Raw genomic sequence first — 72,089 nt, 5'->3', positions numbered from 1 at the left:
TAGCTCAAGTAGGACCTACATCTGTTGATGATAACAAGATCAATTCCTCCATAGTCCATGTGTTTCACCCTCATGTAAAAACATTTTGAAACACTAGATCATCACTTTGTTGATTTAATGTTTGTGATATTAAAGACAAAATCTAGAGTTGATTTAATGTTTGTGATATTAAAGACAAAATCTAGAGTAGAGATAGGTTCCAGTTCTTTATATCTAAGCTCAGATTAGTTATTTGGAGTAAGCATTAAGGGGGAGATATGTCCTCTGCTAAGATGTGCATATGGATTAGTTTTGATTAATAGATATCCTATAATACCAAAGCATGAGACCTAACCCTATTAGGATTGTATATAGAATCATTGTATAATGATAAGGTAGTTTAGGTTACACAGCACAATTCTTGTTTCTTTCTTACTATCTTCATGCTTTACTCATTAAATGATGCTCTCTAGTTGGCTACTCTTTCCACTTTCCCATCCTTTAACAACAATTCTAGCTTAAAGGCATGTTTTGCATGTGCAATTGAATTATTCTCTCTAAATCATTTCTAAAGGAACCTATATGAATATCTTATCATTCAAACACACTCTCCAAGCACATCATACAAACACAACTCAAGCTTTATCTTCATTGCTAGCACCTTGAAATGGCAACTGGCTACCAAAAACTTTGTGTTGTTGGGTATGTCCAAGACTTTTCGAGAATTAAATTTCTATGCAATATCATACATTGAATGCATTTCTTTAGATTTTAAATCTCAAGAACTAGTTATTTGAAAAATCAAAATTCTAGTAGATGAATGGTGATAAACAAAGACAAAAGCTCAAAAGAAGTAAATGTAGGGGAAAAGTAAATTTTTGGTCCTTCCATCACTAATACCTCTTTTTTCTTGGTTCTTTAATTACTCTAAACTTGCTTGCCTAGGGAGAAGGATTTGGCTTCATTGACATAAGGTGTATTGTTCTAGAAACACACAGTGATAACTCCTTTCAAATAGATCTTACCATTATCAAAGAATATCAAAAGAAAAGCTCACAAAGTGGGGCACATGATATCTTTCCCTTATGGTATCATTATCTTAATGATAGAGCTATGCTCTCTCAATCAAATCCTTCTCTCAACCATCTATATGTTGCATTTATCCATTCTAACCTCCTTTGTATCAAACAAGGTTAGAAATTGTTGTGGACCTATTTCTTATGTGCACATAACAAATCTAACAATATTAAAACAAACTTGACATGGAATACCTAATTCTTTTGATTCTAGAGGACTACCAAAAAATGAGCAGCGAAAGCAAACGAGAGTCATCCAACAAATGCTTAATGTCAAAAGTCCATTTAGTTTTATGAAACCACGACACTAATGGTGAATACATATTGAATACACACTTGTCTAAATTGACGCCAATCACCCTTCAATAGTCTAATTCAAAAAAGATACGAAATAGATGCTCTTCATGGTGGAGAGTTGGAGACCCATCAAACAAAGGTGTAATGTTAACAAAGATATTCAGTTTTACCAAACCTAAGCACCATGTGGTTGAAATAGTCAATAAATATCCAATCCATACTTGGAAAAAATGAATTCATTCACCCTCTAAAAAATAATCCCAAAAAAATCCTAAACAGATGCTCCTCATTGTGGAGACATGAACCTTCAAATTCCCATGTAGGGACAACAATGTCCACCGCTTGCATATTTTTTGTCAAACCAAAATTTTGTTGTTCTTTGAAATCAACTAGAACATAATCATCTACTATGGAATATGTGTCCTTTTCATCTACTTGGTGTGGTTTCTTCCACCACTCAAGGCTTGAAACAACAATTCCAATTTTGTGAGAGCATCTTGACGCCTGAATTGATGGACCATTGCACTTAATCAAGCAGAGAATTGAATATGAAGTATATGTGCTTGAAAGGCATGTATGCACTCTTCTTTGCATCACATTGTGCAAATTCAAGACATGTGTAGCATGGAAACTATGCCAGTGTGACGAAGGAGGTAAGGCATTTAGAAATTGAACCTATAGTTTGTATATCAAACACATGCACCTTATTAGGAATTATAGTAACCTCTTTCATAACCTCCCCATTTTTTGTCATTTCCTTCTCTATCTTGTGTTTGAATTCCTTACTCACTTTTTATCTCCATCTCACAATCTTTCCATCATGATGAGGAGGTCATGAATGGCTTACTATACTACCTTGTTGCACTCTAGTACCTTGGAAAAATCATCAAGGGTAAACCCTGTTTTAATCAATTGATCTCTCTCTTCTGAGTTAGAGAGGTTCCCCAAGAAATCTTCCACACAACTGTAGAATTTCTAGGTACATCTTGAATTCAATGATCCACACCTTGAATTTCTAGGTACATCTTGAATTCAATGATCCACACCTTGAATTTCTAGGTACATCTTGAATTGAAGGATCCATGTGTGGGTAATAGTGGTATTGCAAAGCCAGTTGAACTGCTTCATGATCCCTTTTGGATGTTGTTGTCTACCCTTAAAGCATGGTGTAGGCACTCCTTTTTCATTCCCTCTACCAAATGTATCAATGAATTCCCCACAGCACCCACATGCATCTGCCAAGTACCCAAATCATGTGATAGCACTACGTGCTTCAGTTCTTTGTATTTCCCAGATGGCATCATGCACATCCTCCTCTTTACAATTGTTTGCTATTAGTTGACTTTAATTTGTCTACCAATGTCAGACTTTATTTTTGACCAAGCACTCTATTCATCGTGACTAATATGTACTCTGGATGATGACAAGCTCACTCTCCTCAACAAGTAATCCCAAAGTTCTCTTTCTTCATACTATTAGGGGTACAGACATTGGTCACCTCATCTTAGGAGAGTATAAGGAAGCCTCCACAAGCATGGCCTCTATCAAATCAACAAGTTTATTTCTTTGTGCTTTACTAGATCCACCCTCTGGTATGCGTTGTCTCATTACATCCAAATCCAGTCAAGTTCTCATATGTTTTCCTGACATGAATGCATGATACTAGGCACTCATTACAAGATCCATAATCCAAGCCCATGAAATACTCTAACTTGAATGCTTGTTTTTATATAGATTCGCTATTGGAATGAAGCCAACATTAACTTGTTGCGATAATAACATGCTGCCCCATTGACTGACATGAAGGTCCCAAAATCCATCAATTGTTGGAGATCAGATAGTTCTCCATCCTTTACATGCGCCATAGACCATAACTTTATTATTTGTTTTTCTATTCAACTGCACAAGCCTCTGTGGTTGTATTTCTTCAACTTTTGCATAAAGATTCATGTTCTTCTTGGAATGGTGATTCGATGTGTCTTCTTGTATGCTCGACCATACTCATTTCATAATGAAAAATCTATGGGCATGTACTTTATTGCTGGGAAGAAGAATGATGCTTGCACATAGGCACATGAGTTCTTCTTGAAGGTAGCTAACAAAGATAGGGTCCACAAGAGGATGGGAAGGAATGTCAAGTGAGTGCCCAACTTCATGCTACTTGACTTTCTGATGGCACCAACTATAGCAATCATCCCAATGAGCTTTGAATGGGCACCTCCAGATGGTATTCCACACCATCTTTGTTCAAACTTGGGATAGAACCCATTTCGACTTTGTGTCCGCCATCATTGTTCCTTTGAAGCTTGGTTCTAAAATCATCTTGGAACTTCTGGTATGAACTCCTGATTGATCTGGTTCTTGCATGACCGCAAGATGTGGTGCCTGCCTGCTCTCGAGGTAGATGTCGACTTACTGATGAATTTTTTTTATAGCTATACCAACAAAAATATCAATACTTCTTGTCATAGCAAGAAAACTCTTCCACAAAATTGCATTAATACATTGTAGTGGTTGCTCAATGGTTACTGAAAAGTGCTTTGTCTTAACTGTGCTCCCTTGATAGTTTTTTCACCTTTTTTTTTCTATGTCCCCAATCAAGCACGTGTCGTTGCACCGTGGACATGCCACTAAAGTAATGCTGGTTTTTTCTTGACTTTGGTCTACATCACTCTGCCTGATCGAGTTACCACATTCACCTCCAGTGCAATGGCTAGGTCATCCCCATGATTTGTACCATAGAAGTGCTAGGCATCTTTCCCGCTATCTTCTGATGTTCCTACTTTTGGCGATCCCATTCTTGAGCCTCAAGGAACTCATTCTGCTAGTGACCTTTACCTAGGAAGAAGAAGCACCTCTTCAATCGTGGACCACCACCTACTCTGCCACCTCGTCCATGATCACGACCACCTCCACCACCACCTCTGGCTGGAGGTTGTTCCTGAACTTTCGTGGTATCAGCTTGCGGACATAAGCCACTGCGGCCTCCATAGTTGGTGGTGTTGGCCATTGAGGTTGGTCCTGTGCACACGTGCCGCATCTGTTGTAGTTGCACTACTCCATTGTGTGTGTTTTAGTCAAGAAAATCGCACATCACTTTTGATTCATAGCGCTCTCCATTGCAGAATGACCTGGATTCCTGCAGTACATACACTAAAGATCTCCATTGCAGAATGACCTGGATTCCTGCAGTACATACACTAAAGATCTGCATTCGGAGGTCTCGCTGAGTGACTTGCGGATGTTGCAGAGTTCCCCTTACCTTCTTTTGAGGTGTTTTTAGGCTTCTTTTCCTCCTCTTCCTCTGATTCATCATTGTTTTCTTCCGATGATCTTTTTGCCGAACTGTCCATGTTCGACTCTTCATCACTATCCCTTCATGTTTTTCTTAAAGACGGCTTTTTGGATTTTCCCTATTGTTGGATGATCATCTGTGCTTTGCTATTCCCCCTTATAGTCTTTTAACCACCTAAATTGCTTGGTTGATCAGGTTGTTCAAGGGTAAGGTGACTTTGTCCACCGTCGCCACTGCAGTTCGCATATCCTTGGCTAGGCCATTGTTAAAATATTCATTCAACACCTCCATTGTCGGTTGTTGAACCATTGGAACCCTATGCAAAAGTTGGTGGTATTGAGTCATATAGTCATGTGTGTGTGGATGCATATATATATTTATATATATGAGCTACATTACCCGTCTACGATGGGTTAAAGACCCACTCCGTCGGGTCTCAAGGTGGGATATATAATACTCTCTCTCTCTCTCTCTCTCTCTCTCTCTCTCTCTCTCTCTCTCTCTCTCTCTCTCTCTCCTCTCTCTCTCTCTCTCTCTCTCTCTCCCCCCCTATCTATCAATCTATATATTTATATTTATTATTTAGATATAGATATGTATATATAAATTGTGTGTGTGTTTGTGTGTAGATAGGCAAATGAGAGAGGTGAGGGCTACCGCGGTAGCCACCAAGGATAGAGAGAGAAGTAATAGAGGGTATACATCTCCTAATGGGGTCCTAATCACCTTGTCTCAAGATCCTCAGCCCCTCCCATGTCTACGGAATCGTTTTCTCCCTATGAAATCGCCTTAGGAAAGCGACCTTGATTTCATCGTAATTTTGGAAGTGGTATGAGGCAACCAACATCACACTTTAACCTCCAGTGTGGATCCAATGTGGACTCAAAGAATACCTCCTTCTACATTGGATCCACCACACAAGGCTCATTGAGAGTGTACATTTTATCAAATTGGTGAACGTGGGCATTTGGATCATCATGAGTCTTCCCCTAGACCTTTGTATACTTCACATTAGCTGGTGCCATTTCAACTTGATTGGCCGAAACAACTAGGACAATCGGTACCTGTGGAATTGGCCCCCCAGTTGTCTACTGTTGTCGCTTGTAGAGTGAAGAATAGACCGTGAACCACCGACGAGATGCCACACGCTGTTGGTGAAGATGGCTCACTTAACACACACCAACCCCATGGAAAGGGATGCACCACATTGTTCGCACTTAGATTACGGTTGGCGACCAACAAGGCTCTTGCATGTTCACCTGTGGGGTGCTCTGGCTTGAACTGGGCAACACCATGTCTTGGTATGCCACTACGAGCATCTTGCAAAGTCCACTGAACATCCCGCTCCACATGCCATTCTCTGTATGTAGAGAGAGACCGTCTAGGCCGATGGGGCAGCCTCATTCTTGGTACTAGCAAATCCAAAGATCCTTGCAACCTCGTTCGCATTCATGTCATGGGTTAGTACCACAATTTGATGAGCAATACGATCAATGCCCATATGAAGCACCCAAACTTGAGGAACCAACTCGCTTGTGAAACTACGATCACCAAATTAAGCATGATGGGGCTGTGTATCCACCCCAAAGAGGTCCTCGAGCACAGTGCTAAGTTTTTTCATTTTTGGACAATGAGCGCTTGCAAGTCAACCACTGGACCCTCCGATTGTGGTCACATCACATGCCATCCCTCCCAACAATGTTGACACGAATGGTGCGCCACATGTGTGAAACTTTTGAGTTAATTATGGTCACCAATCTATAACGCCCTAAGTTGTAGGCCCCATTAAAAGAAGATAAACTCACACACACGCGACACAGAGTATGCAGAAAAGAATGAAGACACAATATATACAAATACTTGAATATGCATGATGATCAAGAGACACTTGGTCTCATGGATATATGACTTATGTGGTTGCAACCGCTGACTGAAGGGTTACAGCCACTTGCACCCCTTGGAATGTGTGCTAACCCCATAGGCTGTTAATGCCTCATTAGCAAGTGAAGCAAAGCAGCAAGCAAGACCCTTTAACCTATTCCAATGCAAGCATACAACAAGCAATCCAATATAAGCATCCAAGAGGAAAAATCCATTATGGAGGCATTATCCGACCCCCCAAATGGATTTTTTTGGCATCTTTTAAAATGCACCATTCAAAGACATGTCTAGGAGTTGTCCTCGAAGAAGGCATGCCTTAATTTTGCATATTTCATTTTTAAAGTACTTGATTTCATACAGACATCTTACATGCTATAGCCATGTTCATCGTCCATCTAGTATGCCCTGATGTAAAGTGACTCTTGTGACTTAAGGCTCCCTCACATCTCTTTCTCCATCCCTGATAAGGCACTTATCTCCCTAAAAGATGATAGAAAAGCCTCTTTTTCAAAAGAGAATATTGATACTTAATTCCTTGCATTGAAAGGGCATTTCGAAAGCACATTAGGGGAGAATTGGGGTCTCAAAAGGGCCTCATAAGGAATGGATTCAGAAATGGATTAGTCCTAATGAAAGGGCCAAGGTAGGTCCCAAAAAGTCCTAACCCTCCCTCACCTAGGTGGGTAAAGCCCACAAGTGACCCCACCTCTTACACCTCTTACACAATGCTTACTCCTAGGTGGGAACCAAAATTTTCAAAATTCAAAAATTCCAAATTTGAATTTCCTCCCTCCTTCTCTCTCCTCCCTCCCTCCCTCCCCTTCCTCCCTCCCCCTCCCTCACTCCCCCTCCTCACTCCCTCCTCCCCCTCCCTCCTCCTCCCCCTCCCTCCCTCCCTCCTCCCCCTCCCCTCTCCTCCCCTCCCTCTCCTCACTCCCTCCTCCCCCTTCCTCCTCCTCCCCCTCCCTCCCTCCCTTCTCCATGCCTGCTCCTTCTGCCCTCCCCCTCCCTCCCTCCCCCACGCCTGCTCCTCCTGCCCTCCCCCTCCCTCCTCCTCCACTGCTGTTCCTCCTCCCCCCTCCCTCCTGCTCCTTCCTCCTCCCTCCTCCCTCCTTCCTCCTCCATTCCTACTCCTCCTCACCCTCCACACCTACTGGTCTGTCCCCCTTTCCTCCTCTCTAACTACTGGTCCTCCCTCTCCCATCCCTCCTCCTCCTCGCCCTCCCTCTTTTTGCATGTTGCTCCTTCAAGCCTGCATCTCCACACCTTCTCCTTCTCTATACTCCTTTAGTCATGGCACCATTCAAGGACATCTCCAACAAGTACCAAGCTCACTTAGAGTTGGAGGTCTTCCATTGTCTGGTCTTTAGTACCTAAAACCCCGAGATCTTTGACACTTGTGTCAACATCGAATCCTGATAGAACTCCGAGTGCCTCATCCTCTCATAGTCCAAAAAGAATCTCTATGTCATGGAGGAATATGTACTCTTCTCCATCGATGATGAGGGGAGACAAAGACCATAATTCTAAGTCTGGGTCAACACTCTCTGATGGAGATTCTTGCTCTACTGGGGGCTCTTGAAGTAGGATCAATGCTTGAGCTGCTTCCATCTCCTCTGTTGGATCATCAAGACTCTCTTCCATGTAGATGTCTGAGTCTAGTCTAGGGACGACCAGATCAGTAGTTCTAATAGAGGGGGTGCGAGACGATGAGGCTTCTTCCTCTAATTTCCTTCTTGGAGAAGGAAGATGAATGTCATCTCCCATGAAAGGAATTTGGTGCCTGTATTTCTTGTGATCCCTACGTCTAGGATGTCTTGAACTTCGACTATCCTAAACCCTTCATCTGTAAGGTTGTCACAAAAGTGGGCCAAGCGCTTTACAAAGTTGGGTTCCTCTATGAACATATACTTTATGTAATCTATGGGAACCCATCTCTTTGAAGTGTGGTCAAGTGTATAGGCAAAATTTGAGAAATTATCTTGCATGTAAAGGATGAGATCTAAGAAGTCATCCTGTGCCTAGAACATCTTAAGTCCTATCAAACACTCAAAATAGCTCTTCTGCACGATCTGCAAATGCACTTCGTGAGATGAAGTCATGGAATGCAGTTCTAGTTGAATCCATGGCAAATAGCACTTGATGCAGGGAGTAACTTCTGAGGATGGGAGTTTCTATGGCTCTCTAAATGTGAAAGTGAGAATGTGATATAAAAAGGGCTCTTAACCTTAATATATATCAAAACCCTAAAAATTAAAATTAATCATAAAATCCCCAAATTTTTTGAAAAACATTTACCACCATGAACTGAAAGGAGAAAACATTAAAAGAAATAACATTTTAATTTAATTGTCCACCATCTTTTGAAGTAATAACTAGGATTTGACAGACAAAAAATTAAATGTTGCACTAGTCAAACACATTGTTAGCAATCTTCAAAGTTGCAGGAGGAATGAAATTGGCACTATGCATGCACTTCTCCACACGGCGGTTGATCTTACCACCATTTAAGGTAAAGTAGAAGTACTCTGACATGCCATCCTCCATGACCAATAGGTGTTCTCACACATCCCTTAGAGTCCATTGCAATGAGACATTCACATTCTTGACATCTCCCTCTTCAACATTAATAGACAAACTTACTCCCATATTGTCTTCATCATTAGAGTCTAGGGGAAGCCACCGGCCATTTGTTTTCTTCCAGTGCCTGTACTGAAAAGCTAAATACAACATTTGGCATGACAAATGGTATCTAATAACCACATTGTCTTTACATGCGTGACATTGAAACACATCACCCTTTTGGTCACCTGACCTGGTTCCCCAATAGATCCCAAGTAAATCTTCAAGAGCATTTTCATCTACATGCCTACAGGACCACATAGTTTTTGTTTTATGCATATGTATATTCTGAAATAAAGAAGCAAAAATGTGCAGAGACATAAACCAAGATAACCTTGCCCATTTGGATCCAAATGTAAACTTCATGGCCATGCCCACATCCTTTGCATTATTGTCCGTGTACGATTGCAATGTCCTCGAGTCCACATTGCTGCAATCCATGTCTTGAAGTTGTGATGGTGCAATGGTTTGCAGATGGCCATAGCTTGATGATGTCATTGGAGTGATGTATGTTGCATTATACCAATACACATTCTTCATTCACAAGGAGGCCAACTTCTCCTGGACATGCATTTGCTTACCTAAATTCTCATGAATCGCAATGAGCTTGCCTATGAATGATTCAACTGGTTCCCACTCCTCGAGGTCCGAAGGGAAGACATTTGCCACCATGAATAAGAGCTCTTAGAAACCAAACACAAAATTTCCAAATGGACTCATTACACTTACAGGGGAGAAAGGTACATAGATAGAAAGGCTCACAGTGTGATGGTATCCTAGATTGATTGCATGATGGAGGAAGCTACATATCTTTTCCCATGTAAACATGTTGCACTTTTGCGAGTGATCCTTTCTTCCCAAACTTGAACTTCAAGATGCGCCCCTTCCACTCATGCAAGATGTTACCTCTCTTGCTCTTGGGAAGCTTATGTGGACCTTTGGCTGATCCTTTCATCACTGTCCAATCATTTAAGCTGTAGGTGCAAGGGATCCACTCATCCAATGCATTTCTGGTGTTGTGGAAGACACAAGAGGTCATAGCATTGTGTGGTGTTGTAGCCTTTCTCCTCACCATGCTTGCAAAGGTTGCAACAGCAAGAATGGGACTCCTACATAAGGCAATGCAGCTCCAACAGAGGCACAAAAGAGGGAGAAGGAGAGGGGCAAAGCAGCAGCAATAGAGGCACATGAGAGGGAGAAGGAGAGGGACAGAGCAGCAGCAACAGAGGCACAGGAGAGGGAGAAGGAGAGGGACAGAGCAACAGCAATAGAGGCACAAGAGAGGGAGAAGAAGAGGGACAAAGCAGCTCCAACAAAGGAACAGGAGAGGGAGAGGGGGGAGAGAGAGAGAGAGGAGCTACAGCAAGCAGGCCAGAGCAGGAGGGAGCAGAGAAAGAGGGGGGAGAGGGAAAATGCATGGGATTTGGTTCAAATCTGAGTGATTTGTAGGCTTGACCAGAACAGTGGGGGGCAGAGGTCCTAGAAAGAGGGAGGGAGAAGAAAAATTTTCCACAAGGGCCCTATCATCCCATTGAAGGCAGTTTTGGGCTCATGTGGGGGAGGTGCACCTGCTAGGAGGGTCAAACATGGGTTAAGAGGGGGGGATGGTTTGGGTGGTCCCTAGTGTAAGGGGAGCAACCAATAGGGGCTCTCTACAGGCCTGCCCACCCTCCACCTCAACATACCATTGCCCCACACCTTCTAGCACTCTCATTGGTACACCTCAAATCACTCTCTAATCCCTTGAAATTAGGAAACACTAATTGGAGGCCCTTTTGAGACCCCAATTCTCCCCTAATGTAAATGTCCTAATAGTTGATGATACCAATTCAAGAAAGCTACAAATCTCAACAAACAAATTCATCATTTCTTGATAACCAAGCTCATGTAAATGAACCTCTTAGCACAAGGGATCAAAGACAAAGTCAAACTTGTAGCATTACAATGGGACATAAGCCAAGCTCTTTCTTAACTCGATGAACACTTATCATCCACATAGATAGAACCGACCCATTTCCTCTCCTTCAATCTTCTATCAAATCTATCTATCTCCATAATTTCCCTCGCCATTGCTTCAGGATAGCATGGAAGTTCACTACAAAGACAACACAAACCACAAAATAGATGCATTGTCCACAAGTCATGGTTTTAGCATGTAATTCAAAACATGATGCAACATGTCTATACTATCAAGTAAGGATGTCACAAGCACCATAAACTTCACTTTTTCATACACACTTTTCAAATATTCATGTGTGCCATATTCAATGAAACCTAAAACACCAACCACAAGCCCTTAAAGATCCACTTGCATATCGTGCTATGAATCACATGAACAGTCATAAGAAATAAGTCAAGCTAGCATCTCACTATGAGTCATATGGATTGCCGATGGGAACAACTGCATACTCATCTCCCTCATGTCCCTCAAGCTCTCTTTGCAACAACACTTTGCACAAGAGGCTCTATAATAGTCTTGATAATGGAAGTGTCACTATCAAAAGAGAATCATGCAAACCCTCTGGCCAAGTATGCCCTCATGATTGGTGCCACACCACGTCCAATCTCCATAGCTAAGCCACCTGAGGGCACAAGACGCCGAAAATAGCCTTAGAAAAACAAGATGATCTCTTCATTGCATCCCATAGTGCTCGTGTTAAACTATAATCTTGGATACTGGCATGTAGTGATTCCAATGGTCACACATGGGCTGAATCTTCAACCTTTGAAAGAGATGTTTACTCTCTACATAGAATAATGGCGGTCTATGGCCCACCTGCAAAACACAAGCCACCCGTTAGCAAAACACAAGCATACATGATCACATCTACAAGAACATGACAAACATACCAGAATCATTTAATCACTCATGTGAATTGAATGAATGGAAAGATATCCTAATGTGATGCACCATGATATTAGCCCCATCTTCTTTCTAATAACCATAAGGAAGCTTATTAAGTAAGAATATATGATATACCACCTCCAAACCTTGGATGTGAACATACTGCTCCATCCAAGAAATACATGGTACTTCATTTATTCACATGAAGGACCCAGAGGAAAAAGTAAAGTTGCATCTGAATTCATGAAACAAGGACAAAATTAAAAAAGAAATCGTGTTGCATACCTACCAATGGACAAACAAGAGCTAGCCACCTATCATCACCTAATGTGGCTATAGTCATAGCTAAATGTATCTCACATGCTCCCCTATGAGCTCGTTCCATGCAAGGAACCCAACTTCCCCCTCTAACTCAGTACCGAAGGTGGATGCCTTTCCTGTCGCATTAATGTGAGTTGCAACAGTACCTCTCACTAACATGCGGATACCAGTTATCTCTGCGAGCATAAATGGATGAAGTTTTTCACAAGTACTGGTCAATGGGGATCTGGGGTTAACATCATCACCTTACAGACGTGCAAAGAATTGGTATGGACTCAATGGGAGCCGGCGCGATTTTTGGTCCGAATGGTCGATCAACAAAGAGTATGTCCTCTGGGCATGCTGCAAGACATGTGCATGAAGGTTTCTAAAATCAATTTTATAGTTTCATTCATCATGCTCAGTATGAAGGCGCATTGGCCGGAGTACAGTTTCCTTTTGGGATGACCCTAGTTGTGACAAGAAGAAGTAGGGACGTTAGAAGATGGCGGGAAAGATGCCGAGCAATTCTATGGTACAAATCGTGGGGGATGACTCAACCATTGCATTGGAGGTGAATGTGGTAACTCGATCAGGAAGAGTGATGCAAACCAAAGTCGGGAAGAAACAATCATTACTTTAATGGCATGTCCACGGTGTGATGATAGGTGCTCGATTGGGTCCAGGAAGCGGCCCCAACTGAAGATAAGCCGACATCTACCTCGAGATCCGCAAAGTCTAGTTTGAGGAGGCACCACATCCCGTGGTCATGCAAGACCTAGGCCAACCAGGAGGTGATACCAAAAGTTCCAAGATGATTCTAGAACCAAGCTTTGGAGGAACAACGATGGCGGACACATAGCCGAAACGGGTTCTATGTCCTAGATGTGAATGAAGACGGTGTGGAAGACCTTTTGGAGGCATCCATTTAGAGCTCGTTGGGATGATTGCGCAGTTGGTTCTGCAATTCCATAAGAAACTCCTGCAGACATTCACCGGAGTGCCTTCAATACCGGAGGTGAATGCCTTTCCTGCCGCATCAATGCCAATTGCAGCAGTACCTCTCACTGACATGCGGGTACTAGTTATCTCTGCAAGCATAAATGGACGATGTTTTTCACAAGTACTAGTCAATGGTGGATCTGGGGTTAACATCATCACCCTACGTACGTGCAAAGAATTGGGATGGTCTCAATGGGAGCTTGCGCCATTTTTGGTCCAAATCGTCAATCAGCAGAGAGTACATCCTTTGGGCATGCTGCGAGATGTGTCCATGGATGTTGCCGAAATCAATTTTATAGTTTCATTCATCGTTTCAATATGGAGGTGCGTCGGCCAGAGTGTACAACTTCCTTTTGGGATGACCCTAGTTGCGGTAGGTAAAGGTCAAGCAAAATTGGGCTCTCCATACTCTGTCGGTGCGAAAGGGTAGAAACAAGGTCCGCATGCCAGTGGGGGTGGTCAATGTGCTCAAGAGCACGATGCGACCAATCATGGTGGAAACAGTGAACATGGAAGATGGCCTAGAGGACGATGAAGAAGAGGAGTTTCTACGCAGCAACCCGGATTTGGTGCCATTGTTTATGGTCGATGTCATGGAAATTTTGGCACAATACCACTTGCTAGAACTAGGAACAGGTCTAGTGTTACCGTAACCACAGCTACAACCTATTTAGGACTTATGTCTGCAGATATGGATATGAGAGATGTCCTCAAATAGGAGAGGGAATTTGAGGAGCGAATGATGTGGGCAATAGGCGTGCAGGAAGACGCTTTGGAGATGATGTTCTTAGGCACCGATGGGAGCTTCAAGCTCGTGAAGATCATCACACTCCTAAAAGAGGAATTTAGGAAGGAGTTGGTGTCACTGCTGATTGAGTTTGCGGACGTGTTCGCGTGGGACTATTCCGATATGCAAGGGCTAGACCCGAAGTTTTACCAACATCGAGTTAACTTGAAGGATGGCGTGCCCACCAAAATGCACCGTTACCGCATGAATCCGCATGTGGCTAAGTAGGTCATGACTGAACTAGAGCGGCTACTACAGATGGGATTCATTCCACCAATCGAGGATCCGGAGTGGATTTCTCCAATTATGATTGTGCTTAAGAAAAACAAGAAGCCGCAGATTTATGTTGATTACCGCAAACTGAATGCAGCTACAGTGCCAGACCCAGTTTCACTCTCGTATATGGATTTTATGCTAGATGAAGTGGCAAGGCACGAGGTCTACTCAGTGGTTATAATCAGATTCGGATGGCGCCAGAGGACCATCCAAACACTTCTTTCATTACGGCTTGGGGGCTATATGTGTGCACAGTAATGTGGTTCAGATTGCAGAATGCACCATCGACCTTCCAATGCACTATGGAGGAGAACTTTGATAGATTTCATGAGAATCTTCCTAGATGACATTGGCTGAGCAACCATGAATGCATGCATCTCAGGAAAGGATACAAATGGGTACTGGAGTGAGTCTTCCTTTAGGCCAAGGCGTATACAATTTTGATTCGTACCCGTGGGATATTGTTGATGCCAGAGGCACTGCCAGTAGCATGGGCGGTGGTTTTCAAGGAGCGGATCCAAGCAGAGGCAACAAGGGTGCCGAGAGCAACGTCAAGGAGAAAAGTGATTACGACAAAGTTGGGCCAAGTGCCTTCCTGATCACTAGCGACACCGAAGTTCCCTTGTACCTCGGTGCTGTCCTCAGGGCGCTAGTGCCGGATGGCCCAAGAATCTCTCACACTAAGCAGTAGAGGAAGAGGAAGCGCCATCAAGAGGGTGGTAGTTCATCGCAACCTCTCACACAAGCGACGCCGGCCTCAGCAGCACCAGTACCCCCCTTGCCTTCACCGATCTCCTCCTAATTGGTGTCTGAAGAAGTGCCGTCGATACCTGTGTCCCCATCGATATCTTCTCAGCCGACTTTCGTGAAGTCACAACATGGCAATAGACATCCGCACAGTAGTTACAACACCACCTCCAGTGAGCGATGCAGATACCCAGCCCCAGTTTGACAATGACAATCGGCCTGGCGGGGACAATAGCATTGAACGAAGTTACCAGTCCCCTTCTGGTAACAAGTCTGGTAAGTACTGTTGCAGGGAGTTCCAGCATCAGATCATTGACAGACAATGCAGTCGGTTTGGCTCGTCCCTCCGTCAATGGCGGGAGCGAATCCTGAGCATTTCAGTGCCACAGACCAGTGTGGTCCATGTTCCAACGGAAGGAACGACCACAAGGTCGACGCAGTTGATGTGCTCACTTCCGTTACAACGAGCATTGTTCGTCAATGCGGGTGGCCAATCATTGATGATGGCTCCACGGACCTCGCAACCAGTGTCATCGCCTACCCAGTTGGAGGCATGTGGACATTACCTAATTCAACTGTCGCGGCAATGGACAGCTCATCAGGTCAACAAAGCACAACTAGAAGAGTTGCGGATAGAAAACGAGAACTTGCAGACGCGGATACCAACGCTCTAGCAACATCTACCGTAGTTCCAACAGAACAAAGCCCGACTCCGCACACTTGAAGAGTAGGTTCAGAATGCGAAGCAGTCTGCAAACCAAGTCCGCACGCTACATGAAGAGAGCCTCCACAACACCTTTGTGGAGTTGCACAGTAGATGAACTTATTGCGCACTGGCACATTTCCTTGCAACAATTCCTGGGATAGTGGTCGTCAACATGGAGCAACTGCACAACTTGCTGGTCATGCGGCACCACACTAATTTGACTTCTATCAAGCTCAATTGTCATTGGATCGCACAATCCACCGTGAGTGCCATGTGTTAAGGCATTAACAACCTGCAGGGTTAGTGCAGATTCCAAGGGACGCAAGTGGTCGCAAGCCTTCAGTCAACGGTTGCAACCACATATGTTGTATATCCACAGGACCAAGTGTCTCTTGATCATTATGCATACACATATTCGAATATATATTGTCTTCATTCTTTTCTGCATGCTCGTGTGTCACGTGTGTGTGTGTGTGAGTATGCATGTTTATCTTCTTTCCGTGTAAGCACCTGTAGCTTAGGGCATTGCACTCGCTTTTCACTGTTAGCTATCGATTGCCTCTTGATTCGATAGGTTGGACTCCCTGTCCTAGATTCTAACCTACAAAGCGATGCCTTCAAAACGAAGCTTGTGGAGAGGACTCCAAAGAAGTAAATTATGGAAACAATGCTTATTCATGGAATGACATTTTTTATGCCCTCTTGCCCATGAAACTATTGGTTTGATGGGCTCTCGTTCTCCTCACTACAAAACAAAATTAGCTTCACGGTTCCGATTTGGAAGGAGAAACCATATGGCATGAGATATTCTATACCCACTTGCCAATGAGGAATTCGTCTGATGGGCTCTTAGAAAAGATTATGCATATTTTGTGAGTACCCATGCATGCAAAAGTAAAAGGGATGCACATGGAATATGCACCAAAACTATGACTTGAGAAATGAGAATTTGTCTGGTCTCCATCCAAGAGGATACAAAAGAAAAGAAAACAAAGACCAAGTTAAAAAAGAAGAGGGGGGGGGGGGGGCGCGCAGACCCAAGTTTCGGCTCCTTGAGGATTCTCCTTACATAATTTCCTTTAGAGTCCTACTTCCAATCAAAGGTATGCTTGAAAACAAAGATCTAGTTCAAAAAGAAGAGAGGGGGGGGGGGGGGGGGGGCAGACCCAGGTTTCAGCTCCTTGAGGATTCTCCTTACATAATTTCCTTTTGAGTCCTACTTTCAATCAAAGGTATGCTTGAAAAGACAAAAGCAAGAACATGAGACTTCTAAAGGCCATGACAATATTTGAAATTATCAATAGAAATTATCCACAAATATTTGAATGGACAAATCAAGCTCCCCTTTCCTGTGTAGTATATGGAAGATTCCATATCTTTGGAGTGATAAAAACTGTATATTCCTTGGGCCTGACACAAACAAAGGCTTCATAGAAGATCAAAACATCCCAGCCACCAATCCTTGAATTTGGAGAGAGGTTGAGGAAAAGGAAGACTGCTCTCATGACTAATGAAATCGTCATTAAGAGCATGCTTAAACCTAATCTCATTGCATCCAGCCACCTCCAAGTGTTTGTTTGATAAGTGCATATATTTTGCAGCAATAATATGACACATCTGGAGTTGGAAGCTTACAAAACTGTTAAAAGAAGAAAAGAGACGTGGACCCCTTGGGATCTTAATTTGTCATGCTAGGGAGTATCCTTCCTGAATGCACTGTTCCTTTATTTCCAGCATCACATTTTGCAGCAAACCAGGGTAGCTTGTCACGATGCAGTCTACTCCTTCAAACAACATTTTTTCCATTGCTTCTCTATCATTTACAGTCCAAACATGCAATTTCCTTCCTGACCTGCAGAGAAGACGTACTGAAGTTAAGAAGAAAGAGGTTCATAAAGGTCACACAGAAGGTCATGAGAAGATGGCATATAAACTATAGTCTGTACAAATACCACTATACATCAATAAAACAAGAAAGCGAGTCTAAGCCCAATAACGATGTGAAATGGCTAATTAAAAGAGATCGGCTAAATAGGTGTTGCACCCTCTTCAAAAGCCCACCTGTGGACATCAGCAGCAAGCCTTGCATTGACTAGACCATGATAAACTCCAACAACCTCTACTCCATCCATTCTAGTAAGATTATCCGTTCTCCCTGTCACAGGATCTTTCATCACGATATATCCTGCCTGTGTCAAAGTTAAAAGTATTTTCATGTCTTGGATGGTTGGCATGGGCTATCTTGAACATGGATTGCCTTGACAGCTTACCAGTACTTCGGGTGACAGCGTTTTGAGCTCCTCCACTAATGAGTCGACTTTGGACCAAATGAGGCAATTGTTGCACAGTGTCTTATTGACCTGCCAAATATGAAAGCCTTCATGTCCTGCCACTGACTGTCTTAGATTATACAGGGAAGCATTTAAAGCCATAAATGCCAACAGCATATACCTAGATGAATCCAGGAACATTCCCAAACTCATCCTCTAAAAACACAACATAGTGCAGTTTCAATCTCATGATAGACACTCATAAGGTTCAAATGCCAACAGCATATTTAAATGTAAAAAATATAGCAGCACAAAAGATTACAATCACTCACAACTGCAAGGATGTCAGCTGCAAGCGATATCCCAAACATTGGAGTCCCAACCTTGGCATCAATGATGACTTGCTTCAAAGATCCTGATACATGCTGTCAACAAGTATCTTGTAGTCATTTGAAATTTCCAATAAAATCACACTACAATTTGGCTCAGTAGTAGTTTCACAATAAAATCGGCATAAGCGAACAAGAGAAGGTATAGTAGCAGAGGCAAAATACTACTTACAAAGAGAACGGACACCATCTAGGTGCCCGTTCCTTATAATGCTACCTCCTGCTCTAGGACTCTCAAAATAAAAGAAGGTAAAGTTTACATGCCCAATAGCATGGATATTACTGGGAATCATGCAATTAGTTAACACCCCCTAAGGCATGTTATAAGGCTATTAGTAAATAGCCTCTTGGTTGTTCATCGTCATGCCCTTGGTTTTATAAGTGTACTGGTGACATTCACCGAAGCGTTTCCAGAAACCACATTGTGAATGATCTCAAGAGTACTTGAAACTGTCCTACAAGATCCAAAAAGCATTCAACTTCCATGGATCTGCTATACTTGTTTTAAGCTATGGACAAATTCCACCTCCACTTACTAGCAAATTGATCATTGACCACTTGGAACTCATGCAAGGCTCGGTGAACTACTCAACTTTTAAGACTGAGGGTCGGTTTGGCCAATTTGAAGGTGGTTTAGGCTTGGTTTGATGACTTTTGAGTATGACCTCCTTGTGCTCTGACATCTGTGCAGGTGCTTTAGATTTTATTATTGTGTCATATTAGGACTGCCTCATTACAATATGTTCTCTTTCAAATGTGTGCCCTGAATGCTATTTCAGACCCCTTCATACTTATGCATGCTAAACTGGTGGTACAGCCACCTTCTTCTCGCTCCATTGGACTGTTGTACAAATCATCTCAAACAAATGAGGAGACACGCTGAAGACAAGCATGTTCGCACAACCCATTCAGACTATAAGAGTCAGGCATCCCGAAGGCTATCTGAGGTGATGAGTACTCCATGTGACACCAGTGGCAATCAAAAGGGACCAAGAAAAACTGGAAAACATGACAACCTCCTTGAAGGCCCAGGAAAGAAACCAGAAGCAAGAGGAAAATACACTGCCACCTTCAGGCACGTTCAAAGTAAGTAGTTCCACCTAGCTCTCATCTCTACTAACACATATGAGACAGTGCACTTGAAAGCGAATGTAAGAATTTTTTTCAGAACAGCAGGTAGCAATGAACATGAGGCAAAAGCAAGAGGCTCTACCAAAAATATTACCCTATTACAAGATCCTTAAGTATTTCTGGGAGGATAATCTAAACTGCAGCCTAGTGGACCTGAAAGATAATTAGGAAGGTTGTCAGAGAAGCAGGTAGCAACTGAAAGTAAGGAAAAGAGAGATGCTCTCCCAAAAACAGGTACCCCTTTAAAAGATCCATAAGTAATTATAACAGCAACTGACACGTTGAGGTCAAAGGCGCAGTCTTAGGCTGAGATACATAAAGATCTCATTTCTCATATTCTCATTCTCTCTCTTTTCTCAAAACATCTTCATTGATCTCCAAAGCTTCTATTTCGTGTTTGCCCAATGTTTGCCAAGCATACAAAGTCTTTGCGTATCTATTTATGATACTCTAGATCAAAAGTGACTCCAAAGGATACCTCAATAGCATTTTGTAGTGTGAGCACCTTCACGTTTCGAAACTCCTTGGGAAATTTATGCCCTGCATCTAGTTTGGTTATCTGCAAGCAAGAAAGACATGATTTTAAGATCATTGGGTCCACAAAGGGCAAACAGACAACAAGTTTTGCATCTTTGAAACACTCGAAGTGCATCATTTCTTTTCTTTAACTAATGCATACTTCTTCTTGAAAAAAGCAAATTGGGAACCTGTTGGTTTTGCACTTCAGCAGGCCAAGAGCTATTCCTAGGATCACATTCCATTCATACGAAATGCTGAAGTAAATTCAGTTCTTTTGAAAACTATAGTCCTCTTTAAATGCCTAGTACTTCAGGATTGGTTTCCGTTACATTTTGTGCTCATCATACTGTTCCAGCAAGAACATTGACTATGTCAAATGCTTACCAACAAGGTGTACATGCCGCCCTTCTTGTAAGAGGGTTCATTAGACCAACAAAATCCGAACCCCCTCTCAAAAAGGCTTAACATGATTAAAAATATGCACGAGTGCAAATTTCCCACAAAATGGACATTTGTCCAAGCATCACAACCTCGAACATAGTTGTAGCAATCATTGAAAAGTATTTTTCCTTAAAAAACCTATACATGATTTTGGAGCTATGGTTGTTGGAGGTGGGTGTCCACCTCCCATTATTGCATGGGCTTCCTTGAGGATTTCCCAAATCACATGCAGCAACATACATCTGCAAAGAATGTGATCCTTTCCAGCCTGTAAACTTGGCCAACAATGATTTTGAAGGGTACTTTTTTGGGTCAAACCAAGACTCTAAATTCAGCCTCCTAAGATGAAAGCCACCTTATGATTTAAATAGAGATGAGAATCATTAAGCATGTACGTCAGCCTTACATCCATGACAATAATGAATTGTTCACCCATAAGTACTATCAAAACTTATTCATGAAATACACCATGGGCAAGCCTTGTTTTGTCATTCAATGTCATTAATCAGTAGAGGACCTGAGACAACTTGTAATGTGTTCCCAATGCGGAAAGTATCGACATTATTAATGCCACTGCCCACAACAAAGATCTCTTTCAAAGGAGTGTCAAAGAAACTCTACAAAGAGGATGAAGGGAGACCAAAAGTGTAAAATATACAGTTTATGGTGGATTCTAGTGTCTCCTGAGAAGGCGACACATGTAGATGACATGATTGGATTGAAGAAGGGAACAAGAGAAGAATGTGAACCATCAACAATCCACACCTAGGGTCACCTTCAAATCCTTGAATACACATTAAGGACCTCCAATCGTGGATCAACCTTATTTGTTAGCAAAGGTTTTAATACATTTCCATCCTATCATTCTTTCGAGTAAAACTCTCTCCTAAGATACATGGGTTTTCTCATGAGAACGGAAATTAATCATGTCCCCAAATTTAATCAATACATACATACATACTGTTACCTAGAAAAGAAATCAGGACAAGAGGCTAGACACTAAGCATGGTGACGCTCAAGGGCCATAGAGGAAAGGAGAACGTGAGGGCGAAACGTTATCATGGGAGGGAAAAAGGGATTAGAAGGGGAGGGAATGAAGAGGGAGACTATGGCACAAGGGGAAAGGGAGAGGGGGAAAAGAAGCATGTACATGATGGGAGGAGGAATGTACAGATGGAGACATCAAGGGAAGAGGACCATGCTTTATTTGAAAGGAAGGGAAGGGGAAAATCAAAGTACTAGCTAGGTGGCTTTACAAGAATGAGCGGGTTCCATCAAGGAATAGCCCCCTCCTTTTATAGCCAAGAGAGGGGGTCTCTCCCAATAAATACATCCTCCCACATGCATGGTGTGTGTGAAAGAGTCTACCATGTGGGCTAGGCAGTTACGCACTCTCCATTGTGTGCGATAACGCTTGGCTACATTTTTCCACATATATCAACTCCCATATCCCAAGTCTATGATATTCCCTTGGTCTCTTTCCAATTTTATAATACGTTCAAACATCTAGGAGGACAAGTGGAGGGTTGGCACAAGGAATCTTGCCACCTCATCCTACTTTCCCTATTATTTAACTTGCACTCTTGGACCTTCTATACCTCCCCCACATGGGCCTATCCTATATGGAGGAAATAATCCAATATAATATCCATCTCGACCTATTTTATATTACTTCTCCCATGGACTTTGGGCCATATCTCACTAAATGCAGGCATGGGACAGCCTAGGTGGAGGGGTGACACATGGAGGAACCATGCCACCTTACATTTTATAATATTACTACCATGGATTATGTACAACACACCTTATGGGTCCTCTTACATGGAAGAGTGGCACATGGTCATGCCCTGGCATCTCAACCCTGGGCCCTATGCACTCCATATTTTATTATACTATTGCCACACATACAAGCACACACTCATATTTATGCCTTTTTACTTGGTCAAATTTATCCATAATAGTTTCCCCCTCAGACAGGGAATGCACAACATTTCCATGCCTGGGTCCATCACGCACAAAGAAGGGCTTGAGGTAACGCTTGTTGATCACCTTCTTGCCATATGGCTCATGCAGCTCCTGAACTTGTACAGACCCATTGCTACGTTCCTTGATGACTTTGTATAGACCGGTTCACAATGGAAGGAAGTTCTTATCCATTTGGTAGTCCAATCTGTTATCAAAGCATAGCACAACATCCCCCTCAGCAAAGTGTCTTTTCCAATCCCTTGCGAATCTTAGCATCCAAGCGGGCCTTTTGTCGATTCTTTTGAATCTCTATTTGATGTAGGGCAAGGCGTCGGGTTTCATCTAACTTCTCAAGTTGTACCAATCTAGCCTCTACATGTTCATCTTCTGTCATCCTCTGTTCCTGTGCCAATCTCAAAGCCGGAATCTCTATCTCTAGTGGTAAAACGGCCTCAGTACCGTACACCAACTCAAAAGGAGTGTGACCTGTAGACGTTTTATGAGTGATGTTGTAAGCCCACTCGGCTTCAGTGACCTTCTGATCCCACTGGCTCCTGTTCCCTGCGGCCATTTTTCCCATGGTTTTACAAAGGAGGCCATTGGTCCGCTCCGTTTGACCCATGGATGCTGGATAATAGATGCTAGAAGTGCGATGATCAATACCCATGCAATCCATGAGCAATTCCACTGCTTCATTTAAAAATGGACTCCCATGGTCAGATACTATTTCCATGGGTATCCCAAACCTTGTGTAGATACGTTCAAATATGAAATTTGAAAGTGCCTTACCATTTGCAGCGGGGAGGGCAATAGCTTCAGCCCACTTAGTGACATACTGAGTGGCTACCAAAAGATACTTCTTTTTGCGGGCAGTCACAGACAAGGGCCCTACAAAATCTATTCCCCACTTCTGAAACGGATGAATGGACATCACTGGGTGATGTTGCCCAAGACGCGAATCCTTCCTACCAAAGAGTTGGCATGGTTAACACGTTTTGCAATACAAAGTGACATCCTTGAACAAGGTCGGCCAATAGTATCCAGCATGTAAAATCTTCTTAGCTGTATAGTCACTGGCATAGTGGCCTCCACAAAATCCATCATGATAATGCTTCAATACCTTAGGTACTTCATCTGCATCAATGGCCCGTCTTAGTATCCCATCCATGCCTTGACGGTACAAGACCCCATCAAAGAGAGTGTAGCGCCTACTACCTCTTCGGATCTTCTTTCTCTCATAGCTAGAACTTTTCGGAGGAAAGGAGAAAGCAGTCAGAAACCTGTAGATACCGCCATACCATGGATCCCCAACTTCTATGGCCGCTACAACGGTTACATCAAGGCACTCCTCTAAATCAATCAAAGCATTCTTCAAGTTGGAATAACCCCCTTTTACAATTTTGAAAGAAAAATCATATTCTTGTAAAACTACCAACCATTTGGCCAACCGGCCCATGGGATTTGGTGATTGAAGAACCTGCTTTGCAAGACCAGTGCTAGTGAGTATAATGAAGGACTTTCTAGCCACATAATGCTTAAATTTCTCAATGCAGAACACCAAAGACAAGGCATGCTTGTCAACCTCTGAGTAGCATCGTTCAGTGTCATAGTCACATGAAAACCCGTTTCGTCCTCTTTGAAACCTCGAAATGCAAAACAGACGAAACGTTTCGAAATAGGACGAAACGCTCTCAACGAAACCTTTGTTTCGCCCAAATCAAAATAAACATTTTTGTCCCGTTTTTTATAGAATCCAAGGTGTTTATGTTTTGAATTTCCTTTTAGTATCTTGACTTTATATTTCTCTTTGTTCACTCTAACGTAAATATAACATATCTTTTTGTACCTATAAGGGTATATATTAAGTATCAATTCGAAACCTATCCGTTTCGTCTGACAACACGAAACGAAACGAAACAAAACCTGTCGAAACAGCGAAACGGAAAAACAAGCAAAACGTTTCTTGTGACTATGTTCGGTGTCGAGCAATTGTCGAGAAGCAAATCGAACAGGATACATGAACCGATCCTCCCCTTGCTGGAGAAGAATACCTGCCAAAGTGTGCTCACCAAAACCAGGATTGATATAGAAAGTATTTGACCAATCTGGATTGCATAGAATGGGTTCTGAAGCCAGAGCACTCTTGATTTGTACAAACCCATGATCACAATCCTCATCCCAAGAGAAATCAACTCCATCTTTTAATAGCATAGTCATGGGTCGCGTCAAAGTAGCATATTGATCAATGAAGCGGCGATAGTATCCTGCTAGATTGACAAATGAGCGTACCTAACGTTTGGTTGTTGGCGGAGAGAGCTTGAGGATAGCTTCTACCTTCTCGCGGTCAGGCTTGACGCCCTCAGATGAGACAATATGTCCCAGTAACCTCCCTTGAGTGGCTCCAATGGTGCATTTCTCAGGGTTGAGACTGCCATTCGCATCATTGACCCTTTGGAAGGCCAACCTAACCTTCATGACGTGCTCCTTACGTGATGAGAATATACAGAAATCATCTAAAAACACCTACAAGAAATCTCCCAAATAAGAAGCAAACACCATCTGCATAAATCTTTGAAAGGTAGCAGGAGCATTGGTGAGGCCAAATGGCATTACTTTGAATGCGAATGTCCCCCAGGATGTGGCAAATGTGGTTTTAAGCACATCTTCTTCCGCAATTCTAATTTGATAAAACCCGAAGTAACCATCACAGAAAGTATACATCTCACGACCACTTACCTTTTCAAGAATGAGGTCTTGAAAGATTGGAGACACCCCCATTATGTAAACTTCCTCCTCTGAGAACTCCTCCCCCCCGTCTGATTCTTCCATTGATTCAGACACCGAGGATGAGAGAGTATCACTGTCTTGCTCCTCTTCTTCTGGTTCCGTGGCACCTGGTTGCACCGGGATCTTCTCCTTAGAAGCACCAAAAGACATGTGTCCTATCTTCCAGTAGCTCACTGCATCACTCTTTCTCAACCATGGTCTCCCGAGTATGGATAGGTAACTCCTGCCTGTATCTTCGATGTCCACTACATAGAAATTGACGGTGGTGGTCAACCCATTGACAGTGATGGGCAAATCCTCAATGACTCCCAGGGTGGTGAGTCGTCGATCATCTGCTACCTTGATTCGAGTGAAGGAATGCCTTGTGCATTTCAAATTCAATTTCTTCATGATTCGGGGCACCATGATATTACATGCAGCTCCCCCATCAACACGCACACTTTTGACACGGCAATTATCTATGATGACATCTACTGTACGTGGGTGCCGATCAATTTCTTCAGAGATAAAAGAGACCTCTCATACCTTTCTCTTTTTCTTGCTCCTCCTTGTTGAGAGCCCTTGCTGCAGCTCATGTCTCACCTTAGGGCTTAATGCTATTAGTTGAGGGAGCGTGATGCTCAAAGATCGATGAGCAAGGTCCTGAACGACCGAATAGTCCTCTTGCCCTTAGCCGATGGAAAAATCCGAGGGCGACCACTTACTCCTGCGAGATCTTTTAGTCTTCTCTGTTGGTGGGTCTGCCATCTCGGCATCTGAGGGCTCTGCGAAGGACACCTTCTTCCTGGGGCGGCCGAGTCCACGGTTTGGAGAGGGGTCCGAGGTGGTACGACTTCTTTTCTCGAGGTCGAGGATCTCTACCTCAGAATCCTCAATGCCTGATTCACTTAGAAGATTCACCCTTTGAATATTGGGACATTCCATGCGATAATGACCCTTCTGGTGGCACTCATAGCACACAACATTGGCACGTTCTCTTGGAGAGCGATTGGATTGATTTCTGATGCCCACCATCTCAAGCTGAAGATCATTCAGGGCCTTGGCTAGGTCATTGACTCCGAGTTCTTTAGCAAGAGGGGCCGGGGGAGTAGGAACGAGGGGGGCTTGTGGACGAGGCTGAAAAAATATTTCAAGCGGAGGTTGAGGATATACTCCTTATTGAGGATAAGCATCTAAAGGAGGACCATACATTTGAGGTGGAGGCCGTCCCTAATGAGGGGTGGGGGTATGCCCCTGAGTTAGACTCCCTAGGTTGCTGTTGTAAGAATTGAGGGGGTTGCGGAGGGACAATCGTCTTCTTTGAAACGGGGTCAGACTGAACTTTATCAAACTTTTGAGCAATCTCATGTGCTAGCACCATAGTTTCTGGATTCTCCCATTTAAGCTTGAGGCGGAATTCGTCACTTGCTCCTGCTATAAGGTAGCCCAACACATGCTGAGTCATTCCAGCTCAAATCCGACATTGTCCTCCTGCATGGTAATTAAAACGGTCTAGGAGCACGGCCGCTCAATCCACATATCGACGCGCTGTCTCACCTTCTAACTGCGTCAAGTTTGCCACCTGCAGGTACACATTCTCCGGCTCCTCTTCTTTGCCGAAATACTTAATCATCGTTGCTGTTAACCTTGGCCAGCTTTGACGAACGTCGTCGGCTTGCTTCTCATACCATACTTGAGTCAAACCCTCTAAAAATGTGGGAAGAACCAATAGCCATTTGTCTTCAGTAAGAAAGTTGAGAGAAACACAACGGCGCTTAAAGACCACAAGATACTCATTTGGATTTTCTTCAACCCGTCCACAAAACACGGGAATGTCAGCCATGCTTGGAAAATAAAAAAAAGAGAGACGAAATGAGGCTTATCTATGGGCAAACAATGGAAAGAGATAGCTTGAACTGAAAATCAGGTGAAGATACATCTACAAAGCACACATAGGCAGGGCAGGGTGTGACTGGTCTATTGTGAAATACTACCCGGGAAGAATTTTCAGCATAGAATAGCTCATAGACAATCTTAAAAGGAGCAACCCTCATGATATCACAGCCATCTTTACAAGCGAGGGTTAGAGACGCGGCGCTGCATGAGGTTGTTCATCAAGGCAAATAAGAATGCCATGACAAATGTCAACAGTTGGAGAGCTTGCACATCACCTTCAGCTTCTTCCAGTTCTTGTAGTCACCATGCTATTTCTTCAAAAGGGGTGTGCGGTCTGGCATCCTTCTTTTGAGCAATGTCCTTGAGGACCTTTCTGATGATCTTCCGAAGTCGGTAAACTCGTATCAAATATGCCCAACACTTAGTTTCATGATGACCACAACCTTTGCATTCTTTACAAATGATCACTCTCATTCGTGGCTTACGGCTTTGTTGGGACGGTACTTTCACTCGCTTCATGCGTGATTGAAGTACAAGCTTCACGTGCTAAGAAATCAACAACTAGATTTTGAGCTCGAGGGATATGCTAAATGTTTACCTCTTCAAATTGGTTGCAAAGTTCCAATGCTTGTTGATGTCGTGAAACCAAGCCTTTACTCTGCACCTTCCACCTTCCACTAACTTGTTCACACACTAGTTGAGAATCTCCTTGCACCTCAAGTTGCTTGACGTGATGTTCTTGTGCCTTTTGTAGCCCAAAAATAAGTGCCGAGTACTCAGCTTGGTTGCAAGTATTTGCAGGTGCAGACTTGCTATAACAATACTCCTCACCACCCGGTAAAGTGAGCTTCACACCCACGCCAGCAGCCTTGGTCGAAGATTTGTAAGCTCCATCAAATTGAAGGATCCAAGATGTCATCACACCAAGACTAAAATCCAGACATCCCAAGTTTCTCAGTAGTCCAATATAGGTAGAAGGAGAGGGTGGGAAGAATTCAATACTTGAGCCAAACGTTCAGCATCAAATAAACTTGCAATCCTTTATTGATAGTTTATCTTTAGACCAAAAAGAATTACAACTTGAAGCTCAAAATGAGGCACAAAGGGTTGATTAGGTACAAAGGGATTCCTTGGTCGAAACATTACCAACCATAGCCAAGCCCTAGAAACCTTTGTAGTGAGATTGAGAATAAACCATTCAAGACGAGCTTATCCCACTCTTTAATAAAAAGAGAGGAGAGGAGAGGAGAAGGAGAAGAGAAAGAGAAAGAGAAAGAGAAAGAGAAAGAGAAAGAGAAAGGGAAGAAGAAGAAGAGAAGAGAGGGGGTGCGGGATCTGTTACAGTTTTGCAGAAACTCAAAAAAACTGTCTGCGACCAGAAGACGCAGGAGCCAAAAAATAGTCGCGATCTATCCGCGATGCGTACAGGTGTACACCGTGGACGCGCGCAGGAGCTCAGACAGAGCACATATATTATAGTTCTGCAGATGCGACCGGTACGAACAAAAGATTCGCCAGTCAGAATACACGTAGGAATCGTGAGTAGAAAGAAGGCAGACTGAAAGTACAATAGCAGGGAGGTTTTGCAGCCGTAGAGACAGGAAAGGCACACAGTTTGGAGGTGCAAAAGTAGAGAACTGCGCACGAAAGAGGCCGCAGAGCCACAACCAATCGTAGGAGTAACAGATTTTACACCACTAGCCGTGGAGATTTCGATCCTAGCAGCCACACCATTTCTGTTACCTAGAAAAGAAATCAGGACAAGAGGCTAGACACTAAGCATGGCGACGCTCCCATAGAGGAAAGGAGAACGTGAGGGCGAAACGTTATCATGGGTGAAGAGGGAGACTATGGCACAAGGGGAAAGGGAGAGGGGGAAAAGAAGCATGTACATGATGGGAGGAGGAATGTAAAGATGGAGACATCAAGGGAAGAGGACCATGCTTTATTTGAAAGGAAGAGAAGGGGAAAATCAAAGTACTAGCTAGGTGGCTTTACAAGAATGAGCGTGTTCCATCAAGGAATAGCCCCCTCCTTTTATAGCCAAGAGAGAGGGTCTCTCCCAATAAATGCATCCTCCCACATGCATGGTGTGTGTGGAAGAGTCTCCCATGTGGGCTAGGCGGTTACGCACTCTCAATTGGAGTACCTAAATTCTATCCTAACCCATATATAATTGGCCGCATATCATTTTAAGATAGTCTTTTGGTTTTGATTTGAATTCCTTAACGAGTGTTATTCCTCCGCGGTACACTGCCCACTTTCCATCCTTCCTAGCAGCCTTAACTTTGGCTAACTCCATTGCTTTATCCTTCAATTGAGCTCTTGTAAGTTCCTCAGCTATCCATAGCTTAGTTCCTTTCAGCTTGTAGGATTATCATAGGATCGTGAGTCTTAAATCTCTCGAGTTAAATGTAAAAATAGCATGGCCTTTACGATGACTAATATGGACTGCTGAAGCTTCTCAGAGTTATCGGGCTTATCATCCTCATCTGCTGTCCAGTCAATGTTAGGCATTGCTGCTTTAACATGTGCTAAAGTATCACTAAATGAATCCTCCTCATTGTACCATCCATCTGGGAGTCCCCCAATCCTGATTTTTAATGCATTATCCATGTTCCGTAATCTCTTCTTGGATATCAAATTTATTCACCTTTGCTCCATTAAATTTAGAAGTTTTCCAAAGACCGAAGTCTATGAGACTGAAAGAACAAGATACAATGAATTGAATGGGTGGAGCCTCTAGGTGGGCATCGGCACAGAATGCAGATACAACATGATCATAGAGACACTAATACATACCAATGTCTAAGCTCGAAGAGAGGACAGAAGCTATAGTGTGGCATCACTATGTTGATCCTCTGGGAATTGGCAGAGGGGTCAGGCCCAAGAGGGAGCCCGATGATGTATGAGGCTGCGGTGGCATAAAGCTTGTAATAGCATGCTAGCAGCGTCCACTCTCAATGCATAGTCGATGTGATGAGGCACAAAACTGTCTGATCAATATCCTCAAGGAATGGGGAAGGGAGGTGGATCGGAGTACAACCCGGTGGGTTAATGAAGCCCTCATCTAAAATCCATAAGCAATGGTCCCTGTAGAAGCTAAGCTTCACAAGAAGCTCACTGGGTTCCAACCAGGTCCTAAATGTGTGTAGCTATCCTCATTGGCCTGAGCAAACCAGAAGGGGCCTCAATGCTACACTGAAAAGGGGATAATCTATCCATGTGGAGCTCCAGACTCGCAATCCAACTATATGTACGTGACACATGCATACCAACACCTCTGAGGAGAGAGAGAACTGTGCAACAAATTGCAAGTAAATGCAAGAGACGAGTGCTAGAAAAGCTTTAATGTTGAGAAAAACCATCCAACCAAAGGAAGAACTGTGCCCTCAAAGATACAAACAAAGGGCCAAGACTGAGCCCTGTTTAGAAGCGGGGAAAAGAAGGGGGCAGGGGGGGGGGGGGGGCGTCAGCCTTGCTGTCGGCTGAGGGGACAGGCCGACTGGCCCAACTAGTTCTGCTGGTTGGCTGGTCAGTTTAACCCGACCGAGCTGGTCACTGACCAGCCTATGACTGGCCCCAGCCAGTCCTGAAGTGGCTGAACATAACTAGCCCCTGCCAGCCCTTTACCAGTCCTTAACTAGGAACTATATCCAGCCCACATACAATGGTAACATGCCCTGCCGCAACCCCCCAACCTATCATAAAATTTCATGAGGAGAACACTACAACTATCTCGGGCAGGCACACCCACATAACAGGCCTCACTCCCCTATAGTACAGACAGGAGATGACCAGAATTCTAACAAAAAAAAGGCATGACATACCAAATGTTCAATGTTCAAAACTTCAAAACCAAAACCAGAGATCATGTCCCCCTTTGTTTCCAATCCTTTATCTTTCTCAAAAGATTCTCCTCATGAGAACCCACCATGCATTTTTGTACTACATTGTTTAATCTTGGAAAGAGCAATGCAGAGGATTCTTCATTTTGAAAGGTAGCAAGTACACACACTACTAAATTTGCAAACAAACTCACTTGAAAACTACACAAGGTTAAAGTTCAGAATAGTACCAGTCAATACAAGATTTAAATAGCATAACATTACCTCCTCCATTGTCAGATCCCCCACTCGAATATAGTCACTGCCATACAAGTTCTGCAAATCCCTGTCCTGCAAAGATGAGAAACTCCTCAGGTTTCTTTCCACAAGGACATTTCAACTTTCACCCCTCTAATACTAGGGTTAACTGAGCAATCACACATTCCATATTCAGATTTGGCAAAACAACCATTAGCACCTAGCATCGTCAAAACCCATACCTGTCATGTAAAGCAAGCAAAACTCCATCACGTGTGTGTGATGCATCAATCTCAATGCAGTCAACATTCAACCTCAATGCAAGGTTATATGCTTCAAGCTGAAACACAAAATCAAATGGAAAGACGTGAGTATAGATTATGTTCATTGAATTCTCGCAGTTAAATAAAGTAGCCATAATAATCTTTCTCAAACAGCTAAGTTCTGATTGAAGGTGATTTTACAAAGTAAGAAACCACTACTCTATTCCATAGATAAATCTCACTTGACACCCCAAGCACAAAGTATTCAATCTTATGTGTATGCATGTGCCTGTGCGCGAGAAAGAGAGAGAAGGAAAAAAAAAAAGATATATTAATGTCTGCAAAAGGCCTCACGGGCCTATGCACAGTACACACCAAAAAAAGTAGCTACTATTGGCCTTCATTACATCAATTTAAGACTGAGAGTCTTTGGTTTAGATTTAAAATCACTGATTAATGCTTGTCCGTCCTAGTGAACTGCCCATATTCCCACTTTACTTGCATCCTTCACTTTAGTGAGCTCACTACTCCATTGTTTGAGCTGGGTCGGAGTGAGTCCATCTTCTTGTACCCTTCAGCCTATTTGTCTTTCGCAGAATCTTAACTCTTCCTATCCTCTCTCTGAAATAAACCTGCACTTGCTTTCCCTTTTGGGGATACAGCTGATGTTATTATCATCCAATTATGTGTGTGTGTGTGTGTGTGTGTGTGTGTGCGTGTGTGTGTGTGTGTGTGTGTGTGTGTCCCCTCCTTGACGCATGTGATGTTTTCATGTTCTGTGTACCCCTATTCATCATTAAGGCAGCTAAGGCACTCCTCTTGTAGCACTCCAATGCATGGGATCCTCTTATTCTGTGATATGGCTTCCTGCTGTATTACCTCAGCGTTAAGATCTGCTTTATTAATCTTGCTGTTGGCCTGAATGGCATCTCTTTCTTGGCTGAGCTGACTGTAGCACTCCAATGCATGGGATCCTCTTATTCTGTGATATGGCTTCCTGCTGTATTACCTCAGCGTTAAGATCTGCTTTATTAATCTTGCTGTTGGCCTGAATGGCATCTCTTTCTTGGCTGAGCTGACTGGCATGGTCATCATCTCCTTGAATGTGGAGACAAGCATTGGTGCTGAGGGAGACATGCTGCATTTGTGTATGACCTCTTCAGTAATTTCCTACTTGCCATTATTCTCCATCTCCTTCACTTTCTCCCAAGGGATGCAAACTGTCACCACAATGTAAATATCCTAAGTCAAAGTACAGTTGACCATTTATTTGATCATAATTAAAGAGTTTTATATGCGTTAATTATGGTCAAAGAGTTCTTTTAATGGTCAAAGAATTGACTACGGTCAAAGATACTTGACTCTGGTCAAGTAAACTTGAGTTCGGTCAAGGAGACTTGGTTTATTACCAAGAGGGTTAACTACGGTTAACCAGAGAACTACAGAGCTGACTACGGTTAGAGAGTGTTGACTTCGGTCAACAAGACTTGGCATGTGCCAAGAGGGTTAACCACGGTTAACCAAGATGTGCCAACTTCGGTTGGAGAGACTTGGCTATAATTAAGGCACCTCGACCCTTGGTCAAAGCTCCTTAATTATGATCAAGAGCGTTGACTTCGGTCAACCAGAGAATAAATATATATTTTTATATTTGTTATGTGTGCACATGTGTTCAGTGGGGACGCCCACCGTGACTAGAACTAGTCCACAATGTGTTGTTTGCATGCAAAGCGTTAACAATTAATGGGTGCCATGGTGGTGCGCTTTAATTAATTGTTGCAGGTACTAGGAAGAGTTATTTTCCTAAGAGCTACGGGAGCCTAATCAGAGTCTAGGAGGCGGTTCGTGTGACCAAGTGCTTCGAAGACTCCAGAGTTGCCCAAAATAGTGAAGGAGGTCTACTGCTCTGCATTACTGTCCGAGGTACTTCCTCCTCCAAGCTACTAGGCAGGTCACTCGGGACCTCATCCTCCACTTCTTTTAATATGCGGTCATACTCTTCAGGGATTATGTATTGCCAATCCACGAAGGCCTCCACACAACCCATTATGTCCTTTATACAATCATCTTTGGTGCTCTAGCGGTCGTGGCAATCTCTCCAAAACCTACAAAGATCCCGTAGGTTGTGTCGTGTGTTCCTCAATCGCCCCTGCTCCACTACCCTTTGGCTTGGATCCCACCCATGCGCACGCACCTGGACGTTGTACTTCACCCAGTCGCTATCGTGCGCAATCTTCTCTTTTACATGATCTAGCAGAGAATCTATGTCTATAATCCTCCCAGCATGGGGAACCAGGTTGGGGTTTTGGGAGGACAGCCGTGGGTGAGGGCATGGTTGTTCCATTTAAAATCTGTTTGAAAAAAAAAAGAACCGAATATGGATAAGGAGCAAAAGAAAAAACAACCGAATACGGCTAAGTAGAAAAGAGAAAAGAGAGAGGGGAAAATAAGAAAAGAGAGGGGAAAAGAGAGCAAATGCATATGCGTATGAAAAGAGAGAAAAAGAGATGAAAGAGAGGGAAAAAGAAGCATGTAATTAGGAAAGTAATGTAGAAATTGACAAGTGGCTTGTTGCCAAGAAAGGGAGCCTGAGAGCTCATGTAATGATTCATTCATTCACGTTTTGGATTTTTCATGTATGAACAGCTCTACGCTGAACTATGTACTTCATCTTCTCTCAAGTAATAAAATCCTTCGGGGGGGTCCAGCCCGATTGTTGTCCTGGGCCCTAGTGTCTCTGTTGAGAGAGGGAGAGAGGGAAAGAAATGAGAGTGTCTCTGCTGTATTTTACGACTGAGGTTTCATTGGTATCAGAGCCAAGCGAATCACAGAATCTGCAAACTCTGACATGTCGCGGCAAATTTAGCCAAGCTCCTATCTCTATTGCCAAGGTATGTGACCGTGTGCGGAATCTAGCAATATTCCTGCGATAGAGAAGAGGTATGGGAGTACTGATGTATGGCTGAGCAGGGGCATCTGGTGTCATGAAAGATGACCAGCAGAAAGGATTTATTTGATCTTGATAGTATTCTAGCTTGGTCCTCTTTTCTGCTGTCAACCATTGGGTTTGTAGAGTGCATAGTAGCGACAATTGGAATTCTTGCATCTTGACCTTTTCAGGGGGCATAGTCAGGTATGATTCCACTTTCCATCTGCTGAACCATTTCCTTATATCTGTCCCCCATCCTGTGCAAATGATCTTGCTTTTATGATTCTTCTAAAGTTTCATATTAGAAGTCCATGCTCTATGTGGCAATCTTTTTTCTAAGAGAGAGAGAGATTTATTAACTTTTGTGAAAGGCCAAAAGGGCCCAAAAGACCAAAATCTATATATACTATGCAATCCATCCGACGTAGAAGAAGTGGAGATGTCTACACCTCAATAATATCTAGTGGAAATGAAAAACACTAATGAAAAGTAGATTGTATGTATCCTAGATCCAAAGTTTGTGTGGGAGCAATGGCTAGGTTCCCTAAGCCTATGCTCCTAGGCGGGTGCAGGTCGCATAAGTGTGCATCTGAATCACGTGACCTCTAACACAAAAAGAGCGAGACATACGTAGTCTAGGTAGTCAATGACTAGACACATATCTTGAAACCCTGCTCAAAGAAACAATGATAAGTCCCACAAATCTCATAGTATCAAGGGCATCTCATGAGCACCTCCACCTCTTGCCTATTAAATAGGGTGTGTAGTCTCAGTTCACGATGATGTCATGTAGCCTCAACCTCTCATCTAGTCTGAATGTGGAACATATGAGATGAAGTCCAAGGCTGGCTCCATAGCTATCCGTACTGCACATGAGGTGGATTTGTAATTATTTTGGTGGCTAGAGCAAACCATCTTTGGTCGAATGGCAGAAATGTTCTTTGTAAACCCCATCTTGATGGCATGTGGTTGCGCAAAGACAACCATGTGTGGTGATGCATACCTTAAGTCATCCGTAATGAGCCGATGGATCTCCTCGCATGTTGGGCATATGGATGTCAAATCCAAAGATAATGCATATGTTTAGTGTGTGAAAACATTTGGTAGCACATGAATACCAACATCTCGCATCCCCAGCAGTTGCAAGCTGCAAGGAGGATGAGAGAGCCCTCCCAGGGTAACCTCAGTCTCAACTTTTGTTTCATGTTGAACGGGGGTCCTCTGAAACTGCATGCCAAGTATCCGTAAAATGGGATAATCTAAACCTGTGTCCTTGCAAAAGTGAATGACTCATATCGATGATGGGCATCACTATTACTAAAAATCATAATCTTGGTCTTACAAAGATTGGCCATCATGTCATGACTATCATAGAATGCCTTAAGGCTGCCATCTGGCTTTATAGGCCCACCATAGTATTTGCGATCAAGTCAGCATCATTTACGTAAAGTAAGATAGGGACAAGAGTCTCTACTAGTGTCAAGCCATGCCCACCTAGAGTATCCAAAAGGATGCTAACTCATCAATGTAGAGGCCACAGCGCGCTTGTTTGTGTTTGTGTTTGTGCTTGGAGGCATGTCTCCTGGGTCATGAACAAATACTTAGAACAAATACTTAAACTCCTTCAGCTACATTTCAAAGTATGTCTTCAGATCTGTGTGCTTCTCTTTGGTGATGAGATTATCCCCATATCATCCCCCTCTGTCATGAGGCCCTTCACGCAGAGGCATGTTTGCTGGAATTTCAGCAGCACCCTCACCAAGCATGTTATTCCCTCAACCATTGCGTATGTTGAGGAAGGGAAGAGAGGAAAGTGATAGGGCTGCAAGTAGGAGAAGGAAAAGAAGGATGCAAAAGGCTGGAATTGTCCAGGAATAAGGTATCGGGATAGAAAAGTGAAGCTAAATAGAAGCTGGAACAGGTTCGAACTGTTATGGGAAGGCTGGGCTTTTCATGATGGCAAAATAGAAGGGAGAAGAGCATTAAAAACTGGTCAATTTGTCCTAGAATAGCAATTCAAAAGCACAACAGCAGCCCGCCTTTATGGAAATGCCCTTATGTGGAGCTTTCCTAAAGCAAGTTGGCCCAATCCATGTCACACTCTGTTGCCACACAGGCTGCACAAGAAGAAATGGGTAAGGGGAGAACCTGCCACCTTATCCACAATCGTTGCCACACACAAGACTATATAAATCTACCTTTGTAAGACTAGAATATATCCAATCGTACAAATTTAGATTTTTGTTGTTCTAAAGTCCAAAATCCTTCAAAGAAAAAGAGAAAATGAAAGAGAAGAAAAATGAGGTAAACAAAAAATTTTTGAAAAACAAAATGTAGAAATACTTAGCAAGCAAAGCAACACTTATGTCGTCATCAGTGCCCAAGCATAAGCAGCTATACTGGTTTCTAAAGACCAACGGAGTCTCTTGGGCAAACTCAGTGCTTACTAAAATACATCAAATTAACAAAAGAGAAAGATAACAAGAAAGGAAGAAGGTGATTAAGCAAAAATAAACGAATAACAAAATCGACCAAAAAACAAGAATAAAATCTCTCTCTCTCTCTCTCTCTCTCTCACACACACACACACACAATGTAGGAATGAAAGAAAGAATTTATAGAACGAATGAATTATTTGGGAGCGGGAAGAGAAGCTCGAACATCCAATATCTAACCAGACAACCCCGGCCAGCCCTTATTTGATTGACCAATTGAAAGAAATTGCCGAGGAGGATCCTATGATTCATATGACTGAGTGAAGCGAGGAAGTTTGATCGCTGGCATCCCGTTCAAAACATAAAAATCTAAATAAGCCTCTTACACTTATGTACCATTTCCTACAAAGATGCAAAATTACATTGCTAACTTAGAAAGCACATGCTAACTCAATCAAACTCTCTTTTGAAACTAAAAGAAAAACGGGCTGTTCAGCTCCCCCCCTTTTTTGTCAGCTTATGTTCAATCATTCTAAACATGCCTAAGGTCCAAGGACGATACATCATAGATAAAAGACTACATAGCTAAGGTTGTGCGTACTTTTTTCATTATTTTTCTTGCATTATCTCTCTTGGGTATTAGTAAAGTAATTAAATTACTACATTGAGAGATAAAAGACTCATTACTTGTACAAAGGAATGGGATTGGCAAGAAATGACTCCATATTTTGCCAAATCAGAAATGTTTGAGTCAATGTGAGGCATTTTTATAATGTGTAAACCACTATATTCAGGTTGTTCTCGTTTATATAGCAACAGAGATGACAAAGAAGGATGGTTAACATCAAATCAAAAGAACGCCTTTGCCTCCTCCCCCTCAGCTGCTTCCTTCCTCACTGCTTACCCTCGATCCATGCCCATACACCCTCCCTGCTGCAACTACTGCTTCCCCCCCACCCTCTCATCTTAACATCCACCATTTGCTGCTCCATTTCCCTAATCTTCCTTATCCTCTTTCTCCCTACGCTTTCTTGAAACAATATTTATTCATCCTTTTTCAAGCAAAGATTTTCTCATGATATTATATTGTAACAGTGGAGCATCATTGAGATACCATCCAAAATTATCAAATCACAACATATCAAACTATTTGACTAGTATTACTAAAGTTAAGCTCACAGTATTCGGAGGTGCTCTGCTGGTATCTCCTCCATGAGCACACACAAATGGACGATTCCGTAACCAGCCGCACTTTCGCCCTAGTCCCTGGTTAAGAAAAAATTGCAGCTTTAGTACATGATCGGAAACGTTTCTACTATCTTTTCTGGTTAAAACATTTAAACTTAATCTATCGGAGTTCAAAATGCTCCAACAGCTTTGTGGGACATAGCCCATAGCTGAATACTGCCACTTTATGTAGATACACGCGTATTGAAACAGTACCTCATTCCACAATGGAGCTGTATTCACTGTTTCATTCAAGCAGCAGGCATTATCATCAGTTCAGCATTGATTAACAATAACCGATCGCATTTGTTGGCAATGATGCTGAAAGGAAGGTGTGTGTGGGTCCTTGATGATCAGCGCCCTCACAAGATACAATATGGCAGGCCTCAGACTTCAGTTACATGCCCATAACAAGGTGTTTTAGTGCTGCTTTATTGTTCTGCATGGGCCCTATTAATAATGTCTGTTTCACAGGGTCAAACCACAGTCAACTTAAACTAATCAACAAATTCTTAAGGTCATGAATGGGCACTGACACCTACCCAGTGTCAGAAGGATAAGAAGTTACCATTTGATTATGAAAGGCACATTTTAATTTGGCTTGCCCACTTCTGAAAATTGATATAGCTCTCTTGATTGCAGTAAGCAGTGTTTGTGAGTGCAATTACATTTAACAGCTTTTACGAAGTATCTTTGTATCTCCCCTATGTACCTCCTTTTATTTTGCCTCCACATTAAAGTTGCGGGTTTTGCAGGTCATGGTGAAACTTTTGGAGAAAACAAAATGCTGGTGGATTCATCTGTCACAGCGTCAAAGGGCATCTCATCTTATGAGAGAGATCATACAACTTGATTTCTTTAAGCTGGCTGTGCAGTGTGGATCCATTCTTCTGTATGGGCTCATGATGTCATAGATGGAAGGGGACCAGTGACTTAAATTTCTTGACGCATTTGTACTCGACATGTGAATCTTCTCCATGCAATTTCAACTTTGACTCATTTGTATCTTTCTTCACATTGTTCTCTCCCTCTTAATCTCTCAATTCGTGAGTCCTTAAAACAGCAAATTCCAACTATGATGCCAAAGGCCTCCTGTTATGCAGGTTTACTCTCAGATCTACTCCAAACATATTTGTTCTACCGTGCTCCAAAAGAGCTGCAGCTAACCACGAAGAATTTATGGACTGAGAGAGAATCTCTGGAGGGATACATAGGCAACCTAGTGGAAAAATACAACCAGCTGATAGAAAATGGAGTAAATTCTGATCCGGCTTCAAAAATTTGTTTCTAGTAAAAGTGCTCGATCAAAATGCATACTGTTTCAGGTAGCCCAAGGTTCAGAATTTTTGGAATCCAGCAATTTTTTACTAAAGCCTTAATTACAAGCTTTGGATGGTTGTATTCAATTCATCTTTTATCTAACAAGGCCCCAAGATCAGCAGATCTTTCGGGATTTACGTTATTTTCAGCAATGTAAGAGTGGGCCTGTTCGTTTTCCTCCTCTCTTCAGAATCCAAAATCTGCGAGGTCCAAAATACAGGCCGCAGAGTCCGCAAAACAAACCGTCTTAAGTACCAAGCAAGAGCAGGACCCAAGGTGACAAGGTGTAAGACGATTGCACACTCACCCACTTCAAACGGAAGTGAAAGAGGAGGGCGGGGCCGAAGGAGAGCAGAGATAGGAGCAGGAGTAGGAAGGCGAAACTGCGGAAGGAGAGGAGCTTGAGACGATGCTTGAACCTCCATTGATGTTGGGGCAGTAGTTGTCTATGATGAGGACGAGCTCTCAACGCCATAGCTCTGGCTAATCGTAATGCAAATGAGTTTGTAGATCTTATTAGGCTAGTGCACATGGCCCTATTGGTGCGTCAATGGGCTTGTTTCCACGCCACCTCAGTGCGCGCACCGGGGTGCTTGCGTGATAACGACTGCCACAGCGGTGCGCAAATAGATCCCTAATGAATTTGCGTATGGATTCAATCCGCGAGAACAAAAACTATGAGCATTAAATGAACCTGACGAGGTGTCTAACAAGCTGTCGGGAGCCCCGGAGGCATCTGACGAGCTTTTTGTGAGCTGTAGAGGTTACAGGTGGCATCGTTTCATTGGGTAGGACAAACCATCTTGTCAAATCTGTTGTGTTCAATGGACATTGAAGGCACTGGCAGAGCCAAATGGGCAACTTTTGATTGGTTTCAAGAGCAATGGCGCTCTGGTGCTTCAAATGGCATCCTCCAAAATGGAGGTGCCAATCTCCACACCAAAGGCGCTTCAAATAGGTCTCGAAATGCATGCCAGCCTCCAAAATCCACCACTAGCCTGACCTTTCGGGTGACGTGTGCACTAACCCTTAATTTAGTGTTTGTTAGGGGGAGGTCACAATGACCATGAGGTTGTTGGAAAGAGTGTGAAATGTTGCGTAGTATGCCAATGAATCAAGAGGCTAATGAGGGGAGACTGATGAGTGACGGGAGTTCTATGTCTAAGACAAGACCTATGGCTGATGTGGATTGAGACCAGAGACCAGAGATATGTGAAGGTTGATGAGAGAGAAGCAAAGGCTAATGAGACTCCTTCGCATGCCATGTGATTACTCCAAAGCTGGTTTTTCTTCACTCACTAATGAAGCCAAGTCAATGCTCAAGCAAGAGATTGCAAGGCATGCCAAGGAAGCTGAACGGAAAGGGCTACTAGCCTTTTCTTTACAGTATAGTGCCCTCGATGGCTAAAGTTGAGCAATTTCTTGCCTAAGAATGCGATATTTCTTCAAATGGGTTTGTGGTTGGTAAGCGTTTTTTTCTTCTCCGTTGTGCATCAGACGCCATACGCATCTATTTTTTCTCAGATGCAATGAGCGTATATGCCCCTAATTGTTTGGGTGATAGAAGTGCTTGTTTTAGGGAGCTTAAGTCCTACATATTGGTTGTAATTGGCTTTTAGGCACTGATTGGAACATGATTGTGAGTGTGGATGATAGGTCTCATGCTAGGAAAGGCTCATGGCGGAGAGAGGGATTCTCAAGAATCTGTTGGATTACAGGGATTTTCTTTCAACAATAAAAGAAAAGGGGATGAGTTTCAAGCTCAAAGAATCAACAAGTCTTGTAACTCGTCCGATGAGAGTTGGTGGATGTAGGCTCCCATGGGTGGCAGTAATTGGTTGCACACAAGTATTTTGAATCTTCTCCCAGTGCTTTAGATGGTGGGGAGGTCTATTGATATACCTTTTGAGTTTGACAAGTTCCATCTCTCCAGTAAGATATTTTGTGTGCAATTCGAAGGAATATAGGGCCCATGTCAAGGCTCCATTTGCTAGATGGGATGTTGGGGATCAGAGGAGTCCTTGTTCTAGCAAATGAGAAAAGCTTAGGCATGCTCTAGAGGATCGGCTTCTGGAGGTAAGGGATTGTTTGAGGATGGCAGTCAAGTGTTCTTTTTCTAATCCTATTGTTTCCACTTTGTGGCTGAGGAAGCCATTAGGCAAACAAAGCTTTTTGAGCATGCTCTACTGTGGAGAGCTATGGAGAACTAAGCATGCTCCACGGTTGAGTAGGCAACTTTGGATAGAGGTGGGTCATTCATTGCGCATCTAAAACGTTCATTCATTTTGCCAAAAGGAGGAGTCTATTGATGAGTATAGGAATCCCAAGACAGTTTAGCTACTGAATTCTCACACATAGTTGATGCGTTCAAGTTTGAATTGAGTGCCATTTTGGGTAGGCCTATGGTGTTGGATGTGGTGTGGAAGGGTAGTGTGGAAAATTTATTGAAACCACTAGTGAAGGTGTAGATCTCAGAGGCCAATTGACTAAGGTTGCCTCTAAGCTTCATAGTAGATGAATTGTGGGATGCCTTGTTTGCAATGGAAAAGGATAGGCCCTTGGTGCTAATGTTTTGAGCATAGAGTTCTCCTTAGCCTTTTGGCATTTGCTTAAACTTGATTTGGTTGACATGGCTAATGCAGGGTTGCTAGAGGGTTCCTCTTTGAGGATGTTAATGTAGCAAGCTATTTCCAAAAAGACAAAACAGATTGAGGATGGGGACCGGTGCCTGATAACTTTGTTGAACATTTGTATAAGATCATTGTGAAAGCCATTGCATTGTTGGAATAGATTTTAATATTGACTATCATGCTCCGAACTTTTGAAGCACTATACAACTCCAACACAGGAGACCCCAAGGGAGGACCTAATAAAAGCAAGATGGATGGGGATTCAACGTCTAGCAAGGATCTGACTGAAAGCAAAAGATGTGCTTCAACTGTGGCAAACCAGGAACATCATCAAGGAAGACATATTTGTGGCCCCATTTCAAGTCCAAGGCCACAAGATCAATTATTGCCTAAGGGGTAGAGGAAGAAGGCCTCTATAGTATCAGTGCTTGCTTATCCAAGATGAGAAAGGTGCCTCAAAGCTATAGCATGAAATATTTGACTATGTCGAATACTTGATCGTCAATGCATTGCATATATTTGAAATGGTGGATGGGCTCTCACCACAATGGTAGCCATAAGGCCCAACAAGCTTACATGGAGGGTAGGCAACACTGAGATCCTTTTCTAATAGTGGCCATGATGTAATCTGTGAAACCACTCCAAGTTGGTGCAGTCTCACATTTGTGGGCCCATGTATATGAGATCCTTAGCTAGATCTTTATACTTTTTGGCTTTAATGAAACCACATCGAAATTTCATGGATCTACATTTGACAAGCTCCAAGAATGAAAGGAAAATGTGGAACTTGAGATGGACCATAAACTAAAGACTTTTGGATGGACTAAGGTAGATAGTTTACATCAACGGAGTTTGACGCCTACTACAAATGAGTTGGGGGAAAATCTAGATGAGGGATGCCAAGACATCTTAGAAAAATGTGGTGGTAGAGTAGAACTAGGTATGGTACTAAGCATGTTGAAGGGGAGAACCGTCAACAGTATTTCTAAATACTAGCATTTAACAATGGTATGCAAAGGGATTTAAGGGAAGGATGCCTTTGGAGGCATACTTTGGGAAGATGCTAGTCATCCATCATGTCAGGATATTGCATTCAAGGCATGGGTTCATGTTCATAGTGATATCCATGCCAAGCTCGACCCAGGGTGCCAAAAGTGCATCTTCATTAGTTATAGTTAGGAGCCCAAGACTTACCAATTGTACGACCTAGTAACTCAAAAGATGGTGATCAACTAGGATGTGGTCTTCCAAAACATCAACCCCTTGGATAGAAAAGTATCCTTGGGATCACACATTCTTGTAGACATAAGACCAATCCTAGAAGCATACTCAAATCAAAATTAGAGGACACAAAGCTGGGATCCGGATGAAGAGCCTAGGGACAAGGATATTTGAGTGGAGACTTTTGTGATGTGTCAATACAGTGGAAGGGTCTGAGAATGTCAACATCTTAGAGAATAGTTCCAAGGGGATACAAATATCCAAGAGGCTTTAAAATGTGTCAATTTTGCAAACTACTTGAACAATGTTCTATTGGCTTAGGTCAAACTAGTCAAGGAGCCACAATCATTTGAAGAAGCAAAGGACACTAAAGGACAACTTGGATTGGCAATCTCCAACACAGATGGAGATTGAGTCCATTAAGAGAAACCAAACATAGGATCTAGCTAGCAAGACTATAGGGCCAAATGTATGTGTAAGGTCAAACACTAGTATGACAAAATGATGGTGGAAAATATAAGACCAAGGGATTTGCACAAATGGAAGGGCTAGACTAATAAAACCTTTATTCTCATAGCAAGAATGGGGATGTTATAGATCATGATCACACTTGACTCTCAATTGGAGTGGTCCATTTTACCAAATGGATGTCATATCAATCTTCTTAAATCAAGACTTCAAGAAGGAGGTCTTTGTGTGGCAATCACTCCAATCCTAGGCCTAGTTGACAAGGTATGTAGGCTCCAAAAAGTGCTTTATGGGCTGAAACAGGTGCCACATACGTGGGACTGATGGATTCATGAGTATTTTGGCTAGATCAAATTGCCTTAGATGTAAGCCTATACCTCCATGTAGAGGGGGTAGTGACCTCATAATGGATGAAGTGATCATCATGGAACTGATGGATTGATGTGTATTTTGTCTAAATCAAAGTGCCCCATTGGTAAACCTATACCTCCATGTAGAGGGTGGAAAGAGGGTTGTGGTAATCTTGTACAGGGATGACTTGATCATCATGGGACCACCAAAAGAAAGTAAAACAAGAAAAGATGCAATTGATGACAGAGTTCAAAAATGATTGATCTCAACGTTCTTCACTATTTTCTTGGCATTGAGGTAAGGATGGACATTCATCTCACATGAGAAGTATTTTCTAGAGATCTTCAAGATGTTTCATATGGAGAAATGCAAGTCTAAAATAGCTTTGACAAAGGTCAGAGCCAAGTTGAGCATGGTGGATATTGCATAGCTAGCAGAATCAACCCGATTTTGATAACTAAATTTTCACTTGCCTTGCTTTGCCAATTTGCATTAGCACCAATGAATATGTAATTTGGGATATAGAATCACACTTTGGAGTGGAACAAACTTCCATGGATATTAGAAATTAGATAGGGCCAAAGCATGGAGTGGAACAAATTCCCATGGAGGACATCACATAGCAAGTATACATCTGAGTGAACTAGTTGAGTGGCTCCATGTTCCAAGTCATGACCATTTCTAGGAAATAATGTCGATGTCTCTTACCATCCAGAAGCCTCACATCCTTCATGATTGCCAACAGATTTTGGGATCTCATCCACCATTCAAGATTTCTACATTGCACCAAAATCTAGTATCTAACATGGATGAATCTATCATGCCAAAACTTCAAGTCATCCTTGTTATCCTAAACCAACATAGCACGTGCTATGTAAAGGCCTTCATCCTCCACCCCCTGGAAATCATGGCTTTTAGCCAAATCACAACATCATCTTCATCAAGGACAACACTCATCCTATTTTGTGCAAGCTAGTTCATGGCTCAGGGGGGCCACTCATCATATGTAACCCCATCACGTGAGTTCAAGAGAAGGTATTTTTTATTTCTAAAATTTACAGAAATAAATATACATAAGGGACTATTTAAAATAGTTTTGGGAAAAATTTACAGATTTGTATAGAAAAGGGGTACATTTTATTAATGGATAAGGGATTTTAGAAAAAGGCCTTGAACGCACGTGGTATAGAGGGTTTATACATAGTGACCCCCTCGAGGTTCATGGGTAGTAGGCTGTTGCATAGATTTGGGACATAAAGTACCTCCTTGAGGAATTTTCCTTCGCTTTGGTTTGAATGGAAATATTCTATTTCCCTTACTAGGAGAACTTTGGTTGTCACCCATAGTGACACTAAATTTAGAACTCCCTGTGATGATAGTTTGAAACCACTCCGAGGTCTTGACATGTGCACCATGTCTACGTACCTATCTTCACCACCCAAAGTTACCATAAGTGTCAAGCATCTTTCTATCACCTTGGAAATCAATAGGCCTTTCTTAATGATGTTTTGTGATTTATATTCATGTTGGCTATCTAAGTCTTTGTGCTTTCCATCTTTTCCTTTGTTGTATCTAGTTTGGATGTTTTGGAGTAGTTTGAACTTGATCCCACCTTTGTGCATCAACAGTCTCTTACAAAATGTCCTAGTTTTTCATAATTAAAGTAGGTTTTGTGCTTCCTGTCTAATATTCATTCAGTAGGATTGTCACGTGGATTGCTCTTGTTGGTTTCCCTTGTCCATTCCCTTTGCCAAGAGGTCCTTTTCTATAGATATGTCAAATTTCTTCTCCCACAAGCCTCCTCATGTAAAAGCAATGGAACGAACTCTTTGAATGATATTGTTGCAAAAACTATTTTATGGTCATGGTTGTCACGAACTTTGATAAAGCATACCCAACACCAATCTAGCAATCTAAGATGATTTCATTTTCTAAACAACTGCAAGTTGACCTTCATCACTTTCATCTTACGATGTCGAATCTCCCTTCTCCATCCTCATGTTGTAAATATAAATCTTAACAGTAGTTTGGTAGCATAATAAGACATAAAAGTGTCCTTTTGAGGTGTTGGTAAAAAAATCACTTCTTGTTGTAGATGTGTTTTTTGCTGATTTCCTCTCTTAATCTTAAGGTAGACTCATAGGACTATTATCTAAAAATATAAGGAGCACAAAAAACTATTACATCTGATTACAAATGCTCACAAATGTATGATAGCATGGTCTTTCACCAAGACAATACTCAGATTTCAAAATTTATCTAGCATGCCTGAAAATAAAATTGATTTCAAGGAGCTAGCATTTTTTACAAAGTGGTTATAATTATATCAAACACTTAAGAGTGACAAAATTTTGTTTAAAAATCATTTTGGCAAGATTGATTTATCAATTGATAAGAGTGGTTAGCCTATAAGTTGCATTTCATAAATAAGCATCTTTATATACTACACATAATAGACACAAAGTTTCATATCTTAACTATAACAATATTATATCATAAGGGAAAGTATTCACATAAAAATAAAGGCTAAAACTAAAAGAGATTAATTGCTCCTAATATCAACTACCAAAAAAGTTTTGAATTATCATGTATATAAGTGTTTTGCATATAAATTTTTTAAATTGGTATCACCAATTCATGATTAGAGGCACTCTATAAGTGTAATTTAAACGTATGAAGGTTCTTATGATATCGTTAACCCTTGTATCTTGAATTTAGCGTGAATTTCAACATAAGCAACAATCAATATACGATTTGAATTTGGTGTTCTACATGATATTAGGTCCCCTAAAAGCTCACAATGCTCCATAATATCTATTGAAGACATATACAAAGTATGGTTGAGTTTTGAACTTGTTAGACATGTCAAAGAATTTGCAAAAGATAATTTTTGCTTCGCCATCAACATTCACTAAAGTTACAAGGCCATAGATCATAATGAATATGATTATCTAGCTCCAAGGAAATATAGACATATGTGTTATAGTTATCCTTAGGCTCTAGGACTTACAAACTCTAAGAAAACTCATTCTAATTAAGAAGTATGGCCATTTTATCTAAAACCTGAGAAAATAGCTTGAATTGTCATTGTTAGGTTGACCTTAAAACTTTAGGTAGAACTCAAAGTAATAGGTGCAAGTTCCAATCCATAATAATTCCAAGTTTTTTTCAACATATAAGCTATTATGGAAAATAATTAAAACCCGAAAATACCTTATCGATGCTTTTGAATAATTCTAGGAAATGACTTAATAGGACATAAAAGTGTCCCAGGAAATTTTTATGTCCTTCTACCAAACTTGATGCCTCTTTGTTCACCTCAAACATCTCCTTGATGCCTCTACCAACATTTTTGCTAGCTGTATATGTGGAGGGACAACATCTATAGTATTTTTTTATCATGATTGCCAAAGACTCTGCGTCTCACACTACCCAATCCTAAATTGTAACAAGGTTTGCTACTCAATCTTGGATACAACAAGATTTGCTACAGTAATCACCACTCCATCATTATTATTGATGTCCTTGGGTCTTAAATCCGTTCTATAAGATTTTCCAAACTTCTTTGACAAAAACGTGACTCCAAATCCTCATCTTCCAAAATGAATAGTCAAACCCATTGGGATTTCCAATCTCTTTGAAGTTGGGAGTGGGCAATTTCCTAGCCATGTCGAGGTGAAACTTTAGCAAGTCGAGAGACTTAAAATTTGATGAAACAATAAGCTTTGTCAACTTGAGAGGAACAACACCGTTCAACAACTTGTCTCTTCAAGAAAATGTTGCAATTGGGCTTTGATATTATGCTAGAGATTATAACAACTCATACTAGCCATTCTCGAACGTATGTAGCACATGCTCATTATCATTTGAAGGACGACTCATAGGACAAATGGGTCTTGAATCTAGGCCTACTTCAATGGATTAATAGAATAGAAGAATGACATGATGCACACGAATTCACAAATCAAGATCACAACAAGGAGCTTCAATCCTACTTAAACACCACTATTAAAGTATTACAACAACAATTCAGTTATGATAATGAAGCCATGGTGTGGATCCTTCATGCCTCAAATGAGGGCTTCTGTGGGATCCTTGTGCTTGCTCATCTTGTATCTCGCAATTGGCTCTAACTCACCCTATGAGTCATCAACTGAATCATAGCTCGAGACTCCCTAAGTCCACTTCACTACTAGTAAGTCCCTAACTAACTTTTCTCAATAGAATCCTAGAATTTGTTGTGCAGCTGAGTGCTTGAATTCTCAAAAACGTGACTTGTAGCTTGCAATTATTTGCATTTGCTATGTGATTCACTTTATGCATGACACCCTAAGTTCACTGCATGACTTTAAACCCAAGATCAATTCTTCAATGCTTACTACCTAGTCTTTGAGTGTGATTGAATGCAAGTGTTGTTTGTTTGCCAATGCAAACTATAAAATATCAACAACTATACATGGAGCGAGCTCCCTTCTTCATTAACCTTAAAGTGGCATAATGGCGTAGGCAATCCTTGACTAGTAACAAATTTTTTTATAAAGGTTAGCATGATTCCCCATGATACTCAACCAAAATGGCTAGCCTTCAATGGCTTCTAACTCATCGCCATGAGTTTTTTTATAGAGGTTAGCATGATTGATCCATGATACTCAACCAAAATGGCTAGCCTTCAATGGCTTATAACTCATTGCCATGAATGCTTACATGTTAACTTGTCAGTTACATCCAATTTGGGACTAGTTCGTGACTCTTGCCTTTTGGAATGGATTATAAGAACCTTATGCATCCATTTGACCTCTGTGTTGATGGAGGCTTGATGGATGCATTGTTAGTCTTGAACCCCATGCAATGAGTACAAAGAATTGATGATGTGGCAACATTTCTCAATTGAATCTAGTTCGATGACATGTTAACATTGACCCCATAAGACCCTCTTTAATGGTAATTATTCTACACTTGTGACAGATTTGACCATGCGACAAAGTTCAATAGTTGAATTTGATTCAATGACTTGACACTCACTGCTTGATGATTCAAAGTCAACTATGGGGCAGTGATGTCTAACAATGTCTCCCTACTTTAAAAAACCATTTAACTTTTAGGGTTAGGGTTAGGGCATCTAACCCTTTCCTTTATAGCACTGTATTGGGTTAGTGCTATGCACATATGATCATATGATGTTGAGATGGTTTCTCAACACCTTCCCTCAAGATCAACATCAGGAAGTAAGCCTTCCCCCAAGATGATGAGCATTACATTCCATCATGCCCCTTTAATGGGAATGTGCTTTCTCTGCATCAAACTAATTATCCAACCACTTATTTCAAATCTTCAACTCAGTTTAATCGAAATCTTTTGTCTCACATTATGGTCCTTGGCCTGTTAAAGGACACTATCTAGTCACATAGCTAAGAAAATATCACTTCAATCATTTTTATGAGCACACATGATTTTGTGCTTTCCATTTTGCGAGAACGTGGTGAAGTCATATGAAAATGGCATTACACTTGGTTGTATTAGACCCGATATAGGTGATAAGCTATAATACAACCATGTATAGTTCATAATGTCTTATGTAAGTTGAGGGAAGGGGTGGTAAGTATGTGTATTCATGTGAAGGCATATGTGCAATACTAACTCATATATTTGACCGAGCATAAGAAATGGTAATAAATTAAGATCTAGTATGTGAGAGTGTGTGTGTGTGTGGGGGGGGGGGGTGTGTGCATGCGTGCGTGTGTGTGTGCGTGCGCGCGCACGCGCGCGCGCGCGCGTGTGTGTGTGTGTGTGTGTGTGTGTGTGTGTGTGTGTGTGAGAGACTTGATAGCACCCCTTTGCATAGTGAAAAGAAAAAAGAGTGGAGCTAGACAATGGAATAGATAGAGAACTTATTGCATTTAAAGGAAAAGTTTGTACAAGGTGGTAAACCCCTATTAGTAAGAGAAAACCAGCAGTGAGCCATTTTGTCAGCTTGATCCACCACCATCATATTTGAAGGCAAGTGACTGGATTCAGGCTTGGAGGGCGAATGGAGAGTAACCTTCTCCTGGTATGAAGAGGCTATCGATCTTTCATGAGCTTCCTTATTGGGGTAAGTTACAAATCAATCCTCTTGGATCCCATGCATATCTTCAAGAATGTGGGGGCTACTATTTGGGCACACTTGGTTGGTTCCAAAGACTCGAGAGGAGTGCGAGAAGATTTGCGTGCTATGAATAGGATGTTTCATTTGTGGCCCCAAGTGCATGCTTCGGGAAAAGTTATCCTCTCGTAAGCAACACGGATCCTCTCTACGAGGGAGGAGGTAGCGGTCAAGGTGGACATTGCCTCTTTTCAAACACCCACAGGACAAGAAAAATGGTATGAGTACCTGTTTACACTTTAGTTGGGAAGACATGTGTCATAAACACCCCTCCCTTGTTATTGGGGTCACAATAAAAATAGAAGCTAAACTACAAACTTAACCAGCTCGATGTGTACTTAAGTTGGAAAGAGGATGAATTAATTTGGAGTTAGTATCGGGGGGGTTTTTAAGGGTAGGTAAAGAAATAAATTATAAGTGAGTGAGTGAGAATTTGGAAGAAGGGGGTTTAGAGGAGAAGAAGAGCATTTCCAAGTAAACCAGGGGATGAAAGAAAACATGGGGGAGGTAATATGAGTTTTGAAAAGTACTAAGTACAAGGTACGAGAGGAAAAATAGAAAGATAAAAAAAGGCTAATAAATAAGAGGTTAATGGAAGGTGAAAGGGGAAGGGGAAAGAGTATATGCTAAAGAATACTATAAGAAAACTTTAGAAAAGCTAGTGGGGTGCGAAAATGGGGGGGTTATAATAAATAAAGTAGTGAATATATAAGGCATAGAGGGAAACGTGGATGAGGTTTAGCAATAATGAAGAAGGTTAAAAGGAACTATTAAGAAAAATAAATGGAAGGGATGAGGTAACTAAAGGAGTCGAGAGTTACATAAAGATGTTCGCGTTTTTAAATGAAGCTTAATGACCGATACTGAGGGAAATAAAGATTTAAAGGAGGGGTTTGGGGAGAGAGGGGGGGGTGCACGTGTAACACAATAAAAAAGTACATGTGAGTCAATGGTAAATTGCACAGCAATCGCCGTAGCACATAGTGGACTATGTACAGGATACCGCAAGGGGTGGACACTAGGAAAGGCATCAATAAGGCCTAGGGCAGAGGTGCAGACAAGGGATGGGGGGGCGCAACCGACAAATAGGGGCGGAGGCACCAACGGAGATGAGGGGAAGTAGGCACGGTCGTGGGAAACAATGTTGATAGGAGAATTAGAAAAATAGAGGAAATTGGGGGGGAAAGCTTACGTAAAAAATTTTAGGAAAAGTTTTTTAGAAAAATTCAATTGAGGAAAATTAGGCAAAAAATAGAGAGAAATAATTAGGCAAAAAATTAGAGGGAGTGTAACTAAGCTAGGGAGTGAAAATTTAAAAATGAAAAATTAAGAGAACTATGAAAATTAAGAAATAATTAGGGCCCAGGGCAAATGAGCTAGAGTAGGGGAAAAGAGAGGGGATAAGTTGGGAAAGGGCGAGGAATTTAAGGGGAAATTTAGGTAAAAGAGGAGGAACAAGGGTAGAGAGAGAGAGGGGGGGAATTTAGAGAGAGGGAGAGCTAGTTTTTAAAAAAGGTTTTTCAAAGGAACTTTAAAAAGGGAAGAAAAGTAATTTGCAAGGACAAAAGAGAAAATGAGGATATACTGGATAGTATATGTGTGTGTGTGTGTTTAAAAAATAAAACCTTTTAACAACACGACACACGAAGCTCAAATAAAAGTGGATAAAACATTGTATTAATATATGGGTGTACATAAAGTAAAAATTGCTACAAGAGTATTGAATCTGTTAGGTAATCCAGGCTCTAAAGTCAGGGTCCACTTACCTGCCATCATCCAAACCAACCATTTGTTAGAACAATAAGGTTGAGCTTGGGTAGACAGATTATGCCCGTGTTCCCTAGCTTGTTATCGCTTTACCTAAGAACTTGACCTAACCTTTCAGATCCTATAAGAAAGATGAATCAACTAGATCGATTTAAGACTGATAAAAAAGATTTTTGTTCAAGGTTGGAAATAGGTTAGAGAAATAAAATGTACATAAATGGCTTGATTGAGAAATTCTAAATTAGAGCAAAAAATCCACATATAATGTGTGATTAAAAAAGGGTTTAGTCTACACACATAAGAAGAAACATCAATTAAAATAGATCAAGAGAAGAAGCATGAACTTATGAAAAAAATTAAACCTTGTTAAAGGGAGTGCTCTACATTTTTTAAGAAAAAATTAAATATGGGGGGTAATCCACACCCATCATTGCACAACAAGGGCAATCTAGACAAATATTTGTTTATTTATTTTTTAAGAGGGGAAAAAAACTAATTTGCTAAAGAAATTCTATAAGTATTAGTGGCAATTAATTGATTTAAGCAACAAATAATTTAAGGCTTTTTATTGAAGGAAAAATAGGAATCGAAAAGATTGGTTTAACTCTGGTGGAGCCGGGTTAGAACTCTTGCAAGAAGCAAGTCAAGCGTGAAGAGAATCTAAGGCTACCATGAGAGAAGTGAAGGCACCGGGTCCTAAGGAGCAGCATCGTTATCATCACGGTGAAAGGTCGCAGCTACTGGGAGTTCGAGAGAATGAACTATCTAATGCAAGGTGAAGAATTACATGCAATTTTTTGAGGCATCAACTCGGTCAATAAAGCGAGAAGCAAGCGGGGGGCATGAAGAAGAGGCATGCACAAGCACATCCGCCATCGCCCACACAGTAGCGTAAAAGAGAGATTAGTCATAAGGTACCTTCAAAGGGAGAGTCAGAGATACTGAGCCAAGAGGGTGGCCATGCGGAAGGAGGTGTGAAGGAAAGCCATGCGAACGAGAAAAGGAGGCGCAGGGCGCAGTTCTAGCCAACGGGAGGCGTGGTCCAAGGTGGAAGCAAACCTCCATAATTTGAGCGACAACCTATTCGTGTGCTACGAGAAAGCAAGGTAAAACGTGAAGCAAGCTCAGCACAACAAGAAATGCCGAAGCTCGAGAACCATAGTTATTGAAAACCATGATAACTCAATGAGAACCTAATCGCAGGAGGAGAGCAAAGCGAAGCTTTTTATGAGCTTGAAGAAGACGAATAAGAGCGGTGGAAAGGCGTGAGAGTAGGAGGTGAGCAAATCTGCAAGCAAACTATATAAGGCTCGTTGAAGGGAAGAAGAAATCATGGACTAGTTTCTTTCCATCAAATAAGAGGATGACTGTAGGTATGCATGAGCGTCTCCATAAGTGTACGCTCTCTCTTGGCCGAACCTTCTTATCCATTTGAACCTTAGACGGTCCTTTAGGCCAAATTTTTGCACTATATAACCCATTAGTAGTTTCTTTTTATAACCAAATTATAATCAAATTATACTAAGGGTACAAAAATTACAAAAGTGTTAAAAATAAAACATAACTATATGGTCTAAATTTATTTAAGATGGGGGTTTAGAAGATAATTAAAGAGTAGCATAGAAGAAGATGATATTGTCTAAACCCAAGCATTAAGATTACACTTTCTCTGAGGTCTTTCAATCTTCAATACATTATGTTCATGCGCAACTACTGAGTTACTACCCTATATTGCAAAGCATTGTGATATGGGATAATTAGTCATCAAAGCTGCAAGATTACCCCACACAAATACTTGGTCATCCTAGTCATCTTTTACCATTCTGCCAAGTATCATTAGAGTAGGCACCTAGTATCAATCATCCATCAAAGTAATAGTACCCTCTTGTATCTAGCCAAAAATTTGTGAGTTTGGAAAAAACAAGGGAGAAACTTGCTTAAGCTATAGGTGCATGTCATTTTAAATGTTTGTGGAAGAGAAAGGTATGCGAGAAAAGGTGTGTGTGCACGTGCATGCGTGCGCGCGTGTGTGTGTGTTTAGATTTCATTATCCCCTCAATAATTGAACCATACAATTGATTCAATCATAAGTTGGCCATAAACTACACAATAAAATTTTAAAATTAATTCAAATATGGAGATTTAAACATTTAAAAGAAATGAGATATAATTTTATTTCGAAGGTATTATTGCCAAACCAGGTAGGTTTACAAAATTGTAAAATCCATCTGGTAGTCCAGGCTCCGAGGTTAGGGTTCACTTACCTGCCACCATCCAAGAGAAACTAAGTGTTAGAACATTAGAGTTTCAAGTGGGTAGACAGGCAATGCCTGCTTTCCCTGGCTTGTTATCGCTTTTACCAAAGAACCAAACTACCCTCCAGATCAAAAGAGTGGGAGAACTGTGTAATAAGTAAAAGGTGTCATAGATAAATTTGGAACAAAATTCTCAAAAGAATAAATTATTGTGGAAAAATCTCCAAATAATGTGGATAAATCATTCCAATACAAGTAAATATAAGTAGATTAATTTGAAATTAAATTCCATTAAAAAAATAAAAAAATCAACGGAAGCAAAAAATTACTCTAATAAGAGGAAAGGTTTAAATATACATAATGCAATAGAAATGATCTTTCCAAGGGATTTATATGATCATATGGTTTGCTTTTTTTTTATTTTAAAAAATATATATATATAGAGAGAGAGAGAACAAATAAATTGGCAAATCAATCGAAAAGATTACAACTATAACTAAGCATAAAGTAGGCTATAAATCAATTTACCATTATAACTAGGCATGAAGGAAAAAATGAGCTTAATTAAAAGAACCATTAAATAAGAGCAAATCAATGTGTGTGTGTGTCTATATATATATATGTGTATATGGCTGACCATAAAAGTAAAAAGGTTATATATATAGAAACATTTATAGGTACAAAGAGTCTTATATGAAGCTTGTAGGGGAAATGAATGAAGTAGAGCCTTATATAAGAGGTAGAGATAGTAAGACTACTGAGCCTAAAAAGCTCCTGCGAATGCCCCCTCCCCTCCCCCGCTCCCATCTACCCCCCCCTCGTGCTGCGCGGCCCCCTCTCCCCTCCCCCTCCTCTCTCTCCGCTGCCTCCCGCCACGCCCCTCCGTCCCTCTCTCTTCCTTCTCCGCCTGCCATCCCCCCCCTCCTCCCCTCTCTGCCCCTCCGTCCTCTCCCTGCCTCCCCCCCCTTGCGTTGCGCTACCACCCCCTGCCCCTTCCTCCCCCTCCTTGCTGCTATGCAACGTTGCCCCCCCCCTTTTCCCCTCCCTCCTCGCCTTTCTTCCCTGCCCCCTCTCGCATTGCGCTGCCACACCCCCCCTTTCCTTCCTCCTCTTCCCCGCCCTGCGCTGCGCTTCCCCCCCCCCCTCCCTCTTCCTTTCCTTCCCCCTCCACCATTCGCTCCCTCTCCACCACCTCTCCTCCCCCCGCTTCCTCGTACTTCTCCATCCCTCCCTCTTTCCTCCCTACCTCTGTCCCACTCCCCCCTCCCTCGTCCACTACAAGGCATAGGCCCTTTTTTGATGAAAATACCGATGCTTCTTACATAAATTTTTTTTTTCACGGGTGCAAACGTCGTTATAAAAGTCGCTAAAAGCATCAGAAAAGAACTATCGCTATATAGTGACACTGTTAATTGTCACTATATAGCGACACTGGTATATGTCGCTATATAGCGACGATTAATAGAACTTAAAAAAAAAGGCCCTGTATAGTCCCACTAATCCTTTTTTTTTTTTGTAATTATAAAAAAAAGTTTTTTATAACAAAATTTCCCTTGCGAAAAGGGTGATACAAAATCGCTCAAATGAAATGATTGAGCAACAAAAGCATATACATGTCGAACATATACAACAGTGTTTGTTACAAAATTACCCTTTCGAAAGGGTGATACAAAATTTCTCAAACGAGTGGATATACAAAATGACATACATGGCGAAGAAAATGCAAACTGCTACTACTATCAGTACTACTACTACTCATCCGAATCGTCCTCGTCCTCGTCTTGTTGGCCTGATCCTTGGTCCTCGTGAGCTACGCCTTCTTCCTGATCCTCGTCACGTGCATCTGATCCCTGGCCCTGGTGATCGCTCGCCTCTGATGATGGGACGCTTGAGCTTTGACCCTAAGAGTGAACCATATAAATTAAAAATTAGATTGGAACTTAAGAATAAAACAATTTAAAAAGTGAGATTACAAGTAGGAGTAGACTTATATCGTGTGAGCAGCCACCTCAGTGCAATCGACCGTTGCTCCCATTGCCTCTTGCTCAATAAACCACGGCTTTGTTCTTATGCGAAATGCGCATCGCATCTCTGCATTTGTAGGAAGACGACCCATCGCAGCTTGTGGTGGATCCAACTTATGAGAGTTAGAGTTAGCTAAAGTGCATGTAATATGTAGTAAAACAAATAGAACAATACATTAAATGAGAAGAAGTAGACTTACCACGGTTGCCTCGGACGCCAACCATCCGCCTGCACCAAAGTGCGAAGTACCTACGATGTCTAGCCATCTCTTCATAGCCCTCCTCTTACCCTCGAACATTTCAGGATGGTCCCTACTCTGCTTCTTGAAGAACTTTCAATCAGCTTTGTCTGCCCAGCTGGGTTTAGCCAACCCCTTTGTAATGGAAGTACGCAAGGTTGATCTACGATGCTTCAAGACCAAACCCATGCGCTCTCGCATATAATCCTCATTAAACTCCAAATTTAGCAGGTTAGGGTATTTTTGTTTTAATTCATCGATGACCGCCTGCTTCTTTTGGTCATCTTGATACCGCCAATCGGTAGCAATGCCGCTCTTGAAGTGATGGCTCATCAACCGCCTCATGGTGGCCATCACTGCTTTGCCCTTTCTATCTTCTATTATCTCTCTGCGGCAACCGTGATTTGATAGGAGAGATCCCTTGATGAGTAAGGAGGATTGATGATAGCAGAGTCAGAAGGAGTGGAAGATGTGCGAGCGCTTCCAGAGCGAGGAGTAGCAGTGGGAGTAGGAGAGGGCAAGGGACCTGACTGATACTGTGTCTCCGGACCAAGTGGAGACCTGTAGGAATGTGAGTGTGCTGACTTGTCTACATCTCCCGAGTCAGCACAACATAAGCTACCCTTCCTACTCTTCCTTCCCTTACGAGAGGCACGCGCAGGTGATGACCCCTTGATCGAAGGGGCACGAGGGGATGGCTAGGCAGTACGTCCAGCCATCGGTGTAGGGGAGGGAATTGCTGAGGTCCTCTGAGATAGCAGAGAGAAGAATCTCGCTGCCTCCTCATCGCTCATCTACACTACAAACTCGTCGGGACTCCCAACAAAGCCATGCGCGGCTAGCAAAGGAGTTCCCCGAGGGGTAGTCACAGTGCTACGTCCGAGAGGAGTCGGACCAGGGGTAGTCGCAGTGCTAGGTCCGAGAGGAGTCGAACCAGGGGTAGTCCTCAGGGTAGTCACCTGAGAGGAATCAAAGTCCTCTGGAGTAGATAGATCGTGAGCTCTCCTTCTGCAAGGCTATCCGTACTCGTCGGATGTGCGACGTGATCCCATGTCTAACATAGACATAAACACGAAAACAAAAAACAAAAAACAAACATATGCTGCAGCATAGGCATAGGCATAGGGAAAGGAAAAGAGGAAGAAGGGAAAGGAAAAGAGGAGACATATGCATGATAAGCATAAGCATAAGAGACGGAGACATATGCTCATGCTTATGCTTATACATGAGCATAAGAGAAGGGGGAAAGAGAGAAGAAGAGGGAAAGGAAAGAGGGAAAAAGAGGGAAAGAAAGAGAGAAGAAGAGGGAAAGGAAAGAGGAAAAGAGAGAAGAAGCGGGAAAGGAAACAGGGAAAAAGAGGGAAAGAGAGAAGAAGGGGGAAAGGAAAGAGGGAAAAAGATTGAAAGAGAGAGAGAAGAAGAGGGAAAGAGAGAAGGTAAAGAGGGAAAAAAAGACATATGCTCATGCTTATGCATGAGCATAAGCATGAGCATATGTCATGAGCATATGTCTACTTCTCTTATGCTCATGCATAAGCATAAGCATGAGCATATGCTCATGCTTATGCTTATGCATGAGCATAAGAGAAGGGGGAAAGAAGAAGAGGGAAAGGAAAGAGGGAAAAAGAGGGAAAGGAAGAGAGAAGAAGAGGGAAAGGAAAGAGGGAAAAAGAGGGAAAGAAAAGAGGGAAGAAGAAGGATTGAAAGAGGGAAAAAGAGGGAAAGAAAAAAGAGATTGAAAATGAGCATAAGAGGGAAAGAAAGGAAGAAGAAGAGGGAAAGAAAAGAGGAAAAAAGAGACATATGCCATGCTTATGCATGAGCATATGTCCACTTCTCTTATGCTCATGCATAAGCATAAGCATGAGCAGAGAGAAGAAGAGGAAAAGGAAAGAGGGAAAAAGAGGGAAAGAAAGAGAGAAGAAGAGGTCTTATGCTCATGCATAAGCATAAGCATGAGCGTATGTTCATGCTTATGCATATGCATGAGCATAAGAGAAGGGAGAAAGAGAGAAGAAGAGGGAAAGGAAAGAGGGAAAAAGAGGGAAAGAAAGAGAGGAGAAGAGGGAAAGGAAAAAGGGAAAAAGAGGGAAAGAAAGAGAGAAGAAGAGGGAAAAAGAGACATATGCTCATGCTTATGCATGAGCATATGTCTACTTCTCTTATGCTCATGCATAAGCATAAGCATGAGCATATGCTCATGCTTATGCTTATGCATGAGCATAAGAGAAGGGAGAAAGCGAGAAGAAGAGGGAAAGGAAAGAGGGAAAAAGAGGGAAAGAAAGAGAGACGAAGAGGGAAAGGAAAGAGGGAAAGAGAGAAGAAGAGGGAAAGAAAAGAGGGAAAACCATGTTGTGGACTGGCCCTACAAAAGAGAGGAAACATACCATTTTTTAAATAAGATGTTAGAGGAAGGAGGAGATTACAAAAGTAACTTCTTGAAAGGAGGAGATTGAGGAGACAAGGAGAAAGAGAAGGAAGAGAAATACAAAAAAGGAAAAGAAGAGGTGAGTCTTCTTTCTTTCTTAAAATCTCATTTTTTGTTTCAATCCTTTGAAAACAAGCATGAAAACTAGTTTACAGGTTTAGCAACACAAGGAGAGGCACTCACAAAACTAAAGCTAACAAACAAATAACCTACATTGTTGAAACAGACTCACCTCTTGAAAAACTTCCTTTCAAGAAACTAAAGAGGGAGAAGGGTGGAGAGGGAGCACAAGAGCTAGGAGAAGGGTGAGGAGTGGAGAATAGAGTGGGAGGTTGTCAGAAATAGGTGGGAGGTCATCGAAAAGAGGTGGGAGGAGAGATTGCCTTGCTTACTTGAAAGATTCGAGTAGCTAAAGAAAGCGCCGCACGTAGCGTCGGGTTTCAATTTTAACCCACAACGTTGCTATATAGTGATGCTGACGTCGCTGTATAGCGATGTTTTTAATTAAAAGCATCGCTATATAGCGATGGAACAGAGCAAAACATCGCTATATAGCGACACTTTAAGACACTTTTTGTTCTAAGTTGAAGGGAAGCTCATAGATGCTATTTTATAACTGTTAATATATTTTCTTGCAACTTATGTTGTGATTTTATAAGTGTAGATAGAAGGGACGAGTGGAAGCTCATCCGATGATGCACCAATGCCCAGGAGCACAACGTGGCTTACAGAGAGGTTATACTATCATTGCACTCATTGCAAGCGAGAAGTATGACATCAACATCGTATTATCATGTGCCACTTATGGATGTATAGGGAGGAGCCCGAACCAGTACCCATCATTGGTGTTGCACGTGTTGATGGACTATCGGTAAGTCAAAGCTATTTAAGCTCGCAGTCTTATTGGATAGAAGGAAATATAAGATCTTATATTTACATGAAATCTTAAAACAGGATGAGGAGGCTGACGAGGGTACGCATATACCTTCACACTTTGAGCAAGACTATAGTCTCTCGAATGATGACGAGGGTATGGTCGACATGATGGATTCTATTTTTAGGGGCACTACATCCCATGTACATGTGATGTCAGAGTTTGAGGTCAAAATGCGAGAGTTGCAACCAACACAATTGTACGATGGTGCTAGGATATCTAAACTACGTGCTTGTCTCTCAATCTTGAATCTGCAAGTAAAGTATGGGTGATCAGATACAAGTGTCTCGGCCTTAATGAGGTTAGCTCTTGCTTTAATTTGACTCATTATTTGGATATTGTTTGTTTTGGGAATCATCATTTGGATAGTGTATACCAAATCATCATTGTTCGAAGCCTATGTATGTTTAAATTGTCATAGGTTGCTTCAGAAGATGTTGGCTGCACCAAATACCATGCCCGCATCAAGAGATGAAGTGAAAAAGATGCTAACAATGGTGGGTATGGATTATGATACCATCCATGCTTGCCATAATGATTGTATTCTCTTTTGTCGTGAGCATGGAGATTTGGCTAGTTGTCCAAAGTGTGGGAAATAATGATATAGAGGACTTGTAGGGTGAGCGGATACTGGTAAAGGTCTTGAGACACTTTCCCATCATTGCAAGAATACAACACATGTTCCGATGCAAATCCATAGCGGAGATGATGACATGGCATGCATCTCATCGGTCCATTGATGACACATTGAGGATTCCTACAGGTTGTGCAGCTTGGAAGCACATAGATAATCAGTGGCTGGACTTTGCAAGGGAGCTACGCAACTTACATCTTGGGCTCGCCATGGACGGCGTGAATCCTTTCGGGTTACGCTCAACATCTTGGTTAACATGGCCCATAGTCATGATGAATTACAATATCCCACCATGGCTAACAATAAAAAAGGGACACCTCATGCTTGCACTACTTGTGCCAGGAAAGTACAAGGCAAAAAATATGGACGTGTACATGGCACCTTTGATAGAGGAGTTACAAATATTATGGAGAGGAGTGCAGGTCTTTGATATTTCCAGAGCTCCTAGACATACCAATGATATTTTGGTCAAGGGTATCTTGATGTAGACCGTGCATGACTACCCAGGATATGGAGAGTGCGCAGGTATGTGGTTGTGTCTCTACATGTATAATGAGGGATTATGCTTTTATGACTCTCTTTCGCACGCATGTCTTATACTAACACATTCATGCACACGTGCAGGACTTGTTACAAGTGGGTACCATGCTTGTCCTATTTGTGAACCAGGTTTGAAATCGCTTGCACGTCACTCCAAACATATGAGGAAAAATGTTTATGAAGGTCATGCTCTATACCTTCCGCTCGACCATCTCGCACGTGGAGGTCAGCTTGATCCACCACCATCATATTTGAAGGCAAGTGACTCGATTCAAGCTTGGAGGGTGAATGGAGAGGAACCTCCTTTTGGTATGAAGAGGCTATCGATATTTCACGAGCTTCCTTATTGGGGTCAGTTCAAATGAATCATCTATTTTCATCCCATGCATATCTTCAAGAATGTGGGGACTACTAGTTGGGCACACTTGGTTGGTTCCAAAGACTCGAGAGGAGTGCGAGAAGACTTGCATGCTATGAATAGGATGTCTCGTTTGTGGCCCCAAGTGCATGCTTCGGGAAAAGTTGTCCTCCCGAAATCAACATGGATCCTCTCTACGAGGGAGGAGGGAGCAATCAAGGTAGACATTACCTCTTTTCAAACACCGACAGGGTACATGCATTGCTTGAAAGGAGCATTTTCAAAGGACAATAAGCTTAGTGGGCTCAAGTCCCATGATTGGCACAAGGTCTTACAGGTATTCTAAGTGGAATAAGTGTACGGATAATCATGATGTATTAGCGTAATTATGATTATGTTATATTGTTGACATGACTTCTTTGTTGCTTTGATAGTTCATCCTTCCAATTACAATAAAAGGGTGCTTACAAGAAGATGTTAGAAATGCTATATTCAAGATCTGTGGTATTGTGAGGTATGCTTACTATCAAATCGCATTGATTGCATTCTCTTTAATTTAAGCTGATTAATCTGTAGACTGATTATGAAAATATCTTACATGGACATGTGAAATAGGTGGATATCTCAAAAAGAGATCTCCATATCGAGCATCGAGAAGGCTAGGGTGGAATCCATCGAAGCCGTATGCTTGCTTGAGAAGCACTTTCCCTCGAGCATTATGATAACTCAAGTCCACTTGCTTGTGCACATAGTTGATGAGGTGGCTATTGCAGGTACCGTTCATAGTCAATGGATGTTTTTTCTCGAGCATTTATGAAAACTTTAAAGGGATTTGTAAGACAAAGAGCAAGACTAAAAGCAAGCATGGCAGAGGGATGGCTTGTGCAAGAGTTATTAGTATATATCACAGAGCTTCTTGCATCCACGGATCCTGATATGCCACAAGCTTGGCATAACAAGGATGATGATCGCATCGTTGGCGAGGTTCCCCAAGGAAAAGGGATTGAAAGAAAGATGAGCAAAGAGCAAATGGAGAAATTCAATAAGTTTTGTATCCTCAATAGCCCTGAGATGCAAACGTGGATTGAGAGATATGAAGTGGCCAAAGCAGAAAGAATAAATGCAAGGACGAGATTCAGAGTAATGTACAGGCGATTGCAACCATATCCACAGGATCTGGCTCTTCTCCCCACTCACATGTCACTTGATTGGCTACAACTGGCTCTACGTAAAGCCAAACGCGATGGAGAGACAATAAACGAGCACGAGCGAGAGTTATCATCTGGATGTATGGTGCATGTAAGTTTCTTACCTTTTGACATAATTAAGTAATTATTTGTGGCAATATATGCTATAAAATAGATGCATCTTCATTGTTATAATGATGCTCTTTTACAGTACAAAAAGTACAGTGCATTATGGTCATATGGATGACATTTTCACGTGGAACGCATCGATTCAAAGAGAGTCATGTATGATTGTGGAGTCATGGCTAACTTCACACAAGATAGCCGAGCAAGTGCTTCAGATACCAATCTTCTCTCCTCCAAGAGGAGAAGAGACTCAGTCTAATGAAAGCATGTATGAAACCTTATCTTTATACTTCTATGCAGTCTAATGAAAAAACCATTAATAATGTTAGGGAACAACCTACTAAATATGACTACATTGCAGCATTATGAAATCTTATCTTTATATTTCTATGCTTGTTTAGGCCTTTATTTGGGATGTATAAATCTCATAACTTTTTTATATGTTTATAGCAGAAGGAGGATGTAGAAGACATAGCAAGTGAAGAATAATACGATGTAGACCACTCTCTCAATAAGATGAGTCATGAAAATATGGCTCTATTGTAGCAGATTGAAAGTTCATACTTTTGAATTTGGTGAAGAGGATGTTGAGATATCGACGCTATGTTGTTAATTCGACAACAACCTCATACTTTTGAATTTGGACCACCTATATTGAAGATGGGTGCCAAATGTCGTCAATTTATATATGAAATTATGCTCAAGTACATGTATCAATGGCTCTTTAAAAACGAAAGCTTCGATTAATTAAATCATTAGTATGCACTTGCTCACAGTGCTCGAGTTGATCCAAGATGGTGGTACATGATCCAAGTTGCACCACGAAGTAAGTAAATTTTTGAAGATCGAGATGTGGATATGGAGATGCCACTACCAATGCCGGATCCAATTGATCCCAATGAATCTAGCGAAGAAGATGAAGATCACAATATGAGCCAAGAGGAAGATGCGCATAATGACATCACACAGGAGGAAGATAGAGATCACAATATTGAGGAAGAAGACAATGATCATCAAGAATCACCACACTTTATTGAAGAAGATGATCAAGTACTTTTAGGTGAACATACGATGCTAGAGTACGATGATGATAGTACGATGATGATATAGGAGATCAACTCAGTATAGATTTGGAGGTAGACTTGTTTGGTGCCTTAGACTTGGCTCAAGATGAAACAGTTGATGTAAATGCTCTTAATTGATTTTTTTTCATCTCAAACTTGGACATGAATATATATATGAGCTTCAAAGGCTTGATGTACATGCTCTCATATTTTTATTCTCTATTAGATCAAACATGTATGAAAATTAAAAAGAATTTATCATTGGAAAAAACTAACTTTTAAGTGGTATCTTCTGGCTCTCCTCAGCACAGGCTACGAGCGATATGGTCAAACGGTCCCCTACTTCCGTGGGTGGAAAGATCATCCTTATGGTCCCATGGTATAGGGGTTTTAGTGTAGCGAACTTCGATGCCCGCTTTCGCATTCCTCTCCATCCAGTTACCCTCATTTTCCTAGGCCTCGCAATCGAGCTTCACCCGATCATCAAGGACCTGGGGGCACACTTTGGCTGGCTCATGCAGGACACCTTCGTTGATGCGACGGCAGCCCAAGGAGTGCCACGTGTCAAAGTGGCAATCCTAGATCCGCAAAGTATCCCCTCGGAGTTCGAGATTGAGACGGACACAGGTTGTGGTGATGCAGTGCATTATGGTCACTGGTCGCCCAGATCAGTGTCTGAGATGCCACGGCTTCGGGCACCAGGCACGCTCCTACCCTCGCTTCACGAGGACAGAATATGAGATGGTCCCCATCCAGGCAACTTAGGATCCCCCCCGCCAGGCATCGACACCCCCTCCCGAAGGGGAAGGCTAGACTGAGGTCAAAAGAAAACGGAAAGGAAACAAAACAGGACCAAAAAAGCCTTCCCATCTACAGCAAGAGACCCCTGTGGTCACCAATCAACAGCAGCCTGGTAAGGGGAAGGAGAAAGGGAAGGAGAAGATCAGCTAGCCTCCCCCTGCCCCCTCATCCTTCACCTCGCCCCCCCCCCCCCCCTCCTCGGTCCCCCTACCTCCCCCCCCTCCAGGATCCCCCCCAACACCTTTGGTTTCAGCCCCCCTCTCTCCCTCAAACATGATCTCGAGGGAACCCCCCCTTCCACCTGTGCTGCCTGCGGCCTCGAAGCTAGCACAGACCTCTTCCGCGCCTATCCCTCCTGGCCTGGTGGAGGGTAGATGGCCAGCACCACTCCGGCTTGTTCTACAGCCAATACCCCTCTTTTTGGTTCAGACTACTCATCCTCGTCCCCACACCCAAGGGCAGCTCCTAGAGCTCTACCTTTGGAGTTTTACCGAGCAGGACCTTGGGATTATTTGGATGCAGCGGGTATTGGCTCCTTCCCTGTATGCCTAGACATCAGCATCTTCTTCCTCCAAAAGGGGGTAGAGGGTAAGGTGTCCGTCCTTGCCCCCCATGATGGTCCTAGCTATTCCTTCACTATCACCAGTGACGGGAATGAGCAATGGATGAATGAAAATGTTTGGGAGATGATTCGAGATCAGTCCCAGGAGCAGGTGCAGGACTAGATCGGTAGCAGAGCAGTGGAGCTTCTTCAGTAGCAGTGGAAGGAGGGTGATGTTCATATGAGATGGCACCACAGTGCCAAACGATTCCACCTTTTGGTCATCATTCGACTGCTGGAGTGGATCTACGCGGAAGGGCTCTGCCCATGGAGGACCTCAGAGGTAGCGAGCTTCTATAGTATTTCCCTGGCGGAGGCTTCGAGTTGGTTAGAGAGAGCTTACCACCATGGGACGAAGGGCCTCTCCCCTCTGTTAAAGGTTTTAGAGGATGGGTCCGATGATCCGGCCTCTCCTTCGAAACCCTCACAGAAGCGCCTTTGTCTGCACACTGGACATCGTCCGACCACCTCAACATCGACCGCAAGCAGACAGCTATTTGTGGCCCATCTCCCCTCTTCATGAGTATACACATTATCTCTTGGAACATCAACGGGTTCCACTCATCAGGAACCCGTGGCCCCAGGAAGATGGTGCTTAGACAGGAGCTCCAGCCAGCCTTGGTGGGAAGGGTAGATGTGCTCCTATTGCAAGAACATAAGCTTTCGGCTTCTCAGACCAGTAAGTGTGGGAAGGTCCTCATAGGACGCTCCCACACCTACTGGGAACCTTCGATTGGTGATCAGGGGAGGAGCGGGGGTGTTTGTACCTCCATCGACGCTTCTCTAGTTCAGCATGTGTGTGGTTTTGGCACCCTGATCCCAGGACAAACGCTTTGGGTGGGCTTGAATATTGAGGGATCCCACATCGGCATCCTCAATATCTATGCCCTGACCGACCTTAGACGGAGAGCTGCTTTCTAGAGCTCCGTGACAGACTTATTACTAGAGATGGATTCTTGGATTGTAGGAGGGGACTTCAATAACCTTGAGACCTTAGAGGATTAGTAGGGATGGGGCCCAGAGTTCCTCGGTATAGCTCATGCGGAGCACGCAGATTGGGACTCCTTGTTCGATGTGGAAGGTCGGGACAGCTAGAGGGAGCCTTCCTTTTGTAGATGGACAGGGAGTCTGGACTTCTCTTGGGGTTACAAGAGGGAGGGAGGCAGACTTCTAGAGCGGTTGGACCGTTTCTATGTTAGCGATTGGGCACTAGGTAGAGGTGGAGAGTCAGGAGTGGTTCCAGGGATGACCCTCTCTGACCATGCCCCAGTCATCCTAGTCATGGACTCAGCCTCTCACTCCTTACCTCCACGCTCGTGCTGGATCCCAGACTCCATCTACTCTAGAGTAGTGGTTCGCAGCAGGATAGTGGACCTGTGGGAGCAAGATTGGGACCCCATGGGGGATATGACAGCTCAGGTAGCTCAGGCTCTTGCCGAGTCTAGTCTCATCTATCAGCAGGAGGCGATTCAGGTCAGGCAGCAGTGGTGGGTGAAGGAGAGGGGTCTTAGACGAGATCTAGCCTCAATACAGCGGATGCAGCAGTCTTCTCCAGGCTCTGAGGAGCTCAAACGACAGGAGGTTAGAGCCCGAGCCATGCTAGAGGAGATCACCTAGCGATGCTCAGAGTTCTTGTTTCATGCTTCCAAGTCCTTTTGGGCTAGGAAAGGCGACACGATGTGTAGAGAGTTCTTTAGGACTCATGGCCAGAGGTCAACAGGGGAATAGCTTCAGTCTCTTAGAGCATAGGATGGTAGTGTCAGGACAGATACAGACGAGGTCCAGGACTTGACGACAAATTTCTATAGATCCCTGTTCTAGCAGGAGTCCCTAGACCCTCGTGCCCACTGTTGCAAGGAGGAGGTGTGGAGGTATACACCGTCGCTTGTGCAGCCTAGCATGAGTGAAATCCTTCTCGCCCCTTTCACCTGTTGGAATATGGAAGCAAGAACTAGAAACTAGAAATGAAATAACAAGATTGAAAGACAAGAAATACCTTGAGAAGAGTGTAGACAAGACACAAGCTAGACAGATAGATTGCAATGATGTGACCCATGAATATATGGGCCAAAGTACAAGACATAAAGCAAGAGTGCTTATGGGATAATTGTATAAGTGCCACATGGCACACACTCAAGACATAAAGACTAGACTAGACTTAGACAAATGTAGACTAGGAAATAGTACACTTAGTGTGCACTTATCTCCAACACCCTCCTTAAGTGGACACTAGGAGTAAGACAGAAAGACAAGACTAGAAGACAGACATAAAGACTGATAGACTGAGAGACAAGATAGAAGACATGACAGACAAAGATCCTAAGACACCCCTCCTCAAGTGATATCCTCATATGGGTCCACAAGGGTAGGGACAAGATGGATCTAAAACAAAACATAGTCAGATTGATAGACAAATAGACAGACAGACAAGACTAGATAGACAAAAGACCGACTGTAGACAAACAGGAAGACCAAGACACTAGAACCCCTTGACCTACATCATCGGTGGTCAAGGTGGTAGACAAGACATAGAAGTAATCAGAAAGCCCACTTCTCATCATATGAAGAAGGAACAGCAGGATCTGTTGATGGAGATGCTGCAGCAACATGGGCTGAGGTAGATGCAGGGGCTGATGTAGAGGGTTTGGAGTAGCAGTCCCTCTCTCGGTGATTATCACGGCCACAAATGGTGCATGGATGAGCCTTGAAACAGTCCTTCTCCATATGATTAGTTTTGCCACAATGGGTGCAAGGCTTTCTTACCTTAGAACTTCCTTTCTTTGCTAAAAATTCAGTGTCACTTACCTTTCGTTGTTGAGTTCTTTCTTCCTCTTGGAGAGAATTGATGATACCCTCAAGAGAAGGATTATTATGATACTTGAAGGTAGTGATAAGAGTAGCATAGGTGTCAGGAAAGCTTTTGAGAAGCACAACAATAGCAATATCTTCGGAGATGGGAGACTTGACTGACGCAAGCTGAACCATAAGACTACGAAGATAATTGACATGAGAGGCTATAGTAGCTCCTTCCTGCATATGTAGATCAAAGAATGAGATCATAAGTGCAATCTTAGAGTTTTTAGATTGGGGTCCAAAAAGGGTATCCAAAGTGATCCATGCTTGAGGAACAGACTGTATGTCGGAGATGTGATGAATGTAATCATCTACAAGGCCGAGCAATATGATAGCATATGCTTTGTCGTTCTTGGCAGTGACAACTTGCTTAGAGGGACCTTCGGGAGCAGCACGGTGAACAATGTCCCAAAGATCTTCTTTCATAAGATGGCACTTGATTTTGATTTGCCAAGTATGAAAGTTGGACCCATTGAATTTGTCGATAGATATGAGAGAATGAGAGGAAGATGCCATGTGGGAAGGTCTTACCTCTTACTAGGATGCAAAGGCAGTGTCTATTCCCTTACAATATTGCAGAAATGAATGAAAGGAGAGATCCAAGAAGCCGGTTCTCACCACTTTGTCAAGGCCATAGCATATGACAGCCCATCGAAGTAGGAGGAACCAGCAAAAAAGAGAGACTGCTCAGCAAACTGAAAGAGGCAAAGCACAGTACCTTAATCCCAGGCAGAGGCAGAGGTGTAAAAAGGGGCACAGTCTAGGAGGTCGAACAGATGGCGCAGATCTCTGTGAAGATGAAGCAGATCTCGAACAACAGCTGGAGAAGTGCAGCCTATGCAAGTACGGATTTCGTACAGTCGTACGGACTGTACGTCTGTACGGAGTACGGACGGCACTGATCTATACGGACAGTAGGTACAGATTCCGTATAGTCATACGGACTGTACTGACACTCTCGTACGTTGATGCAGGAGCGGGTGCAGGAGCGAGAGCTGATGGGCGCAGATCTGTGGCTGAACTGCGCAGATCTGGCGCTTAGATCTGGAAGAAATGGTGCACAGATCTGGAGCGGAGATCTAGCACAGATCTGGAGCAGAAATACACAGATTTGGCACGCAGATCTGGCGCGCAGTGGCAGGGCAGAAAGAGGGAGAAATGAGAAGAGGGAGAAATCTGAGAAGAGGGGCAAATCTACAACGGGGGAGAGATTTGAGAAGAGGCAGACTGAGGAGAGAGAAGAGGGATCAACCTAGCTCTGATACCATGTTGGAATATGGAAGCAAGAACTAGAAACTAGAAATGAAATAACAAGATTGAAAGACAAGAAATACCTTGAGAAGAGTGTAGACAAGACACAAGCTAGACAGATAGATTGCAATGATGTGACCCATGAATATATGGGCCAAAGTACAAGACATAAAGCAAGAGTGCTTATGGGATAATTGTAGAAGTGCCACATGGCACACACTCAAGACATAAAGACTAGACTAGACTTAGACAAATGTAGACTAGGAAATAGTACACTTAGTGTGCACTTATCTCCAACATCACCATGGCAGAGATGCAGGATGCGATGAGTGCTATTGATGGGTAGAAATGCCTAGGTGAGGATGGGCTCTCTAGAGCTTTCTTCACCACCTTTTGGGAGTAGGTCTACTAGCCCTTGCTCGCAGCCTTCTAGCATATCTTCTCCAACGGACAGATTGTTGGAACACTGAAAGGAAAGAGTAGAGTGGACACAAAATCAGAATACTTGCTTATAGAATGAAGAAGAAAGAGGTCCTTAAGTAGGCACCTCATACAAGGTCACTGACATCACTGATGACCTCAAAGCTCCACAATCATCTCCTCAATCTGCTCCTAGATTCACTCAATCATCCTATGTGGCTTTTCCACCACCTAATTGTGCTTGTGGGCACCTAACTGTGCCTCTAGCACTCACACATAGAAATATAAGGTGTGCCTGAGGCATACACCTTGAGATACCCCAACAAACCCCCCCTCAAGGAAATGCCTCAGGCTATGTCAAGGATACATCTAGTCTCATAGTTTCTCATGCCATCTCATGGTGGTCAAGGATTAATCTATGGCTAGGTTCTCATGCTAGCAAGGGTTCCCTTGGGTGTAAGGTAAACAAAAGGGATACAAAAAGACCTTCCAATGGTTATCTCCCCTACATGTATATGCACACAATGTCTGCAGGAGGTACCATGGAACAAAACATACACATGGCCTACATCATAAGGTGACCAGAGGTGTTTACAAAACACACAACACACAATAGTTTATTTTCATTCATTTTGGAGGACTATCCAGGCTGAGTACCTTGACATAAAAAGAGAGATCTGGAGCATACATAGAGATGATTTAAAATGCATAATCTTCAAAGGATGCATCATCTTGTGGAGGCTCATTCACAGTAAGTAGATTTGCATTTTCTGTCTTTGCTTTGGCTTTGCAAAACTTCTCACTATGGTTGTTTTTGCCACAGTGCTTGCATGGATTAACTTTGAAGCAGTCCTTTGAAAGGTGATTTGTCTTTCCACAGTGATTGCAAGGAGTGTACTTGCCCTTCTGGAATTTCATAACATAAGCAGTGTCATTGCCTTTCCTTAGCTCCATATGTCTTTCTTCTTCTTGGAGAGCTGAGATAATGCCTTCAAGGTTAGGATTGGGAAGATTCTTCAAAGTGCTAACAATGTGATCAAAACTTTCAGGCATACTCTTAAGTAACACTGCCATAGCATCATCAGGGGTGATAGGAGAGTTGATAGAAGCTAATTGAGTCATAAGACTCCGCATATAGTTGACATGAGCAGCTAAAGTAGTATCACTTGCCATCTTTAATTCAAAGAAAGAGATTTTAAGTGATAGTTTAGATATGTGAGAGCTTGCACCAAAAATCAAGTCTAGCTTCTGCCAAGCTTCCGAAGGAGACTCCAAGTCAGAGATATGATGTATGTAATCATCAGCCAAAGCTAAAGCAATTATACCATATGCTTTTTCTTCTCTTGCTGGATCCCTTGCCGGTCGTGTCGGAGTTGAAGATTGTCTAGCATTTGAGGCCGTAGAAGAAGCGGTAGGAGTAGGTTTGACAAGTCCCCATAAGTTCTCCCGCATCAATGCAAATTTCACCTTCATTTGCCAAGTATGGAAGCCCTTTCCATTGAACTTCTCAAGATTATATAAGGTAGCCATGAGAGGGTCTAACCCAGATATTGGGCAGTGTCTATCTCTCTTACAAGGCAAAAATAACTGAAATGCTTCCAAAGTATGAGCACTTGATGTAGCAAATAGTAGTGACTAGATTTCAAACAATGATGCTTTCTTTTACATGCTTCATAGAAGTGGATGAAATAAACACTTTCCAATCACAACCAGGTCTAGCAAGTCAAAACAAAACTGAAGCAATACTTGTAGTGAAGTTATTGAAAACTTCAAAAGACCAGAAATGCTAGAGTAGCATTTTATGTAGCATCATTTTCAAAAGCATGTCAAAACTGTCAAAACTAGAGAGCTGAACTTGGAGGGCTCATAGCACACTCTTCAAAGCAAAAGAAAGGGGGCTTTCTAAGGCAAAAGAAAGCTGGTATACCATAGTAGATCCTTTGGGAAGGAGAGGCGAAAAAACACGTCAGGTCGCCTTCACCTTCTTGAACAAAGTCGACTGGTTTTTCTCTGTTTTCTCCTTCAATATGCAGCCATTGCTGCTCAGATTTCAGCACAAGGTAGCTCTAGGATGGAGAAGCTTGCCCTGAAAGGAATTAGACAAAGATGAAGCAAATTTTTGGAAGAAGAGGGAGAGATGGTGAAGAAGAAGAAGAAGATGATGATGATGATGTGGCAAAAATGGGCTCAAGGGGGATCAAATGGCTCTGATACCATGTTGGAACACTGAAAGGAAAGAGTAGAGTGGACACAAAATCAGAATACTTGCTTATAGAATGAAGAAGAAAGAGGTCCTTAAGTAGGCACCTCATACAAGGTCACTGACATCACTGATGACCTCAAAGC

The 72,089-nt window shown here is 42.5% G+C and overlaps 1 protein-coding gene across 2 annotated transcripts; it reads right to left on the bottom strand.

Moving 5' to 3' along the window:
• Window positions 1-17,100: 17,100 nt before the first annotated feature.
• Window positions 17,101-40,032, bottom strand: GDPD4 (PLC-like phosphodiesterases superfamily protein). Of its 2 annotated transcripts, none has more exons than XM_087387310.1 (9): window positions 39,757-40,032; window positions 38,082-38,168; window positions 31,518-31,615; window positions 31,303-31,363; window positions 20,082-20,162; window positions 18,416-18,508; window positions 18,084-18,173; window positions 17,875-18,002; window positions 17,101-17,665 (listed from the first exon to the last, which is right to left on the bottom strand). In XM_087387310.1, the coding sequence occupies exons 1-9, from the start codon at window positions 39,979-39,981 to the stop codon at window positions 17,500-17,502; spliced, it is 1,029 nt and encodes a 342-aa protein (XP_087243436.1). In that variant the 5' UTR covers window positions 39,982-40,032; the 3' UTR covers window positions 17,101-17,499. The 2 variants fall into 2 exon arrangements, with proteins under 2 accessions (XP_087243436.1, XP_087243437.1); XM_087387311.1 differs by having other exon boundaries at window positions 38,082-38,170; window positions 39,852-40,032.
• Between the last annotated feature and the right edge of the window lie 32,057 nt (window positions 40,033-72,089).

This window comes from Dipteris shenzhenensis, chromosome 16, assembly GCF_047967505.1.
Source record: "Dipteris shenzhenensis isolate YYH24624 ecotype China chromosome 16, Dip_SZ_1.0, whole genome shotgun sequence".
NCBI lineage: Eukaryota > Viridiplantae > Streptophyta > Polypodiopsida > Gleicheniales > Dipteridaceae > Dipteris > Dipteris shenzhenensis.
This window is presented reverse-complemented; position numbering and strand designations above follow the sequence as displayed.

Excerpts from the sequence above, each read along its gene's own strand:
- GDPD4 (XM_087387310.1), bottom strand. The coding sequence starts at position 39,981 with ATGTGCACTAGCCTAATAAGATCTACAAACTCATTTGCATTACGATTA. Across the intron at positions 20,163-31,302 it reads GGGATCTGACAATGGAGGAG|ATAACCAAACTAGATGCAGG; the intron begins GTAATGTTATGC and ends TCTTGCTTGCAG. Across the intron at positions 18,174-18,415 it reads CAGCTGACATCCTTGCAGTT|GTCAATAAGACACTGTGCAA; the intron begins GTGAGTGATTGT and ends CATATTTGGCAG.